The sequence below is a fragment of the Anopheles gambiae genome, chromosome 3, assembly GCF_943734735.2.
Source record: "Anopheles gambiae chromosome 3, idAnoGambNW_F1_1, whole genome shotgun sequence".
NCBI classification, from domain to species: Eukaryota; Metazoa; Arthropoda; class Insecta; order Diptera; family Culicidae; genus Anopheles; species Anopheles gambiae.
Genome location: NC_064602.1, coordinates 71942666 through 72014754, shown reverse-complemented (window position 1 = coordinate 72014754; position 72089 = coordinate 71942666). Strand labels below are relative to the sequence as shown.

The window sequence follows — 72089 nt, the reverse complement described above, 5'->3', positions numbered from 1 at the left end:
GATGATTACATTTTTGGGACCAAAATCATAAAACTGACGAACTATTCGTATCTAGATTCAACATTAAGTCATAGAGAGCAAGCTCATTAACAATCTATGATGAAGAAAAAGCCTGCCTATCAGAATCAAGTAACATGTGGTCCCCTGGAGTTTGGTTGTTAAGCCAGTGCCTAAAACATCTCAAATTTAGTCCTGTTTTAAAATTTTGTTTATTCCCTTTTCTGCACATTTACCATCATCAGACAAAATTATCAAGACCTAAAATTAAATTAATGTCCCGCCGTGTGGTGTCCTTTTTTCGAAAAAAGGACATTATATCCCCTTAGTTTCCTGGCAGATTTTGCAAAATTATGTTGCTGCAGTCCTGATTGTACACCACAAACAAGACCCAGCGCCGACCGTACAAGAACGACATAAGTTATCTGCCGCCAACCCGCGGAAATGAATCCAGCAAACAGACGCGTAATTTGATTTACAACAAACAGTCCGCAGCTACCACACCGTACCTCGTACGGGGGTTGCCTCGGCAAACTGGAATTTAGGAAGATTTGGATCTCCCCATCATCCGGTGGTGCCATAACCACATACACACGCGCGCGCGCTCTGTCCGTCGTTAGGTCATTAGCAGAGGCATCGTTAGGGTCATCCTCGTTTGAAATTGAGGACTCGGCTGTTACGGACAACGTGTGGCATGGAATCACACACACGCGACCGCCATGGTGAGGAACTCAATTACCAGCCCAGAGTGTGTGGAGAGTATGCGTATATATCCCTTGGAATCGGATTGAAATGTTGTCGCTGTAAATCCTTTTTGTGTGTGGGGTAGAGTTGGTTACGAGAACCAGATGTAAACATAGCGACCAGGGCTTCCTGTAGGAAAATGGGAAGATCTATTAAGTAAAAGGGTGCTACGTGTATCTAGAGTTAAAAGATTTTCCTTGAAGCGCTGGATTTCACGACATTTTTTGAGAACTTTCATGAAATGCACCAAAACTGCATCATTAATTTATCAGCTATTATTAAAATAACGTTTTAAGCACATTAACACAACCCTATCTTCAGTGCCTTCTTCCTCCCCAAACGGAATGTTAAAGTGACCGGTCATTAACGCCTTATATGCAAAAAGTGTTTTTCTTATCTCAGATTTTATGCGAAGCGATTCTCGGCACGATCTTTCTCCATCTCTGGTGCAGCAGCAGCAGCAGTACGACCACAATTAGAGGGTGTTGGTCAAAATAATTGGGTGCAGAAAGTGGCACGCATCCCGCTAAGAGGCGTCCCAGCATTATCACCATCGGCGTGGGATGATAACTTCCAAGAAAGAACGAAAAACAAAAGCTTCCAAAGGACCCAAAAATGAAGCTTTTAATTGGAAGAACGAATCTCGAATGAGATAATTTGTTTCTGCCTCGCCCCACGATGCAGCAGCAGCAGTCAGATCGTGCTAATGATCGTGCCACGAAAATTGATAATCAGGTGTGTCGGGTCATTGTCGTTCGCATTTTTGGACACCAGTCGTTGAATTTTTTGGCCATTTAATGTATCTCACTCTGTCGAATGGGCATGGTTAATGGGAATTGCTGGTACTGGTGATAGCCGAACTCTGCTGTCGTGTCTCGTCTGTTGTGTAGGTGGCGCTGACCACGACTTTCGATAATGTTTACAAACGTGACGAGAACCGCGTGATACAAATTGAATTTTGTCGCTAATTTTGATGCTATCAAGATCTTGGTTGTGCGCTAAGTTGTTGCGTAGTAATACTGTGACACAAAATCAAGTTTTTTTTTACAAAAAATAGTTTCAATTTGTCCTATTTTCGACGGAACACAAACTCTTACTTGGTGGCTTCAACATGCTGTCGATCCAGTTTATCGCCCCTGGTCGCTTGACGCCCTTAAGCCGATAAAAAATGCATCAACATCAATTATACTTCAAAAACCAACACAAACTCTCTCTCTCTCACACACACACACACACACATACACCGAGTACCAGCCACCTCCTAACGATCTTAACATTTTGATGACGCGCTTGATCAACGCGCCTTCACCGCCGGTACAAATTAAATCCTCAATCCCCGGTGGAAAGGAAAAAGGGAAGCAAACAGAAACAGACTTTCTCACTTTGCCCAACCGAACCCATTAGTACAGGCACACACACAAACACACACATTCACGCAGCTTGTCCCACAGTGACAGGTCACAAGCTGCTTCCAAACACCACCCTTCGACGACGAGGAGAGACCCGGTAGGGAAATGGATCAAATTCCATCATGGTAAATGATTTAAATCACTCAATCAAAGGCTTCCCGCGCGCGAAAGCTTCTCTTTTTTCTTGATCTTTGGGCTGAGTGTCTGAGAAACTGATACCCGGCGACCACCCAGCCACGTGCCATGAACGGGTTTTCGGCCTGTAGGCGCTGCCCTCCCATTTTTACTGGACAGCAGCAACTAATGCAACGCAGTGACGCCCCCGTATGGATTTTTTTCTCTTTCATCTGCTGCTGTGCTCTTCTGCCCTCATAGAGGAGAGCTGTCTTGAATTTCCTCTACTGAACCGAGTGTCCACCCACCGCGAATGTCGATTTTTTGACGGGCGGTAAAAGTTGGAAGACTTGTTTTCCCTTAGCGCACAACAGAGGGAGAAATAATTGTTTTATATAAGTTGTGTCTCCCGAGTGTGGAGCCTGTTTTCTGGCGATTCAGCCGTTTCAAAAGGGCTGAAAAAAAAGATGATAATCATTTGCTGCTGCTGCTGCTGCTGTGCTAGCGACGTCAAATTTTTGTCTCGTTTGATTTGAAGATGATCATTAAAAGCGGAACAACATTGAACCAGAAGGGGAGGGCGGCAAGTATCGACGGGGTGCCAATTAGAATGGATCATAAAATTTCCAACATGAACTTTATGATGCTTGTGAGCATAGAACCGTAAAAAAACAACAACTCGAAAACAATGTAAATCTCTTTTACTTTTACTTTCTGAGCGTGAGTTCAGCTTGTTGAGTTAGGTATCGCTTTACACGTGTTTTAATATTGAAGATTTTTTTCCGTGATAAAGATGTTAAATTTGATTTTTGAAACGATGGGGCTACGCATGGGTAATTAAATGATTTTGATGGGTTATTTTATCCGACACTCTTCAATCTTTTCGAATCAAACATTTTTCTTAGATTCCAATGATTTTCTTGTTCAAAGAAGATGGCTCTAGGTAATTGAAATTTTATGTCCAACATTTTTGAGAGTATATCTTCGTTTCCTTCTTCTCTTTTTGTGTATTAACATTATGTTTTTTTTCTGAACGTGGTACTTATTTGACATTAAAAAGCAACCAGAAGCTGTATTGTTTTACTAGGCACACAAAGCATCATCAGGCACAAAGAGAACTCATGCTGTCTTTACTTCAAATGACTTTGTGCGATTTTCTCCGCTTCGAAAAACAGGACAGCCATTAAATGAGCTTTTTTCCAGAATTCAGGCAGAAATCGGAAATGACCGCAATAATAAAATTGCCATAAAATGATAAAAATGATCACATAATACTGCAACAAAGCATTTCTTTGTACAAAGGAGAGAGCACTTGGCTTAAGTAGCTTGTTATGCATTTCCAGTAACCGAGTTTTTATTGAAAGGAACTAAAAATACACTCCTTAGTTGCTATTTTTGTGTGTGTTTGCTTTGCCAATCTTCGGAATCTTCCTTTGACCAACTGTAATACATGCAAGTGCAGGCTTTTCATTATTCTATTGTACCCCAACGACAGCTGCTTCATTGCAACGTTTTCCACCGCTTAAGCAACCGTAACTCTAAGCACAACACGAAGCACAATGCACAGTCTAGATTGTGTATTAAAGCTTCCCACAACAGTCAGCTTTTCAGCCCATTTTACTCCTTCAAGCCAATCAAACTCTTCCGCTTTCCGTAGCCAACATTCATCCCCGCTTTTGTCTGTGAAAGCGTTCCACCCGGCCGAATCAAATGTAGTACACGGTGGACAAAACATTAAATCTAGGAAAAAGTAGGACAGTGGATAAAAAGAATGAATGAAAAAAAAATCAAAAACATCCTGATCTAAATACGCTCGCAGTAAACAGCAAATAGTGAGCTACAGAAAGGAGCTTGCTTCTGCCACATGTCCCACATGTTGTATTGGTGGATGGAAGGAAACACGAGGGAGTCGCATAGTCCCAGTAGAAAAGCCTTTAAACACTAATGTGATACAAAGTCCCGTGAGCAATAGAGAAGCGATGGTAAAGGATCGTAGGCAGGCAGTGGTAAGCTTTAGTAGGTGGTTCTCCTTTTTCCAACTGTGACACACACTTCCTTTGTGCATGCAATACAAAGCAACAATCGTTCAAACAATGGCGACTCCTTTCGTATTAAATGAACCAGTGGTGAGACAGGAAAAATGGACTTTTGCTAGGGCTTGAGGCAAAAGAAAAAGTAAACGACAAAGCAGCAGGATTACTTATTCAGTGAGAAATCGTGCATGGAAAGTATTACTTGGTGTACGTACTGGTCGGATGCCGTTAAGAAGATTCGTGTAGTTAGATGATGATGATAAGTCCCACCTCTTACCCCAACACAGGTTTGAGAAGGACGAAAGTATCTATAAGATAATTCTACTCTAATAGTTGTTATGAAATAAAAAAACGAGCAAGTGGTGGCTTCGGAAAACTCTCAGAGGAACCGTCCGAGTCATACACACACCCAAGATGACCAACATAGTTTCATCAAGAAAAAACGGGTCATACTCCATCGAATACAATAGCATTCCCTAGCATCCTTTACGTAGTTCGCCAAGAACCAATACATGGATCCGGCGCACCACTTATCAGGACACAACTGCGACATGCATATGGCCAGTTCCACTAGTGCCAACCGCTGACTCCAGGGTCTCTGGCACCAACGGCTGGCTCCAGGGCACTACCTTCCGAAGCAGGAGAATTTCATGTATCCCTTACGTAGCTCGCCAAGAACCAACTAGTGGATCCGGCGCACTACTTATCGGAACACAACTGCAACATGCATATGGCCAGTTCCACTAGTGCCAATGGTTGGCTCTAGGGCACTACCTTCCGAAGCAGGTGAACCTAATGTATCTGGAATTGGCCACTTACAATCATCAATGAGTGAATCCTGTTGTGACCTCCCAGACCGTGTGCAAACCGTAAATTCCCACAAATTGATCCCGAATGTCCACTTCAACGCGCGCGTGTCTCAAACCTATGTTGTCTCTTTCTTATATATATATATATATATATATTTTTTTTTTTTTAATTTAAATTTTCATATATATAAAGAAAAAATCTTATCATCATCATCAAGATCGTGATGACAACTGTAGTTACAAATTACATAGTGACATAGGACATCTACACATATTTCACGTTACACAGTTTGCTTAACATAAATGACGCACTTACGTTTGAAATCAAATAAGTTTCTCGCATTCTTAATTTCTCCGGGTAATCTGTTGTACCGTTGAATTCCTTTGAAGAACAAAGAGTTTCTGGCACTTTGTGACTGCAAGTTGGGTACCCTCGGCTCATTAGCTCTGCGTGTGCAGTGCCAGTGGACGTCGTACCCCCGAATTATGCTCTCCCCCAGATACCCAGGCAACAGGCCTTTTAACATTTTAAAAATAAAGATCATGGTCTGGTATACAATCCTCTGCTCTACCGACATCCATTGAAGAATATCTAGCATAACAGTGGTCGGCGTACGTCGACCGCACCCTAGTACTAACCTCATGATGCGATTTTGCAACCTTTGAAGCCTTTTAATTTGCCCCTTGTTGCCAAGAAATAGAATGGACGAGCAAAAGTCAAAGTGCGGCGATACCAATGATTTGTAGAGGTGAACTTTCCCAAAGAAGTCGAGATCCTTCGCCAATCTACTTATTACTCCACACTTTTTAGCCACTTTAGCGATGACCCAGTCAATGTGAGCGTGGAACTTTAACCTGTCATCTAGGATTACCCCTAAGTATTTAGCCTGTCTAACTCTTTCGATTCGTTCCGAATTTATCACAATAGATGGAGGTTCGTCCAATACACCCGCAGACATCACCATGTAACAAGTCTTGTTAATGTTTAATGCCAGCTTTTTGTGCTTCAGCCATCCATCCAGAGCGTTTAAATCGATATTAATCAGAGACTCTGCTTGCTTGATATCTTTGTGCGAGATAAACAGAACAGTATCGTCAGCAAAAAGATTGATCTCACAAGCCTTCAAAACCTGTTTCATGTCATTGATATACATGATAAACAAAATTGGTCCAAGAACACTACCTTGTGGAACACCAAGGGTGTTTTCTATAGGCTCTGATACAGAGTTACCAAATAAAGTTCTCTGAGTTCTGTCTTTTAAATAACTTTCGAACCAACTGAGCTCCCTCCCCACAATACCAAAACGCCTTAAGGTAGAAAGCAATAATGGCCTAGATATTGTTTCAAATGCCCGTTTTAGATCCAAGAAAACAGCAACTATCGATTCCCTCCGATCCATCAACACCCTCCACCTCGCCAGTACAAGATTCAGAGCAGTCTCACAAGAGTGTCCCTGTCGATATCCTGATTGCTCTCGGATCAACAGCTCGCTTCCATTCAGAAACTGAACCAATTGCTCCTTAACTACTGTCTCCAGCACCTTTTCGAGCACATGCAACATGTTGATAGGACGAAAATCCTCCGCATTGGCAGCTCCGCTCACCTTAGGAATAGGTATTATCAATGATTCCTTCCATGTTTTTGGGAAAATTCCACTCTCTAGCGATTCATTTATCACTATCAAAAGGTCATCTCCTATCACATGAAAGCAATCCTGTATGGTTGTTGAACTCACGTTCCCTATACCTGTGGTTTTTCTCAGGTTGAAACAAATAATCTTTAGCTGACTAAGAGTTATTTTTTGGAATCTGAAATGGTTTCGTGGAGATTCTCTATGCGACAAATAATAAGGCTCATTAACATCATCAATGTTTTGATTTATATCCAAAACACTGTTGACAAAAAACGAGTTAAACCTGTTACAGATGATGGAGTCTTCAGATTCGATCAAACCGTCAAATTTAACAATAGAAACATGTGCTTCATCTGGCCTTAACATGCTTTTTAGCACTTTCCACAATTCTCTGCTATCTCCCTTGTGCTTATTTATCTCACTGCTATAGTAATTTTTGCGTGAGTTTTTAAGATTTCTACTGTATAAATTTCTGAGTGTAGTATACTCAGTCCAATCATAATCTGTGTTAGTTCTAATAAATTGTTTGTACGCTTTGTCTCTTTTCCGTTTAATACGTGCAAGATCCAAAGTATACCACCTACTAGTTTCTCTTGAAACAATTGTCTTTTCTTCCACCAAGGTGTTCATTGCATTTTTCAACGTGTTCCATAACAAGTCAGCTGCTTCATCCAAGTTGGACGCGACATAATGTAAGCCTTGTGACACATTGTTGCAAAGAGCAAGTTTCGAGTACCTATTCCAGCATTTAACTTTACGTTGAACCGTTTTACAACGCTCATCATTTATGGTCAAAACAAGTGTTTCATGATCCGATATTTTCAATAGCGGATCAGTAGTGACTTTGATTGAGTCAATACTACTGTAAACCTGATCAATCAAAGTTCTGCTCTGCCTAGCAATTCGTGTGAATTCGTTGACTTTTTGGATCATATTTACTGAATCCATTAAGCTTTTCAGCTTCGCAGATTTTTCAACATTCACCCAGTCAATATTGAAATCACCGACGACAATGTTCATTTTACTAAAATCCAGAAACCTTTCTAACCACTCTTCCAAAATGTCTACGAACCTTGAATCACTTGCACTAGGTGAGTGATACAATATGCTATAATTTCCTGCCGTCATACCCCGAGAAATCGCTAAACCGAGAAACCAATTACCCTCTAATGACTCGTTTAAAATCACTTTAAGGACAATATCACTTCTGGCATAAGCTGCAACACCTCCTGTGTGACGTGAATGTGATAAACACGACACTACCCTATAACCTTTTATATAATATTGCTCAAATGCTTCCTCCTCGGTCACGTGAGTTTCCGAGATCAAGACCAACAAAGGTTGAACTTTTTCTACTGTCTCACGAAACATAGCATAGTTAGATGAAAGACCGGCAACATTGAAATATAAAATCTCTCTGAACCGCCCTAATTCCACCCCTCCCTGCTATTGAGAAAGTTGCATTCGTCTCTCTACCTGTTTTTTAAACAGCGGGCATTCATAGCTATTGGCCGCATGTTGTACCTGTAGTTTCTGGTTCCTAGATGTGTTAGCTAAAACACAATTCACACACTTTAGGATGGACGAGGTGCAATCCGACGTTCGGTGCTCGCCACTGCACTTTGAGCAAGCTTCCTTATTTTGGCATTCAGTGCTCTTATGGTTAAACTGACCACATTTAAAACAACGCATAACATGTATGCTCCTAGAAATTTTACAACGATCAAAACCAATATTGATTTTATCGATTTTTTCCAAACATTTATCAGTCTCATTGTCGATTTCCAATACCGCGTTGTGTTTCTGGTACTTGTAGATCTTACTCTCAAACATTCCAATTACTTTCACCTGTTTCCAGGGAATTAACTCATTTTGAGATTTCAAAAGATCTACTAAGTCGGACTCAGAATATTTTTCACTCATTCCAATAATTTTTACTCGTGCCATTGGCAAGGAAGTCAAATACCCGTCTCCTAAAATGCCTTCTACTTCATTTCTAACATTATCTAAATTCGCCTGAGCAGAACATTGAACATAAACTTGACCGTCCCTGCCATTACGGAATTCCGATATTTGCTGTCGCCTCGGATCCAATTTCGCGCGTAGATCAGCTCTTGTCGTATCGCAAGACTGAACCACCTTAGGAACAATAACCAGTGTTTTATTCTTATTTTTGTTTTTATTTTTTCCCATGGACTCCTTCATATCGTCATTTTTCCTAATTTTGGGAGTAACTTTATTGTTTCCCTCGTCAAATCTATTAATAATAGTTTGAACATTACTGTCCCCACTATTTGTCCTCTTCCTTTTTTTAGTGACCGTCGCCCATGATTCTAAATTTATTTCTTGCACTGTTTCGCTGGTTTTCATAGTGTCAGAAGTTGCACGCAAGGCCACCTTAGACATTTTTGAGGCTTCTATAGCACTTAACGTTTCACGCAATGTTGTCTCCAACTTACGCTCCACTTGCGCGCAAAGCTCAGTTTTGAGAGTCTCGATTCCTCTCTCTAAAGCGTTAGATATCCACACGCTCACATTGACCTCTAAATCCCTCAATGTTTGTGCAAGCAAATCATTCGATTTAGCTGCATCAATCTCCATATCAACCAAGCCCGCTTTTTGATCCAAACAGATGTCACAAATATATACAACATTGCGGTTCTCACTTAAAAGTTTTACCGCAGGCTTATTGAGTGTGGGTGTAATACACCGACGGTGAAAACTAAACCCACAACTCCCGGCACAAACGATCGGGTCATCGCCGTTTACGATCACGGCTGAGCATTTCAAACACTCCATGCCGCAAAACAAATCACGGGCGAAACTATTATCAACTATTTATACTTACATTGATATCTACTCAGGCGTCTTCAAGCAAAAATACACACACACTCTTCGGTGTCACACACACAACACAAACTACGGTGCTAATTTGGTCGGACACAAACACAAACAAATATCTACACCGGGAAGGATCGATCGTTGTCTCAACGTACAACGCTGTTGACCGCACAATCCACCCGTAATTTTGCACAATAAACAACGTACACAATATCAACAGTGACACCGAAAGAGTTTACAAACATTTAACAGCACTTGTGAAATTTTTTTGAGCGCTCAGCTCTTTATATCACACGTTTTACAGGAAAACACAAGGAGCTAAACAGTAACACAAGTACACTTGTCACCAGTCACCAAACGACGTGTAGTAGAGCATTGTTTTGTCTAGGAAAATTTTATTGTTTCTGTGAAACGAACAAATACAATGTTGCTTTAAAGCTTCCGCTTTCTATTGCTAAATATCTTATAATTATATTTTTTAGTTAATTCTTAAGGCATAAGTGTTGGATTATTTTAAAATGTCCAATTGTTTAAGAAATACTGCTACATTTTTATAATTTTAGGGCATATTGCTACAATGTATCGTTACATACATCCTTAAGCAACTCCTGTGCGTATAATCTAACCATTGGACCCTATCAACCTCTATTATCGACCAGTAAAATGCCAGTAACCAGTAATCTTAGTATCGGCATGATCGTAAATGCGACTCCATCATAACCGTGTACGGTAGAGCGTAACCGGGAATCATCCAAATGACCACACAAATATGCTCATTTCAGCACCACATAACCGATACTGATACCAATTATGCTCGACATTCCCGAAGATTATGCCATTAATATTCCAGCGGGCCCGAAGCGCTGATTAATTCTTTACGAGCAGCCGCATGGAGCTCACACGCAAGCATCGAAACCAATCATGCGCAATTGTTTGTTCTTCCCTGGGAGCTGGTTACTGTGTTTTTTCGTCCTTCTTCTATAAGGATCACCATTTCTCATATCGGTATCGATCGGAAATGGGAACGACATCGTGCTCTGCTGCCAATCGATTGCTAGCCTGAAGTTAAACAATCGTGTTGGGGCGACTGGGCGTCGGTGGCACGTTGTAAACAAATAATCAACGTATCAAAACCATACCCAAGGCCAAGTACGGTTTGATGCTACTACTGGAAAATTGGCGAAAGAACCATCTCCCTTCCCCGTCTTCTAGTGATATGGGTGTAAACGTGCTGTGAATATCTCTCTTCAATCCCAGTCAATGGGTAAGACCTTAGAGGAGCTTCATGGTAAAGACACATTAGGTTTGCGTCCTGTTCATGCCCCCCAAAATACCGCTCCAGGACAAAGGATCGTTTGGTTGCTGGTTGGATGACCCTTTTTCCACCAGCCAAGCACAAACGTGACTTGGAAGTGAGGCTCCATTTTGCGGAGGCATACATAAATTTTCCTCAATTGCAATTGAGAAGGAGGTAACTGCATCCAAAGCTATTCCGCTATTATAACTTTATGTAATGAGTTTCTCCTTGTAAGCACCTTGATTTTCTTGCCTAAAGAAAGTATGATTATGTGTCTGGTGAAATAGTTTTCAAAAGAAATTTTGAAGAATTGCAAAACAAAAATAAAGATTAGCGTTTAAAGCAATAGCAGAGCGTGTCTATTAGTTACTAGGCTTATCGTTGGACAAGTGGAATTTCGAATTTGTAACAGGAAATATGTATTTATCTGTACTTTAAACTTACACCACGACCATGTATGTTATTCCGTTTTCAATAACAGTAATAGTAGTATGTCCAGTACGCTTTATGTACAAATGAGCGCAGCAGCAGTCGATTATTATAAGGGAAGCCGGGAGTGTTATTCCTAAGTACCAATAAACCCGGAACCTTGGTACGTGGAGTACAGGGAAAAACCATCCCTTACTCAGGTCTGCTCGGTAGATTCTGTTCCTAGTCACAGCCAGACAAACAAGCAACCAGAGGAATGGCTTCCTTTACTCGTACTAACCATGCTGGGATCGTGTCCCGGTGCTCCGGTGCTGTGTCATGCAAAATTTATGATTTACGGACGTGTAATTCAATAATGCACGGCCAGAACGACGTGTAGGGAAGGTTGCGGCTGCTGCTGTTATTGTAGTAATCACGCTAGAATAAATGGTAAAATAGCGAACACCCCCTTTGACTACCGGTGTGCATGTGTGTGTCTTTTGCCAAACTAAACCCAACGGTAGCTTATAGACTGGTCCGGGTCCGGTTATGGTTTTGACCGCCTGCGTCGGTTTCGATGTTATTCTTGTGTCGTTTTTGGGGGATGAAATATTAACAAAAAAGAACTCCCGTTTTCTAGTAGCATCCCCACTGTACGAGCGAAAGTGTTTGTTTAACAACATCTCCAATTGGGGCAGTATTATGTCGTTGTGTTATTAGGACTTTATTGCGTTACAGAGGTATACAATGTTTATCGGCTCTTTTTTGCAAGGCTGTAATCGTGTCTCTTAAATTCGTTATTTTTGCACAATATATTGACGCTCACGCATATACTTCGTCTAGTGATGGAAAAAATGAAGTTTTTGTCAGAATCGATTTCGGTTAGCTACGATTTTTTGTAGAATTGATTCTAGATAGTAGGTCCGAAACCAGTTTCCGGAATCGGCTCCGGAATCGGTTCTGGAATTCATTCAGCTCCGGAATCAGAATCAGTTCCAGGATCAGAATAGGCTCCGGAATCTCCATGAGAATGTGTCGTTTTCAAGCACATTTAGATCCTTTGCGTCAAATCAAATAAGGGTCGTAGTATCCAGTACATTCGGACAAATCATGGGATCATCGGGTAGTTCCGATTCCGAGCTCAAACCACTAATTTCGTCCTTTTTTTCAAACTAATACATCGATCTAACACACTGATGATCTAGATATAGATGTATTGTTTTAGCTATTTTGGGGGAGTGTTTCTGTTGACTGTTGAATACAATAATTGAGAGCAATTTTACAGAACTTCAATAATTTCTCTTCCTTTAGGATAATTCTTCAGTGTCTAGCGTATATTTAAATATTCTGAAGGCTCTTGTAAATATGTATAATCCTGCTATTCATCGATTTAATTGTGAGCTTAGCTTGAATAGGACGTATTGAAATGATTTAAATTTAAAAAAAAAAATTAAAAAATGCGTATGATAGCTTTGTAGAGAACGCTCCAAGAGAAAGTTGCAAAGTCACATCATAACTTCATTCGTGTAGTTAAAAATAGCACCTAGCGAGCTAAAACCGCTCCATAGCATATTGTAGAGGTATTCAAATGTTCAATCCCACCACTTCTTTCTAAAACACCTTCTACGACCTTTGGTTGGCCAAAAAACCTCAAATAAAGGGGGGATTATCGCCACCACCAAGAACCGAAAGAGGTCGTTTTATCGTTGCCCGCTGATCTGCCCTAAGCTCAGGAAGCATCCTTGAACTCGACGGAAGCTCCCAGAAGAGTAATGTTAAACACAGGCACGCGAAAACTAGAAGAATCATAACATTCAGCACCCAGCAACAGCAGCTTAAGGGATTCTTCGTCGTCTTTGGGACACAATCCTACCGTGCGACTACTGCACCTTCTCCCCCTTTTCCTCCGTGGCAGCAATAATAATGCAATTTAAAACTTCACCAGGTGCTGACGCAGAAAGCGCTTCCCAAGCTTCGGCAAAGGTTTTGGAACGTTTATTTTCTTTGTCCAGTAGAAGCAGTGCTTAATGCAAAACTGTCGTTCGGACGGAGGACCACCTTCAGCAAAACAGCCCTGGCCAGCTGGTGAACAATTTAAATCCACCCGCACAGTAGGGGGCAGAATGCTTTTGGCTTTCATTGTAGCAACGTTGTTCGGGGTAGGGTGAGAAATTGTGCATAAAAACAATCATCCTTTTCCGCTTTCCACTGCCTTGAACCTTAGTGCTCTCGGGGCGTAGAACGGATGGAAATATGCAAATTGCATCCGGAAAATGTTGCATTCCACTTAAGGTGCACAGTACAGTGGTGGTGCCTGGCAGGCAAAGTTTGAATCCATCGCATCCTCAGCTGTGACAGCACCAGCGGGTTGCACACAGTAACACCTGTCCGGGAGAAAGCGCGTCTACAGAATAATATCGATCATGCCTGCTATTGTCCGTCGCAGCACGGTTGGGTTGGGCTGACAAGGTTTATTTTTTCTTAGGGTTGATAGGGATTTAAGAATTTGCGTTGCCTACGGCACAAACAATGCTCAATGGTTGGGTGGCTGGGTGGCGTAAAATAAAGAAGAATGAGGACTTATTGAAATGCAACGCCTAACTATAATTTTGGGAATTTAACTCACCACTCACGTACGATACTAAAATGCAATAATTGTGTTCAAATGAAAGAAAGGTTGTATTTGTTTAAATATATATCATAAGCCTGTTTTGCTGGACAACGCTAGAGAGGAAAAAGATAAAAGTAACTGTCAGGATCTTTAATTTTGGCTCTTTTTTCATGGATAGAAATCTGATTTCCGCTTTGAAAAGCATCTTATTTGAATTATTAGCTATCTTTACTGCTAAATATTGCGTCTAAAGCACCAGTTTTTAGCATAGCTCATTAATTATTGGCTCTATTTTATCATGTGACTCGAATGACTGAATTTTAGAATAGTTTCATATACTCATTTTACATTCTAAATCCTTCTAAAAAATGACTTAGAATTAAAAATGCATGCCTTTGAGTCATAAACTCATGCCTTAAGGTCGCTTTAGACCTTGCCTGAAAGCGAACGTGAAATTTAGTTTTTTTTTGCTATATTTCATTGAAAATTTATCAGAATATGGCTTATCTTACATCAAATGAAAAGATATTTAATTCCTCAACCAGTTATTCCAAAAAAACATATTGAAAAAATAAATTAATAATAAATGAATAGTAAATAAATTTAATTTATTAATTCATTATGGTTCATAGTGTAGATAGTTGGGGAATTGAAAATCCTTTCTTTTGGTGTACAATAAGCCATATTCTGATAAAAATTTATTGAAATATAGCAGAAACTTCTAAAATTTCATGTTAAATTTAACCGGGGCTCTAACGCGAGCTTTATGCACAAATATTGCTGCTTTAGGGACAAAAATCGACGAATTAGAGGTAAATTGGTAAGCGCTGCATAATCACTTGTGATTTCATTTCAATGATTATCGTGGTAAAAGTTTATAATAATTAAGCTAGTGTATCCTTCTACGGAAGTGTTAAATACCTACCAATATGAAATATTTTCATTTGTAACGATGAATACCGTTGTCTGTCTTCTCGACCAGATTCATTTCACCCTCTAATTGTAATCACCACGTGCTGTTATTATCACGTGCTTTTGCTTGCCGGATACGCATTTCACTCAGCAAGGTATCCCAAAAATGGCTCCACTTCTCTCCACCAAATCTACCTCACGTTCACCAGCATTTAGGCCTGCTACAGGTAATGGGCAACCTCATTAGGAGAATGATGATGAAATTTTGTCCCATGACGGCTACGGCACAAGAATCTCTCAATATTGGCACATTGAAAGGCCGAAGAAAATACTTCCAATAGGCATACCTTACACAGCGGCAGGCTGATGGCGTAGGAAAAAAATGTCAATTCTGCTCATCATTATCATCATTTGCTCCACCATCTGCCATCAAACCCAATAACCATCGTTAGCATCAATACCAATTGTTCTCTACCTTTTCTAGTGGGGTTTTAATAGCTGTGCGAGCTTTTCGTACCCTGCAAAGGAACAATTTGCTTAAGTACATGACGCGCATGACACCTTTTTGAAATGAGTTTTAATCTATCAATAATTAAAATGTTAAATTTTGCATGACACTTCCATTACCGTAATGTTTTGCGGCACATTTTCATGAACCTTCTTTCCTACGTCTTGCAAGGCAACCCGAAAACGTCAACCTTCCACCCCAAAGACGCTGTCCACGCGCAAAAGTGGAATGTTTATTTTTATTGTCATGTCGCACACCGCGTCAATATTGTGTCACGGGCGTGTCAAAGCCGCACCGAAGCACCGACAGTTTGATTGCAATGATCAACGTACTTTATGAGCTACCGTGTGTAGTGTAGTAGAATACTGCTACCTTTTCCCATTTCTTGTGCTCGCCGTGGGACAACCGTGTTTTGGCGATGACTCAACCGTATTTATTCGCGCTCCTCATGTGTGTAATCGAGAGGCACGATCAAACGTACCGCGATCGTCGAATCGATTGTAGAAGGTGATAATTCAGCACCAAAATACCGTATGTGAGGTGTGCGATTAAGATAAGAACGGATGTGTCGGTTTTTTTTTTTTTGCCAATTCAAACACATTGATGTGTTTTTTTTTGTTGAGAAAATGTACAAAACGACTTAAATTTAAATGTTGCAATGTATGTTGTTGCTTCGTCTGGCATGTTTTCGTCTCGTTGCTGAATGAGATCATCATCCATTTATTTTGTTTTCGTTTGCTTGGGAACAAAGTTCAAGTAAAAATAAACATTTCTGTCATGTACAGCCGCACTTCAAATGTCACCAGTGAAATAAATATTAAAAACCATTAGAAAGGATGGTGCAATCGAGATGTTTTATTCTTGTTTTATGTCCAAATGTTAAAATATTGAACAGAATTGCAAATTAAACAACTAAAGGGGATAGTTTGTAAGCAATGTGAACCTATTTTTAAAGTTCTGCTAAATGCACAGCACCCTCTACCGGAATCAATAAGTACTACTCATATAAGTGATAACAAATGATTATTACTTGTGTCCAATAACATTTACTAAAAAAATATGTTTACTATTTTGATACGAATATTTTATAAAAACATTCAGAAACAAACTTTTAATCTATGCTATTGATATTTTCCTTGCAAACCAAGACTTGAATATTGAAAGGTAATGTTAAATTGCCCTCAATAACATCGTAGTGAACCATACCAATCACTGAACTGTTTGAAGATCCCTGGCTGCCCAGGACCAACTTACAAGCGTTTGAGATAATAGAATCCCATAAATGTACATTAATTACTATCACATTATTCTCATTGTATTTGAATTCGAAACAATACACAAACAGTTATCTCCATTTTACATAAAGCTAGCACAAATGCCACTTCCGCTACAGGAGTGCTACAGAATTCCACTGAGCACCGAAGCACACCAAATGTCCCGTAATATGTTGAGTGGAATGAATTAATTTAATGTTACTCGTTCGTGTTTCTACAAGCTTGTGGATGTGTGTGTGGCTCCCTGAGAAACTTTCAGTCACTAGACACTAGATTCAATAGCTCAGAAAAAAGAAACAACAATGCACAACACCGCCTTCTTATCATTGCTGCAAGCAGCAAGGAGCAAACTATTGCACACGCTTTGCAACATTAGCATTGCAAAAGGCCTGCTGTCCCTGGCTCAGTTGATACTGCTGCCGCTTCACATTTAATTAAGGTCCATGGGAGTAAGATGAGCGGGTTTCTCTGATGGAATAAGTTTCTCACAATCCCTCCTTCCTTACTTTCCAATTATCGGTATTCGCAGGCATCGGGGCGAGTTGCACTACTAATGGGGATTCACAAGCAGTGTAACAAGCTTCCGGCTTCCGGCCGGAGTGCTGTACTGTGCCGAACAAGTAATTGATTCCTCGGTAGGCTTCTGTAGTTTGTTAAACTTTTTACCATTGTGGTGTGTGATGAAAGCAGCAAGGGATAGGGGAAGCAAGTGCCGGTGTCCTTGGAGCAATGAAAGTTACGAGAAACGAGTAAGTTTCTTGTCGGCGAATTGATTTCTAATGCCAGTGTGACTTGTCGTTTGAAAGTTGGCGGGATAAAGTTGAGTGGCAATTTGTATTGAAAACTAGGACAGTTGGTTTACGTAGATAAGACATTCTTTTCAACTATTTCGAAACACTATCCCACTAAGCAGTATGTAAGATTCTTGTAAAGTACTTGTGAAAGCATCTTATATGAATATTCTGTTTCTGAGTGATAACAGAGTTTAATGAAATTCAACTATGGCTTGCTTAATGAATCCTTGACTTAAAGAATTGAAAAGAAATGAAGAACTGGAAGTTATTGAATAAATGAAGCTTCAACTTCGTCGAATTAATTTAACAGTTTATATATTGCAAAATAATAAGCATGTCAGTTTGACACTGACTGTGTAGTATCATTAAAGTCGTATAAAGGGCGCTGATATATTTTAATCGAGTTACACTATTTTTTTTATCCTCTATAATCTAAATAAATAGTCAAAAATGCTTTATTAACTCTCAAAACAGCATGTTAAACTAAAGCTAAATGATATAGTAGTGCTTTTCAAAATCTTGAAAGCTTTTCTATACGTCACATTAAATTTTCTCTGAATGATAGACCATTTAAGCCGTATGTACCCATAACTATGTCATCATTTCAACCAACACCTTCTTCAACATCCTCATTGTTCCACTAGCCATTGCACAAACCGCTGCACAATCGTCGTAGCCCTCTCAATCACTGCGGCATTGCTTTGTTGTTCGCTTATGAACTAATCCCGAATGCCGAATGGAAAAAGGATTCATTCAACTTCTTTGCCATTTCCCCGCCCCAGGTGGATTAGTTGCATAATTTCCCGCCAGGGCGGTGCGCACTACGCCAAAACGAACTATGTGCTCCTGGCACCGACAGTGCATCAGCACACTACAAACCAGAACTCTTATTCAGCATATTCCCCCATCGGGGGAAAATGAACTTCCCTCCTTTTATTGTTCGTTTATGCGAACTTTCACCGAGCGGAGTGGGGTGCTTTAAACCAGGAGCACGGCAGCTAGCAGCACGGTGGATGAAAAATGAATCGCTTCGTCACAGCAATTGAAGGATGGTCTCGCAGGACATAAGGATGCGGACCATTTTATACCGGAATTGCTTGCAATTGGGAGCTCGTTAGGTTTCGCGGTGCGAGAAGTCACTTGGGAAAGGTAAAGGATTTTGTGCTGGAAGTTTTATTATTTGCCTCAAGGTGCACTATTTTAAGTGTAATCTTTGAATCTTTCAATCAGTTTTCCTTTCCTATTGTTTGGTTTGTAGGTATTTTTAGTGAAATAGTTTTGTGAACATTTTCATACAAGTTTTATGGTTAAATCATCTAATATTCTGTAATTACGATAGTGTACTATAGTTTTGTTAGAGTTGCAACCTTTTTCGTATATTTTGAAGTTTTCGTTCATCTTTTTGAATGTGTTGTTTTCATTTTCTCTTACATTTTTCTCATTTTATTTCTTCGTTGTCATTTTTGTTTCGTTGTATTGACATACTCAATATACTAAAACTGACTTCCTAATAATTTGTAAAATAAGTTGTTATTATATTTCACCAACAAATACTTGTTGGTTAACTATAATAATTAATGGATAGGCCTAGCTTTTTAATGCTCATATAGTAAATTTGCATGCTAGTTTCAAAAGTAAAACGATAAAGGCACTGTGATTCACACTAAAGAAACAAGAACAAAGAGCATCGCTGTCTGCAAAACAATAAACAACTCTGCAAGCAAATGTATGAAAGCGAGCGAAGTTAAATCAGAGACGGAGAAAAAGAGTCAAGCAACCCACACTTCGGACGGCGGCGGGCGGTGGCTTTGGCTGGGCATGGGATTGCCGCAGCCGCCAGTCGAACTCTTGATCGTCATGTGGTGCGACAATTTTCGCGCCTTCGCACCTATTGCCCACCATGACCTTACCGAACACGACAGACACGGCTGAGACGGCAGATGGCTGAGACGATGATCCTCCGCACGCTCGCCCGCTGCTTTTGTGTGGCGTGGGTTCGGCTAAGCGTTTGTTTATGGGTATGTCTCGTTTTCTTGGTGGATAATTAAATGCACGCTGCCCGGAGACTCGTGGTGATTTGCTTGTGAGCAAAGGGCCGTGGGAAGCAAAATGGGATGTAAAACACACACGAACTTACTAAAAACGTGTGGAGCTTTGGTCGCATCTTGTTGTGAAAAGTGAGCCAACACCCCTCGTAGAGAGGATAATTGTCACAAGTGTCACTTTTTTGTTATAAATTTTCATTACATTCCGTAACAATGGGGGCTTTTCCCTGTAAGTTAAAGAGCTATTGAACGTCTTGCTTAGTACTGTATTTTAAACTGCTCATCATATACAGGTGTTGCAGGGAAATAGTGGACATCATTTTTATGCAATAAATAACAGATTAGTTTTAATGGACCCGGTGTAACAACGACCCGTGTAATAATAAATAAGCAAAACTGCGCACTCAGACAGCAGCTTTTGCTCAGCCGAACATCTTCCACGACAATACATCACCCACTTCCGGGGTGTGGCGGGTGAAAAGCATCATCATGTCATTTACCGTGACAGTCTAATTGCTGTAACGGACACACCTTCCGATCAAAGTGTTGTTTCACCTGTCTCCCTGCGACGATCCTGCGACGCGAACGGGGGTTGAAAGACCCAGCCAGACCACCCACACAGCATTTTAATCTTGCTGTACATAAATTTGTACACTTTATTCGATATCGGTACGCTTTACACACGTGTAGGAAGGCATTCAATAGTGCTGGCGCGCGCAGCGCCTTTGGTGTAACAAACGAGCAGGGAAATAATTCTTCTCGCAGCATAAAATCTTGCACTCGACACAAGAAGCTAAATAAGCGTTATTTAAAAACAATAGTAATAAAACACGGCTACGGTTTAAACTTTTCCATGCAACAATCACGATAATATGACGGCGGTGGGGTGTGGTGCGTCCAGTGATTGGGGAAGTTTTTGATAGAAGGCAATTTTCGGTAACGGCGAGTGTGTCTGCAAAGTTCATCCCCATCCTTTGCAGGGAAGAAATTCTTTACTCCTTCGTAGAATTGCACCGAGAGTCCGTACAGAATTTCCATAATTAATTGCACATAAACCTTAACCGGGTGGATAATCCAGTGGTCGGTACAGTGTTGGAGATTGGCTTTGTGTCGTGGAAATCGAAAATTATCCTACCCAGTGTAACTGATAGGAATTCAGCTCAAGAACATACATACTTACGAAAAATTGTGATAAAAGAGAACTAGAAGGACCTAAAACATATATGCAATTGTAGCTGTTTTTCTCGTCTTTAGTTGTTTGTTGCCAAAAAAATAGCATTCCTTGTTATTTTTTATTGCTTTTTTTGGATAATTTATCTATTTTTGCGGCATTTTTTGTTATATTAACAATGTATCATATCCTTAATTCATCAGTTATTTTATCTTCTCTTTTAAGAAACAATTTACTTTAATTTATTGACATCATTTGCTGCTCTCTTTGGGTGGGGCTTAAATGTGTTTGCTACAATGTGTTGTATTATATGAATAACACAACTGTTTATACTACTGATTTTTTTTAAATTATAATTACACAAATACGATCAAATTCAAACGGTATACTGTCTCATTAAATGTGTTACTTTAATTCGTAAAAATATCTGACAGAAAAAATTACCGCAGTTTGAATCCGAATCCCATCAAGTGAAATGTTAAAAATCATGTTGAAGAAATTAAAAAATATTATGATGAAAATGAAATCTCAGATCGATGTGGAATAATATTTTGCATGCGGGTGGTCTCAAATCACTTTCAAAAGTGCACAACTTTGCAGGGTTTTCCAAGCCAGTTTCGTATGTAAATATTGTTATTTACCGCTTGTAAAATGTTATTCCATATTGATCTCACGTTTCATTTCCATCATAATAATTTTTAATTCCTTCAGCATGCTTTTAAAGGGTTTTCCAAGTCAGTATCGAATGTAAACATTATTATTCAGCACAACCAAAATGTTTTTCAACAGGTGTCAAATATTTTATTTGCTTCAAAATGAAATTTCAGATTTTCAACACAAAACAAAGAATTGTCATACTCAATCCAGCTTGATACGTGTTGAAAATCATGCCGATGAAATTCAAAATTATGTTGATGGAAATGAAATGTCAGATTGATGTGGATTAATGTCTTACTCGCGGTGTATACAAAGTTTAAATTTGAAAGTGACTTTGAAAACCCTGTACACACATCAGGGTTCAGGAACAAACTCAATCCAGCTTAAGAAGTGTTGAAAATCATACTGAAGAAATTAAAAATTATGAGGATGGAAATGAAATATCCGATTAATGTGGATTAACATCTTCCACGCGAAGAATAATAACATTTACATTTGAAATTGGCTTGGAAAACCCTGTATTCACCGCCTTCAACATATTTTTCAACAGCTGTCAAATGGTATATGTGCATAAAAATAAAATTTCATTTCTTCCACACGATTTTTAACACATCACTAAGAACTGTTAAACTCAAACCAGATTGAGTCGTGTTGTTAATAATGTGGAAGAACTGAAACATCATTGTAGTACAAATACAACATTTGACAGCTGTTCAAAACATCTCGTGATCAATGGAAAATGTTGTACACATTGGAAATTAACTCTGAAAACACTGCAAGTAGGCGCTCCAACAGAAATTAAAAAAAATCGCAAAACAGGAACAAAAACGTAAATGACGATTCATTGATTAGATTAATAAATTTGCTTCAAAAAAGTTTTAAGTATGTTTCCGTGACATTTTTTATCCTCAAAATGCTCTCAATTTCGTCACACCAGAATCTTCTTCAATTGGCATGATCCATGAATTAACCATGGAGCGGAGCTAGAAGCTTGCCGTCCCCTGGCCTAGACGAATCCTGCTTCCATCATTCTCACCCAGGCACCATCATCTCGTTCCTACTTGATCGTTTGCCGTCGATGCATGAAAGTTGATAAACTACTATGAAAAAGTTGTAAATTTATTAACAAGCCAGCCATCGTGCCAAACGGAAAGGGAGACAGATCGTCCTGAGCAACTGCTAGGAAAAAGGGAAAATAGAGAGAGGAGGGAGTAAGATCCTTCCCATCAGTCTCCATCGCTGGCTTGGTGTAGTTAAAGTTTTGTTCACAGGTTCCAGGCAATCGTTTCTAAAAGCAGAGATGAACTCTCGTCGTCGCTTTGCAGTAGAACGGAGGATATGAATCAGCAATAATCGGGCCGGTTCCGTTGCCGTCACTTCTATACAATTCTGCAGCACGATTGAAGCTCAACCGCCATTTGCATCACAATAGGAGCGAGCTTTGTGTGTGTGGATGGATAGCAGGATGGATGGATAGATGATTGGGATCTGGGTGGGTGGCAAATACAAGAATATAGCCGGCAAAAAAAAGTAACATCCTTGGCTCAAATTGGCCTCTGTTAAATCCAAGCCAAGTCTCAACAACGGACGGTGGAGGCTCGAGCGTACACGCGCTCGTTGCACCGTATACGCGTTGGTCGCGTTTCGCATTACATGTGTTTATGTTTGGGCTCGGATCGCTAGCATAAATTTGTTGCCTTAGCTGGAGAAAAAAGGGGGTTTGGGTTTGGGGCTTACAGGGAAGGGAAGCACTATTTACGATACAGTAACATCGTGTTCCTAGCCCCTCTCAGTACGCAAGCCGGGCAGCAGCCGCGCGTTCGCTCGCTTACAGCTTCAAGGTAGCCGGCGTTCATTAAAGGCTTCGTTCGCGTTCAGAACATGATGATGCTGGCGGTACTTACCGTGCACCAGTGAGGATGCAGTTGCATCGCCGTTGTTCCGTACTGGTGTGGATGGGTGTTGCTGGTTTTTTTGTTTGGTCTCTCCGCATGCGAAACATATTCCAACCCCCAACTCATGCGACGCAGCTTGGTTAGTGTAAAGTGTGTCTGTGTTTTTAATGCTCAAGTAGCGTTGGTCGGCCTGGATAAAGTGACAGTGGTGGGCACAATATTTGTTCTTGTTATGAGCGAAAACACAAACGTTAACTTTAATTCGTACGGTAATTTTAACAAAAATGCTTATAAGAAAGAGCTGTCATAAATTTGGCTAAAATTACGAATAGTAAATTACTCAATTGTATTTAAACGATTAAATAATGTAACAGTATCTTGAGTAGATGATTGTGTTGTTCCTTCTTATCTTGTGCTACTCACATCGTTCACTCACTTAATGTATTGTTCATCTATTGCGTTGAACAATTTCAACCTATAGAAGTAAAAAATTAAATAAAATTAATTAAATAATATTAGGAACAAACCTTCCTGAAAGTAGAAATAGATCTAAAACATGAAACAGACAAATAAATACACAAGTAAAAGAATAAAATTAAAACAAAAGAAACATAGAAAAAAACAACCAAAATCACCACTAAAAAGTAACAAGATGTATTGAAAACACTAGACAAACAATTGTGAGAAGATATGTATTATGAAAATTTTGTTTTTTGTTTCACTCCAACATTCGCTTATTTTGTGTCCACTACTGTGCTGCATTTATCCCTTACAATACTTGTTTGTAGTTGACCAGCCTCTCGTGTGAGACTGGGAGGTAGAAAAAAGAGAAAAAAAACAGCAACACCACTGTACCGAGACACAACACCGGTAGCGTACGGGAAGCGTAACGCGTGGCAGTTGTTATGAGCATCACGATTTATTGACCATTTTGACCGGAAAATGGTTGTGTGTAAAGAAACGGCTTACAACAACAGAATCAGCAAAAAAAAAAAAAACGACAAGAAAAAAGCAATGTTTAATATGAATTTAATACCGGCGTGCTGGAGGAAGCATTCGAAGGCTAATTTCGATGCCTCACAACTTTCACCAAGGCAACGCCGACGCGCAATTATCCCTGAAAACTGATAGACATTTTTGTCAAATGATGGCACGTAATTTGAACCATGACCGAAAAGTGGGTAATCTGGTAATGAGCGCCCACTCGTACTGCTCCAGCGTATCGAGAGTGATAATTGTTTCAGCGTTAAGATCCTCCTTTAGTGCGAAACTTGAGCTACTCTGCTCCCGTTCGCTGTCAAAACTATCCACTTTGTTATACTGCGGCGTTTGGGCTGTGCACCGCGAGGAGCAAGTTTTAATTTGGATGGCTTTTGCACGACAACCACTAAAGGGCAGCGGGAAAGGGTTTGGGAGCAAGTGCTCTAGCCGAATGAGGAGCACGACGAGTGGCTCTTTGCAGGGTGCTTAATATTCATGCGAACTGGCAAGAGCTTTACACTGAAGATCAATGAAAAAGTCATTTAAAACCTTCAAACCAATTCGGATATTCTGGAAGAGACTTCTTGAGTGCAGGATGGTTCTAGAGAAGGATGAACCATTTCCATTTAAAGAGCCCAATTTGTGTAGTACACTAAGCTTTAGCAAAGCGGATCCGTTTCGTTCGGTACCAAACTGGATGCAATTGAGTTTGGCGCGGCTCGGGGTTGGGATTCGGAATGGATAAGTAAAACTTTCCCAATTAGGTTTTGCTGCTTGCTGTTGAGCGATGGTTAATGAAAGCAAATTACGTCCTCTCTGTGTGAGTGTGGGTGTACGTTGAGCTATACTATTGTTCTAATTGCGTTTGTTAACCCGCAAGGATGATTGCATTTGTGGTTTGGGAAGGATTACAATCGAGCTGAAAGTGGGAAGATATTTTAGCAAAATTAGGACACAGTTGAAATATCCTTTTCTGATGAATGCTAGTTTTTCATTTCAGCTGACAAAAACTAGGTTAAAACAATAATACTTTTTTTGTGAATTTGCTCATTTAGTTTGCTCATGATAAGAGCTTGATGAGAAATCTAAAAAAATCATAGATGATATATTGTACTATACCTCATATTTGTGTTATAAAGTAAATGAGGTTTAATTGTTTATTATGTTATGGCAACACTATAACACGTTCTGCGTGGTAATCCATTTTTTAACATAAACGATTCCACATTTTATCGTGCAGTCATCTCTACGTTCCTGTCAGAATCACTCCGTTGTCGGCTAATGCTGGTAACTCTATAACACCAAAATAACCTAACAACCCACTCATTTGTATCTTCTTCTTTGGCTCATCAATCGTTGTCGGTTAAGGCCTGCCTATACTACCACTACTGGGCATGGATTTCAGTGACTTAATGGTCACATATAGCAGGATAGTCAGTCCTACGTACGAGGGCACGGTCCATTCGGGGCTTGAACGCATGTTAAGAAGTAGGAGTTGACGACTGTACCAGCAGACCGGCCCCACTTCTTTGTGTCTGCCGTTTACTAAATTCAGTTGACGATCTCTACGAGCCTGGAATAACGACGGCAGATTTGACGCCATATTTAAATAAATGCGGAATGCGTCCAATCAGAACGGTATATAAATTTTCTGTTCGATAATAATTGTACATTGTAAACACAATCACTCGAGAGGGCTCTGTAGATCATGGGTTAAGAAACATTAAACATTAAGCAATAGGATAATTCTTGCACATCTCACAATGCAATTTAGGGCTAGCGACCAGCGATAGGCAAACTTTTTAGGAAAAGGGCACCATTTTGTTAATGATCGAGTGCCTCGGGCCAGTTAGCTTTGCATTTAAATGATTACAATATAAAAAATAGTATTGGTTTATGATATTTAGCAATATAATAGGTGATATTGTTGTTTTGATGTAATAAAATCATCCAGGCAATATTAATGATTGGAAATTTCTACTATTAAAACTAATTAGTAAACTAATAGTAGGGTAGTGAGATCTCGGTTGGTTCTGAAAGCGGACGCTGGTCACAACATTATTTTTTCGGACGAAATGCTGATTTCTGTGGAGGTATCTTTGAAAAATCAATATTATTATATCAATTATGAATATTGACATCGACATGAAAGATGTTGATGCAAATGACAAAAGTTTATTTATTCAATTGGAAAACACTGTAAATGTTGTAAACTTTGCCTCGATCGCTAGTGTAGACTGTTTGCATGCTTTGATGCCTATCCTTTTCTGCTTCCTAGGTTGTTGACCTATGATTGTCCTGGCCTAGTCTATCTTTGCTTCTATTCATGTCACAATTTGTGTTTATGTTCTTTATTGTTTGCTGATTTCCAATTTGTTCCTAAGTTTTTTTTTTTTCATTTTTTTTCCTGTCTGACGCATTTATCTAAGGCCATACTATTTGTGACGCATTGTTAACCCAGATACCATGTATGTTTTTTTAATGAGTGAGATCTTAGCCATGGGTTATTTCCAAATTGTTAATGTTAATCATGTAAATTAAGGAACATATATTTATTTTAACATAGCTTGGACATATTGATTAGAACAAAAAATAGATAGTAAGAAAAGTGTTTCATTTCCTAAAAGTATGAACGAACAACAAATTTAAAAACTTGTAATATATACCAATACTCTTGTAGTTTATTGAAAACTCAGTATGGCTATAATGTACAGCTATTTTTCCTTTTTTGTATCACATTTTGTATTTTTCTTTATTTCATCATACATTTTTGAAATATCCAGCCACAAATATCATCCATTTTACATCTTTTACCCTCGTGCTCTTGATAAATTCAAATGTAACGCTACTTTTCCCTTTAAACGAATGCGTTACGCCGTGCGTTACAATTTCTCCTCAACGCTTTCCCCAAGCAACAACACTCCGGTGCAACACGTTTCCATGTTTCAACGAAAGCGTGCTCTTTCTCTCCCTCTCGCTCTACTCTCTACTCTCACAGCATCTGTTCACTCTCCGAGCGCAAAAGCAAACTTAACGAAACTCGCCCTTCGAACGCACAAGATGCAACCCGTCTGCAGCGCGAAAGGGATGCTGTAAATCCAAAATAGACGAACATTTCTCACCGAGCCGGCTTTCTCTCTCTCTCGCGCGCGTGCTCACTCTCTCGCTCTCTCGGTTTCTCCGCGCCGGACTGTGTGTTGTGTTGTAAAGTGCCGCATCGGTTCGGCATCGTTGTGTTTCGCTCACGCAGTCTCATTTACGAACCGCGTCAAGGCGAACGTGTGCGCGCTGACACACACGGTGGTACGGGCGTGCGTGCAGGATCGAATCCGGTTTACGGTGTGGTCGTCGGGGTGAGCAAAAAAAGAAACGAAAAAACGGTAGCAAAACAATGGAATACGGCCATTGCGCTGCAGCGTTGTGAGCCGGGACGCACAAAGAACACCGTTCGTTAACGTCCGTTTTAGGACGCGAAAGGGGAAAGAAAAAGTGCGTCACGCAATTGACTTTTGCGTTTGCCGTTGTTATTGTGGTGGTGGTGCATCGGCGAAATTGAAGCGTCATTCATCCTCTCCAGCCCTTCGGTTTGGCAGTGCATCTTTCCATTCCAGTGTCAGTTCAGTTCGCCGCATTTCGGCTGCAATGTGTTGACAAGAAAAGGTCCCTGTCGACGGCGATACAGTGGTGTCGGGATGTGAGTGTGTTTCTGTTGTGTTGTGTTTGTGCTCGAACCCGGCTCAAATCCCGGTGCCACAGGATCTGAGCTGTGGGTGTGTGTGTGTGTGTGTTTGCGTGTGTTAGTGTGTCTGTCGTTGCAGTGCAGTGCACACCATCTCTCCAGCAGAATGCAATTGCACCGAGTGCATGCGCTGTGGTGAAGACGTCCCTGCTGTGCGTATGTGTCCGTGTGAATGTATCCACCGTTTTGGAAGCATTCCGAGGCTTGCTATTTATTTATATTAATAGATTTATCGATGATACGCAGTGCATAATTTAATTGCCATCTTCACCCACACCATCTTCCGTGTTCCGCGTGTGTGCGTTCTAAAGTGCATCGATGCATGTGATTTCGCGTACAGCCGGCCTGCATGTTTGAAGTACGCCAGCAAGTGAAGACGTTTCGCATCGGCATTCGGCCAATCGTGCGTGTGTGTTTGTGAGTGTGTTTGTGTGCATTTCCCGTCTAGTTTTTCCCGCATTTCCTCCAGGGGCGGCGTAATTCTGGATGCATTTCTGGTCGGGTGGAGTAGAACGTGGAGCGGTGTACCGAAGTGTATCTCTATCTCCTGCCCATTTCATCCCTCCCTTCACCCCACTGTGCGTCTATGTGCGTGCGTGTGTGTGTGTCAAGCACGAGTGCGCTATTTCTGTACCGCGAATGAATAATTGCCGGCAATTTACGCCTCGTCTTCTCGGCACCATCGGCAGTCGTGCGCAACGGGTCCCCCTTGCGGAGAGGTTTACTGCGCCGGAGGAGAGGGAAGAGGGAAAATTGTGATCCGTCCTGTGAATCCCAAGGAGTGAGAGTTTCTGTTTCGTGCCCCAGAGTGTGTATGTGTGTGTGGCGGGGGCACTCGAGCGAGATTTAATTGTCGAAGCACAAATTAAGCATTAAACGGTGGCGCGCTAGAGTGACTGCTTCAGATCGCGAAGAAGAGGTCAACATCATCATCATCAGCAGCAGCATCGCGAGGCGTCTCTTTGTAATCTTCATATCTTCTTGTGGTGCTTTTACCCCCCACTTCGGTCGTCGTGAGCTGTCGAATAAATTTGCTCATTACACACCACCTCCCTACGACCATCCGGACTTCTGACCAACCTTCGGACTGCTGCTCCACCACCTGCGGATTGGTGTTTCGCGAACCTCTGGGGCATCCGTTCAAGTATATTTCTAGTCATCAGCAAAAGAGAAGGTACGAAGCGAAGCTAAAGTGTTTTATTATGTGTAGTTTTTTTTTTAAGTAGAATAGGAATATGTGAGAAAACGATCACTTCCTACTTCGTAGGGAGAACAAGGGTCAAAGTGGAACCTTAGTATCGCCATTGTTTGCACATTATGATTGGAGAGACGAGTCAGATTGTTAAAAAATGTGATTTTGTGAGAATATTTGGTTGTTATCAAACGATGTATTTCAAAAACAAATGTTGAAAATACTAAGCATTCTGATGATTGAAAAGGAGAATAAGGCATAAGGAGATTAATCACGAACCCAAACGGTCCTGAGGATATGGTACTTTGGACGACCCAATTGAGCCTAACGCTTTTGTTCTCAATAACATAGAGCCTCATGGATATTGGATTAAACCTTTATATATTAGTCCAATAAGCCTATAATACATTGACATATCCTTGGCAAGCTAATCAAATAGATCAGTGGCGTTGAGAACAATCCATTTGAACATATGACCTTGGAAATATCTGGCTAGCTTTAAAGTATCCCATATCTGTATTTTAAAGCTTCTTTTACTGTATAATACATTTGATGTGCATCAAATTTGACTTCCATGATGTTTATGTGTTTATTGATGAATTTCCAATTTTAAGAAAAATTTCTGATGATGTCTACCATACAGCTTGGTTGCTAATACAAACATTTCAAAAATACACCAAAGATCTCCAAGTGCTTCAGAAGAAAATAAAATTTAAATCATAACGTATTATAGATAATCATTAACTGTTATTGCCTATTAAGACATCATCATGACCATAGTCTTCCATCTTCCTCTTTCGTCATTCGGAAGATTAGGATATTCGCTGAATTCAATTATTTGACGATGTGTTTTCCTTGAGTTTTCTCTTATTTACCAGTTCTAACAGTTTCATATGTGGACCAGGCTGGTGGTACAGTCGTCAACTCGTACGGCTTAACAACTTACCCGTCATAGGTTCATGCCCCAAATGAACCGTGCCCCCATACGTAGGACTTGACTATTCTGCTATATGTAATCAATAAGTCACTAGTGGTACAGCCCTTGACCGACAACGTTTGTCAAAAAAAGAAGAAAAAGAAGAGGAAGAATAACTGTTTCATACAACGAAGATAACAATAACCATCATAATTATAATATGTCAATCTGAGAAAAGGTTGCTTTATAGTGCTTTATGTTTGGTTCCGTTGAGCCTTGATCTCAGATCTAACCGTGTAGTTTCTCAATGCGCTATCAACTGTACTACGACAGCTAACCATGAGTAGCCGTTTCGTTTTGATACAGCTTAAATTTGCAATCCATTTTTGATTCCACATCTTTCCTGGGTCAACTTAAATCCTAGAGGCGTTTAAGATTCTCCACCTTCCCGTTTCAAAATTTCATTTTATTTTTTGCTCGATGTTAGTTATGCCCATCCATAAGTCATCTCGTTTGGACAGACGGCAGATAAAAACTTCATCCCACCATCCGGGGGTTTGTACAAAACAATCCGCCTCATCTCTATCCATTCAAAATTTCATCCGGCGCTAGAACGGCGCATGCCAACAACAACAACAAGAAAAAGTCTGCAGAGAGAAAGCGAGAGATATTTGTTGTGATTTATAATGCTAAACAGTGTCGTCCGGAAGGGCACCATCGGGCTGCTGAAAAGTTACGTTTTGTGTGTGCCCTGCGTTACGCAAAAACCGGTCCATTAAATTATGTTTATTGTACGACTTTCTTGTTGCCCGGCCGTACTCCGGCTGGTTGGAGGTGGCCAGCTAATTCGAACGCATTCGCAATCAAATATATGTGCTTCGGCACAGTCATAAACCTCCAAGCGTAATGGGTTTGCGCCGTTATTTATTGTGCCGTTCCTCTCGCTCAAAGCACAGGAACAAAGCCGAACGCGGTTCTACGGTGGATGATGGCGCGCGTGTGGTTCGTTTCTTTGAAGCAAACGATTTTATTTGCGTAATTATACGTTTAATCTTATCGGCATTGAATTGTTTTTAGGTGCCAAAACTGCAAACCGCTGTCGCTCTCTTGCGTTAGTTATTGCTCAATTTCTTTTTATTTCTTTTGTTTCGGACTGTTTTACTGACCTATCGGAATGGTGAAAAATGATGGCAAATAGCATCAGAAACGGCTCGAGACACAGACAAGTCACATTCCTGTCTGTACTGGTCTGTTGTTCACTCTAGGTCCTCCTCAACCAGGCGCCTTCCTATGCCTGTTCCCGTGTGCTAATCGAACAATGTTCCGTTTTGTCATGATCGGGACCCATCTTCATGTTTCGGACGTGACCTGGGGCTGTTTCTTTCTTGGGGGGCTATTTTTACCTTGCTGCTGCTGCTGCTGCGTGTACGTTTCGGGAGGTGAAGAACACGATTGAACACAATGGTTATTTCCGCGGGTGAGCAAAGCAAAGAGCACAAGAATATCGCCCCGTGTCTGTGTGTTTGCTGCAGGTCTTGTCTAGTCAAGATCACTATCGGGAGGAAAACTCAATTAATGCTACACCACGTGCGATCGAAAAGGGGGGATAGAAGAATTGGTGGGGTTGATGGCAAGTTGTATGTTCACGGTCAATGTTTAGTTTGAGGTAAGCCACAGGAGTTAGCGAAGAAACATGAGTAATATGGCATTGTTTCGTGTTAGTTTGTTGGCGTTAAAGATGTTAAAGAAACTACAAGTTCTGAGCAAAAAGTCTGATTTTCTTTATAAAGTTTTATATAGACTTCCGTCTTGTCAACAATTGGAAATAACAACCTTTCAATGAGCATTAATTTTTTTAACCTTAAACTCAATGATTCAAGCACCTTTACGTACCAAAAAATGCGATGAAAGCGCACATGAAACCATCCGACATACAGCACTTACTTGCTCATTTTGCTTTCTCTTCGGTCTTATCGCTATATGGTCTTTCTTTTAACCTACGTGCCAATGCTTCTGTTTCTTGCGCTCCGTGAAGGTGTCTCGGAAAAGGGAAAACGAAACAACAACCCGGCGTGACATCGACGACAGCTGCTATCAGCTGTTCGTTATAGCCGGCAATGCCTTTCTCTCTTATTGCGTTTTGTCGAGGGCGCGGTTGGATGACTCTGTGTCGAACAACGAGAAGTCAATATTGAAGGTTATGTTAAGAAAAATAAGATGAAAAAGTGGAAAAGAAGATTAAGAAGATGAAAAGTCATTGTAAAGTTGTTGAAGGTACAGTTGCTATTTGAATTATTTTAAGAAGGGCATATGATGTTTACCAACAGAGCAATAACTTCAATATTGATTGCTCCAAGATGTCATCCCAACAGCGTCGGATATTACTCATTTCCAATTTCTGCAACGTCAACGAAGTTTCTACGATGCAATAATCTCGCATTCAGGTATCAACAATACCCTGATACCAAGCAGGCACCAGATGTCCCGCTGTCAGCACAATTCTACTGCAATTTGCATTGTGATTCCTTCCGCATGCGCTCTCCTGCCTGAACCCTGGTAGGGATTTTGAGCAATGTCTATGCCCTCCCAGGGCATCATATTCCCGGGGCGCCACATGGAAATTAATATGAGCTTGCATTCTTTGTGTGCAAATGTGTGCGGTGTTGTCTCTCCTATTGCAAACTGCTAAGCCTCAAATGAAAACACACAAGCACAGCGCTTCAAATCGATCATACCGGGTCTTTTGCTTCCTTCCCCTAAAAAGGGAAATATTTGATTCCATCAGCAGATTCCCTATCTCCTAGGCTCAGATTTTATTCACTCTCCAAACAAAAGTACCGATACCGCTTCCTCACGGAGGAGGAGCACAATGAAGTACAAAAAAGTGTGTCCTCGATAATCTATGCGTGGCCCTCGATTCGTCAATAAATCAACCGAAGGGCCATGTTTCCTGTCTTCCAGTCGAGCAAACCCCCGGGCCGCTTCTCCTATTACATCTACCCCAGGCCGCGCACAGTACGGTATTATGATTGATTGTCGCTTCCGAAACAACGCGGAGACAGTTAGGGCTTGACATGGGGACGGGAAGACTCCCGTTTTAAGACGGAGTTTGATGTGTGTGTTTTGAGGAGTTGATAGATTTCTGGTGCCTCCGACGCTGGCGAGTAACTGATAACGGGGCGCACTGCAACAAGCAGTACGTGCTATAGTACCGAAGCACGTGGCGGTGTGTGGTGGCGTGTGTGTGTCTTTTCAACCCAAACCCCCGCTATCAGATTCAGTGAGCTGTCAGCAGACATCAAATGTGTCATCCCTGGGTTGGCTGGGAATGAGGAAAGGAGTAGCATTTTGATAGCGGCGTTCACCGACTTCACAGGAAGTCACCTGTATGTTCTTGCTGCTGCTGCTGGGGATGTTAGAGCTGTCGCGTTGTTTACGAAATAGCTTTTCGAGTGGTGCAGAATATGTGCCATAGGTGTATGTCTCCTCAGTGTCTGACATGTTGAAATTCCAATTCCTTTAAAATCAATTCAATGTCTGAATATCTCAAGTACTTCTCTGGATTAGATCATCAGGATCTTGCATCATCGGAATATGTCACTCAAATCACATTAGCTGGCTCATGTGGTGCATTGATGGATTCTGCAATTGACCCACATTTCTGACCAAGATGTATTTTAGATGCTTGCTAGAAATGTGTTGACAGATTGATTGCTTTCCTGGTGATTCTATACCGGTCCGGATGTTGACCTCTCCGTACGAGGAGCATATCTGAAACGTTTCCGGAAGTTATCAAGAGAGCTCCTCAGTACATGGAGAAAGACAAAAGCGAACCGAGAAAGTTGAATGAATGATTGATGTCATTCGCAAAGATTCGCAAGATTCGGTGGGACGGGATTGCATGATTGAAGATAACTCACGTTTTCGAGTTATTTAAGAGCCTTTAAGGCATTCGGCGGGTCGTGATGTTGCATTACATTTTTGGTTGTAAATTTCTCTCTCCCCCCTGATTGAGGGTGCCTGTGCTAACGAGTGGGAGACGTGGCTTTAAATTCATCGCTTCTAATCATGATTGAAATATTAATTTTGAAAATACGAAGATTATAGCTCCGTCGGGTGCGCATCACGCAATGTGGTGAAGGCGCTTGCCGCGCGCTACGGATTGAAAACATTCGGCGAAAGTTCACTTCACTCGTCAAATTTTTTGATTATTTCACCATCTCTCCACCACGCTCCCCACCTGCTTGAAGGTTCAATGAAGCCGTTTACCTTAACGAGAAATTGATGTCCTGCCAGTCAAAAGTGGAAACATTTAACCAAAACCCTTCCCCCAGCCCAGCGCCCGTTGACGCCCGTTTTCTTTGCCGTGTGTGGCATGGCGTGGCGCGCGGAACATGTTAATTGCTAACCCCAACCACAAAACGGACTCTTTTTCACCCGCTCTTTGCTTGATGTGTTACTTTTTTGCTTTGTGTCTGACGGATGCTGTGATATCTTGCGCTGTCGGCAGTAACGCCAGCTCAACTTATCCACACACACAATCTTCCGGCACAAGCACCACTGCACAGTCAGAAGTTGAGTGTTGGTTGCGAATGGAATGTGTTACCGCGCGTGGCGTTGAGGCGGCACCCTGCTGTTTAAAGCTAAATATGTCAAAAAAGGTTGTTATTTGGCAGAGCTGTTTAAAGTTTGATATCAAACGCGTGAAGCGAAGATGACAGTCTCAGAATTAGATAATCTGTGTTTGCAGGGTTAATCAGCTTTGCAATTGAAGTTTTAAATGAAATTCACGAATAATTTATTGGACTTTAATTTATGCGTTTCTTATGATTTCTTTTAACATTTTATAATAAATAATTTTAGGTTTTATGGCATTTTCTTTTATATTTTATTTGATTTCTGACATGAAAACGTGTCGAATAAAATGAAAATTTCAATTCGATTTATATGCAGCACACCTTCCAGCACTGACACCATTGGCAGTACCTTTAATGTGTTTATTGCGAAGCTGATCAAATAATTAGCTCGATGAATCAGCAAAGCCGTGTTCTGCCAGAGCTGTGTCGAATTATGGAATCAGACCCTTCCTTTCCGTTTGACGGCCTGTTTCATTGCCCCCCATTCCAGCCTGCCAAATACACAGATTGAGAATGAGTGATGTTAATAAATTCCTCATCTACTTCGCTCCTTAGCCTTAGCCCGTTAAGGTTGGACGCGCGATCAATAACTATTTTTTAATTATTGGAAACGCCTCCCGGGGGTAAACGGGGCGTCGAGGGACACACACTCACACGCACAAATGTTTCTTCGCCTGGGCAAAACAGGGTTTTCTATTTGGCCGATGGCGTGAAAAGGTTAAACTGGGACAGCTTTCGTGCCAGCGACTGCGCCGCTGAACGACTCCACTGATCAGGCTTTTGCGGCGGCCTGTGGGAGGGAAGCCTTAGAAGTGTGGCTCGGTAGGGCATTGCTAGGTTCAAACGCGGCGCTCTAGCAGCAAACGACCATTTAAAAAACGGGCGGGTTGGCGCCCTTGATTTGCGTCGGAAGAAATTGGGCCAGTGCTTATCGAATAAGCAGGTTCTTAGGGAGGTATTGTGTGGCAAAGTTGGAGCGGCGAGGAGACATTCGAGGTGGAGCATTTAATAGTCTTTTCGGTAAAAAAATGTGAATACAATGATTTTAATGTTGAACCTGTCACTTAGCTTCAAATTAATAACAAATGTCATCGTCAGATAGTTAGTTAAAGCAAAGCTGTTATGTCTTGAAAATAAATAATTACCTTATTTTGCATCCCAATTTATTACCTAATTCAAACTTCATACACGTAAAATATAATGTCAATTTAAAAAGGATTTGAGCATTTTTTATTATTCTAATCCCAAGAGAGATTCACCCATTTTTGAACCTCTGAATCAGCAGGACGTACTGCCAAGTCTGTAATGTCTTGGTCTGTTATGACAGCTTGAGACGTCATGTCATAACAACTCGAGAAATGTTGTCATTATACCGAGAGACTGTTATAGTGAGAAATCTTGTGTCGTTCTCGCTTACATCATACTGAAGTGTGAGCTGATATTTTGGATGTGAAATACATTACTGAAAACAATTAGAATATTAATCGGATGACATACAGGTAGAAAAAAATCATATTTCAATGCTCAAATATGACTTAAAAAATGAACAATCTTTTAACTCATCTACGATCATCAAACAAACACCATTAAACAAATGTCAATTTAAGTGACCCTTCAATAAGGAAGTGGTATTCTCAATGTTCCTGTTCATTTTAACTTCAAAATTGCTTCCGGTATTGAATAAATCCTTTTTAAAAATAGTGTCTTTCCTTTCCCAAACTCTTACAAAATAAATAAGGCAAACGTAAACTGCTTCCTCGAACGCTCGTCACTCAATTTTGCCTCAACGAACGATCACTTAACATACTATCAAGCTAACATCAACTCCACCCATAGAAAGAGTGTCGTTAAAAATAACTATTTGGTAACTGTACACCTTCTCCAATCTTTCCCCCAAAACTGATGGCATATTAATTTGCTCATTTGCTAAGCAATGCTCTTCGCTCACACCTTTCACGGTGGACACGAACACGAACGATTGCGCAAAAAAACAAAAACGAATGCGGTGTTCTTTTCAACTTCTGAATGCCATCTGATTAACATTCGAACAATCGATCGTTCTGTCTACAGGAAGCATACAAATGTTTAGGATCGTCAAACATGCGCACATACTCACACAGGAAGCTTACATTGATTCATGGTCCATCTTTAGTTGCCGCCGTTTGCCGGTTCAGTTCAGCTCTCAGTGCCGACGCATTTTTGGGAGTCAAATTTCATGCAACACGTGTTACTCATCCGCCAGCTTTAAGAGTTTCGGTTCGGTGGTCCTCGAATTACAGCTTGCGGGTCAAATGCAAATGACTTGTTGGAACTGACTCGGTGTGTATTTCTTCTTCACACTCAATCTTACTCAAGGCATAGATTTAGAATCTTCTAATAGGAGAATGTCACAATTTGAGTGAACGAAAATTAAAGTACCTTTCGGACACTAATTTGTTCCGCTGTGCTGTGTGTTGCTTCCCATTGAAATCGGACCGGATGCGGCCGGCAGCTTATGTTATGAAAATATGTGTTCACGCGAACCCCGAGACCTCCCTGGGTGTTGCTTGAAGGGAAACATACACACTCGGAGCACAGCGCAGCTTGCGTAATACGTGACGACCTCCGGCACCGGCACCGTTTTTACTGTTTACTGATTCGTGCTGGAGATGCGTTTCTAAATGTTGTGTTATGCAAAACTGTGCACACAGCTTTCGGCCGATAGTGCCGATGACCCGTGTGAGAGGAGGGCGATGCTGCATGGTGCTGTGGGTCCTTCACAACTGATAGAGTGTAAAGTTGTGTGTCTTTTCCCTTAGACGAACCGCAGAATACATTCCGCTTTTTAATTATTTTAAAGTCGCCTTTCGGTTCGGAACGTTTCACCTCGCCTCTGTGCTTAATCGCTTTATCAATTCACTCCACTGTGTCGCTTCACATCAAAGGCCGAACGAACGAAGGGACTATCTGAATGTGTTGAATGAGTGTGGTATCACATTAAAAATGCTAGGCAAAAGGGTGAATGGGTTTTAATATTTTAATCAATGCACCCCGTTCGTTGTGTCAGCCTGTTTCATGCTGTTATCGCTTTCAGCATTCGTCGGGTGAGAGCGTTTTCTCTCAAGTGAATTTATTCTGATTAGATTTAGGCAGCGGGCAAGATTACAGACCCGTCCTGAGCTAGAACGACGACAGAGGAATAAAACATCACAGGAAGTTATGTACAAAGAAGTTTTTTTGTGTGTATGGGGAATGTGGTTGTGGATGAGCGGAAGTGAAACTTAAAAAGTCCCAAATTAAAAGAAAATAAAACTTCACGCTTTCATTTTAAGTGGAAGAAATCAACGGGCTCATTCATGGGTATTGGAAATTCAATTTCAAATTATTGTTCCTCTCCAAAGGGTGTTTTTCTTCGCCCGAAATCAACTTCAGAATGCGTTCATTTTCTTCATCGAAAAATAATAACTGACCAAAGAAGAGGTTCTGAGAAATGGAGGCAAAAAGTGCCTGTGAAAACTTTTGATGAACCCAATTCAATTAATCCAACGGTTTAATTGTTTTTATTCAATTAGGTTGGAAGGTTATGAAGCAAGTCTGAAGTGAATGACCATTCCAAACCAAACCATATCACTATATGAAAATCGTGTTGAAATATAATTTTATGAAAGTATTTTAAGACCAAATGATGTCATAAATATTACAAATTCAATATGGTTATAAACATTTATAACTTATATTTTCCTTTTTCTGTGTTCTCTCGTTGCAGCGTGTAACCGTGAACCCAAGGATGTAATACGCAGCGCAGCGTTAACGTGTGTCATAAACAACCGAACGCAACCGTATCAGCAGGAAAAAAAGGTCGTCGATCACACACCATTCAAAGTTCCTTCTGCCGAAACGAATGTTATTTATTCTTCCTACGAAACAAAATTGCATCCGCCAGAGATAAAGAGAACCCAGCAGTCCGAAACGAAAAAAAAAGGGAAAGGTGTTGAGGTGAAGGCGAGACAATAATAAGGCGAGATCACCTTGGATTCCTAACCCAACAGCTGGTGGCGGCAACACACAAAAACAGATATCTCATAATAGAGAACCATCCTTCGCTCATCTTTTACCGAGAAAGAAGAAGAAACACGATTCGATGCGCATAGAGAGACTTCCTGGGAAGGAAATAGAAAAACAAAAACGTCCCTCAACCCAGACGTACACGCACACACTCAGCTGGAAGCAGTGACAACTGTGTGTGTCCTTCTGCGTAGGAACACGGCGAAACCCAACGCTCATCATAAATCGAAAAGCAATTAGGTACACCATTCACCCGGTCTCACCTCTCTCACCTACCAGATTCTCCGGAAACGGCGACACGGGAGAAAAGATTCGTCAAGCATTTGACGAAAGGCGGGAGGGTTTGCTAAATCGGTCCCTTTTTCGACTGAACACACACTGTGATACTGTGTACCCAAGAATAAAACAAGCAAAACAAAACGTTCCTTGCAGCCAGACAGCGGTCTCCAAAAAAGATTCCTACGACAAAACCTCACACAAAAGGTCACCTGTTACACCCCAGTCTGTGGATCCAATTGCGCTTGAAGCGTTTTTTGTAAAAGTGTGCAAAACCCGAGCTAAAACGAGGCTAAAACATATCAACAGAACAAATCATCGTTGAGATTTGCACCCAAAGGTAGTGATCGCACAACACTCCGAAGTACGCTTCACGCTCCCCGCTATTAAGGCGCTATTAAGAGTTTAAGCAAATCAGTGTAAACCAAGAGCGGAGGAAGTCTTCCACCTCGCTCACACAAACACACTCCGTTAAGTGACGTCAAGACAATCGTACCATAAAACCAAAGCCACAATATGACGATGGAGCAGAAGAGGACGGTACAGTGCTGCAGCTGCCGGTGGACGCTCTGGATCACGATAATGATCGTCAGCGTGTTACCGCTAACGAATGGTAAGCTTTAGTACTTAGACTTACATTGCTTTTTTTCTGTATGCTGTTTTAGAGATAGTACACACACACACCGATATCTTGTCAGTCAGACCGGGAATGTGCACGAGATGCGTGTTTCGCTACGGTTTTGTAAACAATGCATGGGTGTTTTGCTTCCCCGAGTCATTTTTCATGTCCACCCAGAAGATGCAACCTGTCGACTACTGCGCGTGATCGAGATTAAACCGTTTTGTTACGGGGCAGAGCGCAGACAGACGACTGCATGAAACTGCATAATCGGAAACTGGTGCATTTATATCTGTTACTTGTGACAGCCACACATCGTGTGGTGGTCTGCACGATAGCTAGCTTGTGCTGGCTTAGCGGATCTTTGACCTGAGTTGGTTTGTTTGATTAAGATAACTCACTGATGTACGTGTGTAAGCTTTGCGATTCCCATTGTAAGCAAAGTTAATCCCAGACACGTGGGGTTGTTTTGATTGTTTGATTAAAAGGTTCACAACCAACCAACGATGGCAAAGAACAATGTACTACGTGGTTGGTTCTGCAGGTTTTATGTCGATTTGACAGGAAGATCTCTAGAAACTAGACCAAACTCCCATGCCATATTCACATAATAAGATTACACTCTAAAGTACAGAAATTTGCACATCAAATTGGTGCTGTTATATGTTGCAGTTATCCCCGTTAAAGGGCCTAATGGATTGTTAGCTCCATAAGTGACCCAGAATTATTAGAAACCCCTTCTATACTATTATGAAATAGATGAGACTAATATTTATTAATATTCAAGACTTTGAATTTTTGAAGTTGCTTACTCATAACTCATAAAGTTGCTCTTACTTCATAAGAACTTCACAAGAGGATTTTGAGGAAATTTTAGAACGTATGTTTATTTTTAACTGTTGTTGATTAGATTGTTGTAGAACATTAATTCCTAGAATATTAAGTTTCTTGAAGATATGAAGAGGATTGCTTACTTTATAAGAAAATTGTTAATTTCTGAATATATGAACATTCCTACACAGAAAACTTTTTTTACTGAACTTCAGTAAAATTTTACTGAAATTTTTTTAACTGAAGTTTCAGTAATCCTTTCAGTAAAAAGAATGTTTACTGAATCATTCAGTAATGTCCAGTGCTCACCAAAATGACAGCTCGTTTACTGAAATCCCAGTAAAGCCATTCTCATATTACTGATTTTTCAGTAGTTGGTAGCGATTAAAAATGACGAAATATTTATTTTAAATTGAGTTTTTATTGATGCGCAGATATTGCCAGTCCCTCAGTTCATATTCATACATGTGTTTTGTTGTTTTATACAGTTTTTATACTGTATTTTGCCGCCGCAAATGTAGATGGTTCAGTAAGCGCTCACAGACACCACGCAATTTCAGCACGCACAGTGGATTGTAGCAAACATTTTACACACCAACACGGCTGCCAATTGTTTTAAATTACTCCCGTAAGCCGAAATACCACCTGAAATTTCACCAGGGTGCCTGTAAGCGCCTACAAAATCAACTTTTTGCACATCACGAGCAAGTAGGTACCGCATTGTTTTGTTTTGATGTTCTGACTGACAGGTCGATTTGACAGAATGAATTGCTGCATTTTCAGTAATTTGTTTTACTGATATCCAGTGAAACGACTAATTTGACACTTATTTTACTGATTTTCAGTAAAATGCGTATTACTGAAATAAATTCAGTAATTTATTTTGCTGAAAGTCAGTAAAAACATGACATTCATACTGAAAATCAGTAAAATATTCTATTACTGAACCGTTTCAGTAAAAAACTTTACTGAATCAGGATGAGAAAATTTGCTGTGTACGAATGTACTACAATTGTTGTACTATAATAAAGTCATTCCATTAAGAGCTACGTCGTCTAATTCCGCAATAGTTTGTACAAATTATTACCCCCAGAAACGAATTGATTTCTTCCATATGGAGCTATTCATAGTATGAAATGAGTAAAACAAGACTGCATCTTGTGCTAAGTTAAGTTAATATAGTACCTTGTATAAGACTCAGACCAATGAGTAATTTGTATCTTCAACAGTAAGCTTGTTTTTAATCTATATTACCTCTCTATTACCATATTTTGAAGACAACAGACTTCTCCTGCTGGCTGTATATATTTTTCCGCTTTTACACTAGAACTTTATCCCTTACTCTATGTTTTATTCATTATTATCTCTGTTTTGCCTGGCTCTTTTCATAAATGTAAATACATAACAATACACCAAGCCTGACTCATTGCCAAAACAGAAAATATTACATTGATTAATCCAACGTTCCTATAGCTTCAGTCTCATTCTCATGCAGTGCAGCATCACCACCATGGAAGCAGCTCTGGTGCTCCGTAGCTTCCGTATCTATGCTAACAAAGGTTGAATCTCAATTTCCACGAGCACAAAATATACACAAGAAAAGTCTAGCTTAAAGCAATTTTCTTCCACTTCCAACCTGGTGTGGGCAGCAGGATTCTCTCTCATTCTCATCCGGCGAAGAAAACTTCAATTAAGAAGCCAACTCTCCCTGCTGCCGCCTGTTCTGGTGAAGCGCCGCGCTTCGCTTTGGCTAAATAATTCTCGTGTTGTGGCGAAAATAATGAGGCACATTTTGCGGATAAAACAGCAAGACACACCGCGAGGGCGTGTAATTTGTGCGCGTAAACGGTCCGTGTTCCCATGGTAATTTGCGAGAAAGTTCTGAGATTTATGGTCGCTATTTCTCGCCACCTAGAATGGGGCGATGGGATGGGATTTAATTTCGGGAAGAGTTTGGTTTTGTCAGGTGGGTCAGGGCGTTGTTTCATTTGGTTCATTCTTAGGTGGATACATTTAAATATTTTTTTTATTATACATGCTTTAAAGCCCGTGATGCGCAGTTGTCAAAGGGTCGTTCTACTTTATATAATCATTCTACAATTTCGTTTTACAAAAAGTACCTTTCAACCATCCATTCCCATAATTTCCTGCTCAGAATGTCTGCAAAATGTCTGCAAAAAGAACAGCAGCATCATAGTAATTGTCGAACCGGAAAATGGCAGCGAAAAATGAATAAAATGAACAGCAGCAGCATGGTCATGAAGTGGTCAAATAATGGCAAACCACCACGACGTGCAACGGGGCGTGATATTGCAGTTGAAATGACGGGGTCCGCTGATATTGCAATACACCGAATGTTGTGACCCCACGTAGTGTGGCGGTGGGTCTTGGCTGTGCCTCTATCGGCACATAAATATTTAGCACTACTGCCAGTTTTTTTCCTTCTCTGCCTACCGCCTGTCGTTGTTGTGACAGTTGTGCGCGCGCCTTTTGACGAATTCTCATTACTCGGTTGAGTAAATGCCGCACCGTGTACGAATTATTGAAAGCTGTATGAGCAATGTCTGATGTGCAGTGAGCATCGATTTGTATGCAAACTCGGTTCTAGCAACATAACGATAATTTCAGCAAAAAAAAAAGACAGCACTAAACAAAATCATTAAATGTTCCAGACTAGCTGTGCTTCAGGTTGCAATCACATGAAATCAAACGTTTCATCAAAGTGGCGTTTGTATGGCCTTAAAAACCCCATTCCCCAAATGGTCGTGTGGCGCACATGGCGTTTGCAAACTACGATTACGAATCACAACTGGGGGTTTGGTTCTTGTGTGACCAGCCCGCTCGTGCAACGTGTTAGCATCGTGGGATTCAGTTTTTATTTATTTTTGGTTTTACGTTTTGACAATTTTCCCACCCATATTTCAATCGTTTTGCTTTTGCATATGCATGCAAGCATATGGTTTTACTTTCTATGTGCGCCTGTGTTGCGGTTTTCGTGGGCTCGACCACCGGTTCTGTCTAAACGTGCGGTACCTGTCACCCAGCACCAGGCCAATTATGAAATCATTCAACCAACCTTTCGCTTACGGAATAATAATCATTCACAAACATCAGATCGCCATTTTTAGGAGATTTTGGGGCCTAAAGACTCCTACCACCCCCCCTCCCACTGGAACTGCTACGAATGAGTTCGATTGTTCGCGATGGTGTTTTAGGGCCTCTGGTTTGGGTGAAATTTAAATGACGAATAAATAGCGCTGATTGTTTTCCGGTTTTGGCGATGTGTTTGCGAAACTGTCGCAGGACACAGCATGGGAACTATTGTGGGTTTTTTTTTTGTATCGTCAAAACGTGCTGAAATGTTTGTCTAAATCATTCGTTTGTTTATGATTAAATGCTTTCAAAGTATGAAATTATCTGCAGTAGCGTTGTTGACTATTCGTTGGACATATTTAGAGTGTACTTGTTAACAAGCTTGCCGTTAGAGGGTGCTGCAGTAGAATAAATATCCTGAATGCATTTTTAAAAAGGCTCTTCACCCGTTATTGGGCTATCTATATGATATCAAAACTGCTTTTTAGATAGAACACAACGTGTCTATTGAGATCTTATGCTACAAACATTTTGTATGGCTTACAAAGTAAAATATGATTGCTTTTAGTGAGTAATATTATTTTTTATTACTCTGAAAAACGATCCCGTCTATTCACATGAAATGTATTTTAGGAAGCTGAACCAATACTTCACATTCATATGCCGCAGCTACACTCTCCCTCTGCATTGCCTTTTTATCAGCGCTAGTTTTATTTACTTTTTTATTCTACCGTTTCCATCGGGTGTTTATTATAGTTCGGAACTTACTCTTCTGCATTCAAACGTTGCGAACGGATTCAAATCACGCTCATGCGTTTGTTTTTATTTTTCACCGCTCGGGCATTTGTTTGCTTTCGTCGGCATCACTTGCCCGTCCGTATTCAAATACAAACAACACGACGATGCAATATGAATATTTTATGTGTGCAAATCTATGCCGCTGCGAAAAAGCTGGCCTGGGTGTACTTTACACTGGCCGGGATGTTGCTTTGGTGTGATAGTGTAGTGCTGAGTGTAAGTTGGCGATTTTGGTGCTACTTTGCGTATTTTTTTTTTGGCTCGAAATAAAGCTCTTGTGTGGATGATTCCAGAGCAATTTGTCAAAAATCAATATTCAAAGCATGGTAATGCTATCAATAAACACGCTGCAATGCTTGGAAGGGAAAGTTATGGCGTTAACATTTGCAGAGTAAGTAATGTTTTGCTTCGCAAGGCGTTATTTATTTCTCAAAGACAGAATGAAGGTGTGATGGTTTTTTTTCTGCATCTGCATCGTTTTATTATTTGCAACAAATTGGCATAAATTGAAACGTAATCGTGTGCAAGCGTACTGTAGAGATTAACGTTTTACGACCATACTTATGTATAGCTTCCTTATTGCCTTCCGTGTACCGATTGGATGCACTCAGCGGAAAGTAAAAGTGAGTGGATGGGTAGCATGCAAAACTCGGGAATGCAATAATAAAAACTGCAATACCACGTTTTGCTTGAGCTCTGTCTTTATTATATCCTACTATTCATCTTCCATAAAATAAGCTATTTTGATGGGTTGCAAAACAAAACACAATTCCATTGTTATTTTGTCTGCAAGCATCATGGAGCTCTAGCGCCTTTTGCTGCAAATAATTTGCTCATAGCTTTATTAACTAACATTACTATTCACCGCTCCCTTAGTGTACGTGTCTGCCGCACAGCAAAGGAATTAAAGTGAAAATCCAATCCCTTTTCGGTTCAGTGATACTGAGGCACACAGCTCCTGTTAAAAGGGATAGCAAGGGTTCGTAATAAAGGGAAAATTTATATTGTACAAAGGAAATCGCTTTCCCTTTTTTACCCTGCCCCAAACACACCAACACATATACAAATTGTAGGTCTAACAGGAAATATGTGGAGTATGTGGGGTAAAATTAATGTTTCTTTTTAGGGATCCCTACTACATTACGAAGGGGAGCTCTTGGGGAAAGGGGCAGACACACCAAAATGGTCAAGATATTCATCGCACGTAAGGATCTTTGTTATGAAAGTGTTTTTTGCCTTCTTTTTCTGCCCTTGTGTGAGTTCAATTTTCACATCTTTAAGCTTTTCCCGTACGACCTTGGAGATTCGCTTAATCTGGTTGAATATTTGTCTATAGTTGACGGCCACCCCTTACCGAACATCCCAAATTTCTACCTTTTATTGATATAAATGGGCAAGAAATTGAACGTAGTTGGTGTACGTCATACGGAGCTTTACTCTTGGTTAAGAAACAATTACGCCTGATTACTTGCACCCAGTGTGTGGGGAAGAAAAAATACTGAAGTATTAATCAACCGCCCCGGCGTAGTTGTTTGGAATATTAATGATGTGATTTTGTTTAATGTAAAAATAACTGGTTACTGTGCACTGTCGATTAAACTACTTGCACGCGCTGATGAGCCAATGGCAGTGTGTGCCCCGAGGGCAGGTCACCATGTGGGCTCGCTTACTCCCCTTTCCGCTGCTTGTTAGATTAAGCGAGAATGTTTGTATTGGAAAATTCATGGGGGACGATAGAAAAGATACATAAAAGAAAAGGAAAAAAACATATAGTGCAATATTGAGGTGAGTCATGCCCGGCAAAGCGCTGGATGTGTGGGGGTCACTGGTCAAACATTAATCAAAGGTAATCATAACCAGACCTTTACACAGTAGCGATACAACAACACAGGCGTATCAAGAAGAAAAAAAAACTTTTCTTTATAGTATAAGGAAGAACCTTTCCCTTCGTCTTCGGTGTAGTTTCAAGGCCCCAACCAAAATGGCCGACGATGATGATGGGACCGTACCGATAAAAATAGGCCAAACTGCTAAGAAAAAGGCGTTTTCGCAAATCATCTTGACCGTTCGCATCCCGTTCCCGGGGAAGAAAATGACCTAAATCTTTTCATAAGACACCATCATTCTGTTTACTTTTCTGTGCCCTCGCTTTGGAAAAGCTTACACAACACAGCTCATTCTTCCGCTCCATGTTGCTCCATTTGTGCGCTATTTTGCGGAATTCAAAGCGAGCTTCCTCTATTTCCGGACAGAGGGCAGCACACGGATATACTACTAGGACGCACAAAGTGTCACTGATAATAGCTGTGAGATTAAAAATATCGTCCACTCCCCAGCGTCAGCCTGGTTTTAATTTTCAGCCTTTTGATGAGCCCTGATGAACTCTTGATCGTTCAGCATACCGGAACTACGTTCTGTTCTGGCCTTTTGCCGGTGAAGTGTGTTGCCTGTGCAACAATTTTACAAGTAGAAAATTAAAATTCTCTCCTCACTTGTTTCGGTGCGATGAGAGTCACCCGCATCGTGTCATGTGTGCCTGCGTACTTGTGCTGGATCAAAGATGCTGCTTTGAAGCCGTTTTGTAACGTTGTTAGACAGCGACAGTGGCAGTTACGCTGCCGTTACTAAGTACGGAAGGGCGTACGCACACGCTCGATGGGGTTCAATGAAGGGTGTGTGTGTGTGCCCCCTGTCTGCAAGCCTGTTAACGACGAAAATTATGATTTAATCAACGGAGCATCAAACGCGCGGGAGGTTTCGGTGTATCAAACACGGGGGGCGAGATGGATGTAACAAATTAAAATGTTTTCAAGTGGCTGTGTGTTGAATGGTGTGGTATGAAATGAATTCGTTAATGTATGGTACGGGTATTCTTTACATGTTGTGTTTTCAAGTGATATTTGAGGGGTTGAAATTGAAGAATAAATTGTAATATTACGTTTGTTGGCATTTACTAAAAAAACCTCACTTTTGGTCTCTAAAATATCACGAAAGCACTGATAATTGGCAACGGACAAAGTCAATTACTCATGACAATAAACAAGTGAATCGGCCCACGCGAGTACTTTAGAAAGTAAACTCGATCACATGCAGCGTAATCTACCGTCCACTCGCTATATCTCTCTTTCTCTCTCTATCTCTATCTTGCTTGTTGATCCTTTTTCCGTGTTTGTCTCTCACATAACGTGGTTAATAAAACCGTCCACTTCCACATTCATCATCATGATACCCATGGCCGGTGCCGGTGCGTCGTCAGATGGTACGGCATTGCATTTCAATGCTACCGAAGCATTCGGAAACCGTTCGCTCATGCCTTGCGTGTGCATAAGCCATGAAATTGTAAAATTCAATTACATACCCGTTGCGTTGTCTCTTTCTTTGGGGAGCATTTTTGTTGTTTTTGTTGTTGTTGTGCTCTCTTACAAACAGTGATGTCCATCGCGGGCGAACAATTTGATGCAATTGGTGTAGTGAAATGCACAAACTGTTCCTTCCTCCCACAGTCGAAACTTAAAAAAAAACAACAAGTGCTGCATGTCACCAATCAGAGGTCGGGCTGGACATTATATGTTTGACGAACTGCTCGGCTACAAACAGAACCGGACCGATCTCTGGGTTTATTATCAAAACCCACATACACACACACACAGTTGCTAACCATACACAGCCCAGGGTGCAGTGGTTGTGAGTTAAATAAATCAATTTAATAATTTGTTGAACCAATTACGTTTGCGCGATATGGTTGCGTTTCGTGGCGGTTTCTCGCCCACCACCATCCCATATCCTCGAACTCGGTCGGGGTGGAATATAGCTGCATTCGCGCTGACGCTGACGAGCGCCTTATGTCGCGGTTAATTTGCTGTCGTTTTTCTGAACAAAAAAATGAGAAAGATACCGTCCCTGGTTGTTGGGGAAAAGATTAATAAAAACCGACGCTCGCCGCAATGACATGATGTATGATGTATGACAACGTGGACGTGAAAACGATATGATATTGATACCACCCATGCCTTGCCCCTTCGAAATGATGATGTTTTGTAATTTTTAAAAAAAGATCGTAGGGGGAGAGTTGATGTCTTTTCTATCTTTTTCTGTATGTGTCAGTATGTTTGCTTGTTTGGTCCATTGGATGGAACAATTTAATAAAAGGAACGATTTATTTTTTCTCCGTTTTATATGAACATTGAAAAGTAAGAGATCTTGTTTGCTTTTCATTACAATCGTTGGGCACACGCTTTTTTATGCCATGCCATGTAGTGATACTGTTCGTGTATTGCAATGTTTTTGTAATAAAAAAAAGAGCTTGTTTATTATTATTTCTACTAATTTCGTACTGAATGGTCTCAATTTCGAAATTGTTTACAAAACATGGACAATTAATAACGAACATACCTTAGAATAGTAATTGAAGTTTATGATTTTACCAATGCACAGGGATTTAATTGTTTATCAATTTGGAATGTCATAGAATCTTCTTAAATTATCAACGAAACTGGATAGGATTATATAGACAACATTACCTTTTAGGAACAGAAATGAAAACAAAAGGAGTTAAAAGTTTGTACTAAATAACCAGTTTGGTTTTAATCAGATTTTTAAATTTATGCCCTCAGAAGGAATTATTATCATGTTTTAAGCTGTGGTGGAAATATTTGAGGATTTAAAACTATACTATACTATTCTTTTTCACTTGTTCTTTTTGTTGGCTTTAAAATTGCTTTAATTCCTAGATAAAATTAGTTAAAATTCAATTCAACGTAACGAAGATTTCTTGCGAAATCGACCGTTTTCCATTTGATCGCTAGCATTTTTCGATCAATTTAAAAAAGTTCCTATTTTAAAGACGCTTTTACCGTTAATATTTCACTTGCAAAGCACTATTAAAGCAATGCTGTGGTACATATAACTGCTAATTCCAACGAAACATCGGAGCATCGGTGTTTGCTGCTTAAAGCTTACAATAAGTCATTCTCCCTTGCGGGCAATTTGTAGCAAACTTTTATTATCCATCTGCGTCGTCTGCGTGCTTTCCCCATTGCCCACCCACATCACTTGAGGATATTTGTCCACACTTTGTGCAACAGATTTCAAAGAAAAACGATAAATAAACAGGATGAGACAGTGCAGCGCCAGCAGCAGCAGCAAGATTGTACTGGCCACCAACGAAGATCCAGCTGCGCGCCCTCTAACGACCGAAGCGCGCCTGACTGACTGCAGCACTGCAACTGTTTGTATCATCTCTCCCACTCCCCGTAGGGGACAACGTTCAAGCTGCAGGCAAATTTGTATCAAACGCCAGTACCAGAACAAAGACGTGTCATTGTTTTTTAGTGCAGTTGTCGTTGTTGTTGTTGTTGCACTGTGCGCTTCTGTCTGCCAATGGCACTGTTGACACATGGCATAATCTTACTCGCCGGCAAATGCTGGAAAGCCCGGCATTCGGTAGCGAAAACGCCGGTTTGGATGCGCATCAAACGTGAAATTCACGTGGTTTCACTGTTCGCACTGTTGATGCAAAGTGTTGGCTGGCTGCGTTTGTTTAAAATATCTTCATCTCACTTTTTTGATCATCAAACACACATGTGCGTTGCCCGGGGGATTTCACAGGGCCTTCACAGATCTCCACACACTACCCCAGATGCGCTAACAACATTAATGTGCAGCAATGTTTGATCTTTAGTGTGGCAGAAATAAATCTTGCCTGAGTTGTTTATCAACATGTTTTATTAATATCTTAAAATCTTTCCTCCTTCCGTTCACCAGCGCTCACCAATTTGTGGATAAATTAGTGCCTAATCTCCATCCGCCGTTCATGAATAACTTGAACGCGCGGGCGCGCTCTTTCTGAGAAGGTCCAGCAGTGCGGACATTTGGGAGCACATTTGGTGTAGCTTCCGTACGGGAAGTCACTTCGATTAGCATAGATAGTGATCGGGAGGGAGGGGATAAAACCCAACCCCTGGCCAGCATCAAACCGTTGTGCGTTGTTGTGAACTGTAACAAAGTGTCTCCGCAGCTCCCGCTGGCAGCAATCGAGCATGGGACGTCTCGTCTCGAATGGCTGCTGCCATATTTTAACCGTAAACTGTCGTGGGTAGAATATTAAAAAAAAAAATATCTCTTCATTACTAGTGCTTCACGGTGGAGCAAATTCGGAGAAAAGTGCGCAACCCCCGGCATGCCACAAGCCAAGTTGAAGATTGTTATCGGAAGCGCTTCCAAGTAAATCCCAACAGTCGGTGAGTAACCGAGCTACGGAAAGAGATATCTAGGGCACGACAACATATGGGCCCTCACAATTTGTTGTGCAAAATGTCCAATCTTTTCGAGATATCTTAATAAATTTGATGAAGTTTGCTAAAGATGGGAAGCCATTGGAGCATATCATCGGCATGTGTGTCAGGGCATGCAACTTCAATGCACTTTTTATGGCATATCCTGTATTTGTTCTGCAGCAAAGACGACGTGCCTTGTAACTGAATTTCTCAATAACTTGCAAACTTCCTATACCAACTCACTCAGACAGGCCGTGTGGGTCTAGTCATTCAGCTTCCTGTCTTTTAAAACCTTTTGCTCTAAACCACAGCGACGATGAGTCACCAGGGGTTAGGTCGTAGAGAACCTCCGGTTTTCCAAACTTCCGGACCTTCGACAATAGAAACGATCGTACGCGCCACACCCGCCTCTGTGATGTCTTATTGGACTTTGATTTTGACGTCAACACTTCCTAGAACAAAGCAATAGGCTTCTAGACAATTTGTCAATAGCAACCGAGAAGCGAGGCGCCGTCGTTCTTAATGCGCTAATTTATTCTTGTACCTTTCGCACACTTTATGAGCCTTTATCCCTGACAGCTTAGTGTAGTGTACCACACAGCGCCTAAAACTGTCAATCATAAATTAAGTCTTTGCACCCAAGCTGCCGTGGGTGCGTTCGTGAATGCAATTTGTTAAGCTTACGCTTGAACTACCATCATCCCACTAGACGCGTAGGATCAGAAATGAGAGGTCCAGGCGATTCTAAGCACCTTCAGAATAATTACTCCGTTGAAATCTACCAGGATGTACTGAGGGCTCTTGTTTTCTGTGTTAATTAGTTACTTTTTATCTAAACCATGACATACTTGATCCATTCCAGTACATCTGGAGGTGTTTATTTCTCGCCGTACAACTGTTGTACCCTTTTGCATTTGCATGCCGCAACTGATCCATTTTTCATCTCATCAGAGTGGTGTCTATCTGGCGGTGGCGGCTGCCATGGATATTGCCACTCGCCGGTTGATAGAAATAATCTCGTCGGGTGACTGTTGCAGTGGTGGGGGGGTTGTTTTTTATTCCTCCTCTTCCCTTTATATTACACGCGGTTTTATTGCTGACCATTATTGCTGCACCGACCTTCGCATACTACCCGTTTTGGGCATACGCCGCGGCGATGGTGGTGATGGCGTTTGCATGTTCGCACGATCGTGTCGCGTGTCGCTGGTGCGCTTGCGCATGGGTTAAAAAATGACACAGACACGCCAGAGTTGACGGGGCGCCGCTGCCAATATTGAAATTGCATACCTGTGGGCGGACAGACCGATCGTTACACCAGGCTCTCACTAGCTGTGTAATGTTTGAGTCGGTGGTGTGCCCCGCAGGAGGGCTTTTCGTACAGATGTTCTCCTCTCGCCATAACGATCGCGAGCGTTCGCTCGCTAGTATCAATTGAAATCGAGATTGGTTTCGCGAAGAATGTTGCACTAAGGCTGCACAGTGCCTTCAGCTGTCGAAAATGGGGCATAAAACGATCGCATCGATGGTGCAAATGTCGTATTACATTGTAGTTAACAAGTTTCTCCGCTAAACTAACCGATGAGTCAGTTGAGTGGTGTTAAAACTGTGATTAATTGATGCTCTAACCTTTTAAAGCTGACAACCATTTTGAGGCCATTTGTTGGTATTGTTGAATTAACAATTTATTACAAATTATATCTGGATATAAAATGAAGTAAAAAAAGAAGCCCCCACAGGGACACAATGCCGTCGATGAGCGTTAATCGTTTCGAAACTGTTTATCTTTTTGGCTCTCTTCCCAGAAAACGTTCCATCGCACAAAACCTCCAGACAGTTTGTCAATTTTTAGCATCGCTTCGCTCAGCTTGCAACACCCTATTAATCCCTTATATTGACAAAAATCTCTTCCATCCTTTCGGTACGAACCACCACCAACGAACGAACCCATATGCGCCCACTGCAAAAGAACACAGCATACAGCAGAGGATATGTGGATGTGGGAAATGGAGGCAAACTTCCTTTCGTTCGACGTTCGTTTCGCCGGTCGGAAGCAAAGCTTATCGTCAGCAAGTGAACGGCAGGGCGTGGGCAACATGAAAAATTACTTTCGTACGATGTTTTGTATCGCGGCCACTGGCGGCGGCAGTTTGTTCACACATCTTACGCCGAGCAGTCTAACGCCCAATATTTCTCTCCTTCGGGTGTGGGTATGTTCTGCTTCTTTTTTTTTCTTTTTTGGTCGTTGGTTTTTTCGGTGTCTTCGGTTGTCGATGATCTGCTTCTTCCGTTTTCGGGGAAGCTGGGCTAAGCTGGTCGACCGTGCCACACGCTGCTGGTCTGGTACACGGTGACTAATTTGTTCCTGTTTCGTAATAACTAAAAGAGATCTCTTATGTCAAGTGAGTTTATGGTTTCGAAACGATTTCATTTTTTGTGTGGATTTTGTCTTGGTGTGACACTGGGGTGGTAGATGCTGGTAGTGAGATTGGAGTTTGTTTTTTTCTGTACATTTCTGGATGGCTTTTTTTGGTGTTTTCTTGTATCCGTTTGACTCCTGTGTCTTCAGATACAAATAGATGTGTCATAAAAGAAAGGAAATTGAGGCTTTTTCTTTATTCGGAGCTGTATACAGAGCGGTTGATTTTAAATACTCTCCTAAAGTGTTTGTCTTGTACGAAAAGATATAATCTTTTTGGAATATGTTTATGAACTTGGTTGTTAATTGCCTGTGAAGACACATCAGGCATCATTTGATCGTGATCTATTTTTCTGATAAATTTGGACCATAATCTCTGCACTAGATATGGATTTTAAGCATTCCAATTCTGCCCCGAGAGCCAGAATTGGAGGCCAACGATTATATCTTTAAGTTGTCATAATTCTGTATTTTATTGACAATCGAATCGATCGTCTGCATCGCTCACAAACGAAATACTAATTAGTAGATATTAGATAAATAAAACATTGGACAATGTAGATATACAACTCAGAATGTGAAGTGAAGAAGGCCTGAAGACTCCAAATGAGCCGTAAGTGTTACAGAATCAAAATACCCAGATTGAAAAATCATTCAGTAGTAGAAGTAGGGGATTATTTTGGATACAGGCATTTTTAGTGTAAATTTTACATTTATGCTCTTAATATTAAATGGGTTCGTAAAATCATTGAACAAATCTATCTTTCCCGAAGAATCATCTCGAAATAGCTTAACAGTCTACAAAGGAGCAATTATTTACTATTTTTAAATTTTCACTGGATTAAGTTTATGTCTACTAATATAACTCTTCTAAGTCACCTAAGTTTCTGAGTTCTGTAACATAATCTCACGTCATTGAACAATTTATTCAAAATGATTTTTGGCGTTACTACAGTCCAACAACTATCTTATGATCTTGGACCTCAATTATGGTCTCAAGTTAGCAAATTTGTCTTTTAAGTACGGTTTATAAGACGCCGCAGTACTTTTGGACTTCTTAAGCGTATTTAAGCCGTCTTTCGATTTGGGTGGAATCTGAATTAACTGTTTTATGAAGTTTAATTTCTTCAATTGACTTAGAAGGCATTTAAACAATACATAAAAACTATGTTGTCAATCCAGGTACTATTTCGTTAATTTTCAATAATATTCTAAAATTCTCTTTCGACTCATTTTTGCAGCACAATATCGCTCGCCACGAATAATCGAAAACCCGAGCGATACGATCGTCCCGAAGAATGATCCGGTCACGCTCAACTGCAAAGCGGAGGGCAAGCCCCAGCCCGTCATCCAGTGGTACAAGGACGGGGAGGAGGTAAAGCTGGACGCCAACCATGTCCTGCTACCGGCCGGTTCCCTCTTCTTCCTGCGCACCGTGCACAGCAAAAAGGAGCAGGACGACGGGGTTTACTGGTGCGTGGCCAGCAATCAGGCCGGCAAGGTCTACAGCCGGAACGCAACACTGCAGGTGGCAAGTAAGTGACGCTCAAAAAGTCAGAATTTTCATACAGAAAGTTTCAAAAAAATCACACGTTTTTCCCTTGCAGCGCTTCGGGACGATTTCCGCGTCGAGCCGAAAAATACGCGCGTTGCGGCGGGCGAGACGGCCCTGCTGGAGTGCAGCCCGCCCCGCGGCAATCCCGAGCCAAATGTTAGCTGGAAAAAGGTAAACCTTTTTTGTGTTCTTTTTGGGTATTGGCACACCCTCTAGTGCCACACCATTATCATCAACGTAAAATCGCAATTTATCACGGCGTCGTCTCTCTTACGTAAAAATTCCGATTTTTCTTTCGTTTTTTCCCTTGTCCAGAACGACGGCTTTCTCGAGCTGGACGATTATCGGCCATCGAAGGAGCTCGCCCGGATACGGATCGTTGACAGTGGCAACCTTCTGATCAGCGACGTGCGGCCGACGGACGAGGGGCGCTACCAGTGCATCGCCCAGAACATGGTCGGCTCGAGGGAAAGTGGACTCGCAAAATTAACCGTCCAGGGTAAGTGTGGCCGTGCGAAGGGGGTAGTGAAGAACACGTGGCGTGTGTGCGAGGGGGGGGGGCAAAGGGAATGATTTACGGAGGTAACATTTTTTCTTAAGTGCGGTCGCTCGCAGCCCATTGAAATGAAGATCAATATGCTTCGGGTTTTTTACACCTTCCGTGTGTGTGTGTGTGTCTCTCCACTCCCAACTCTATCCCCAATTTCCTCAAGCGATTTTTCTGACTTTCCACCACAATGATTAATGTCTATGGTAAAAAGGAATCATTATGCTTCTTTTTTTCTCCCCGAGGCTAACGGCATCGTTAGCGTGGTGAGAAGTGGGAATAACAACCGTTTCGGCCGCGCTGGAATTGCTTCTAACCATTTGCATAACAAATTAAATTATTCGTTCACATCACACACCGGCACTTCAAGACGGGGGGGGGGGGGGGGGGAGAGAGAGAGAGAGAGAGATAAGCAGCAGCGAAGCAGCACACTCGAAGAAAACGATTTAGAAAGCTTGTGTTTTATCGCGCACGTGATAAATATCGCGCATCGCGCAGTAAGAAAAACGCAGGAAAAATGATTCACACAGTCACACACAGAACGACGAACGAAGCGGCCGATGTGTTACTGCTGCGCTGATTGGGGGACTTAATTTTTAGCGGGTGCTACTTTGGATCATAATTTATGTCATTTTTAATCAGCCAGTCCGTTGTTTGGCACCCACCACCACCGCCGAGTCGATGCATGATTTACAACTTTTCTCCACCTCTTTCCTCATTTCTCTATTACAGTGAAACCGTACTTTGTGGCCGAACCGGACGATGCGACCGTGCTGGAGGGCCACCGCGTACAGTTCCAGTGTGCGGTCGGGGGCGATCCGGCGCCGCAGATACTGTGGACGAAGCAGCACGGTGACATACCGGTCGGGCGGGCTGAAATATCTGAGGAGGATCGGAGCCTGATCATACGCAATGTCACGGCCGACGATCATGGGCAGTACATCTGCGAGGCCCGGAACTCGGTCGGTGTGATCAGTGCGCGGGCCAGCCTCACCGTCAACAGTAAGTAAAGAGAAGGGGGTGTGCGATAAGTACGGGCTAATTAATGCAATCGATGACATTAAAGCGGGGAGGGAATGACATGAATCGGATAACAACTTTAAGCACCGACGATCGATGAACGATAATCCGGGCCGACAGCATTTTACGCAATCTTTGTCGCGCGAACCGCGGACACATCATTTACGGGCTTAACGCGCCTTAAAGAGCCAACTGTATCTCCCCGCCGGTTTATTGGCTATCCGAATTGGAAATCAGATTTTAACAACCAAGCGCTCGAAAAAAAAATGCACGTCAAATGTGGTGGCGTCATTTTGTGGTGGGCAGATGCTTTTTTTTGGGAGTATCAATGCTCCCGTTTATTTCGTTCCTTGTGCGACTTTTTACACATTTGGCGACTGGCGACGTTTTATTGCGAACGGGTTCTTCTTGAACGGGTCTCGGGTCCCCACCACTGTAGGCGTCTGTGTGTGATTTGCGGCCAACAATCATACAACGATGCGACACACCACCAACCAAACGGTCTCGTTTTTGTAACTTTCCACTTCACACAATGTTTGCGCAATTTTATGATCCATCGAAAAATGTCCTAACCACTTCATTCGGTCTTTGCCAACTCCAGCCAGTGGCATCGAATGTTTGCATCTTCAACTGATTTCATCATTTTATTTGTATTCACAGCTCCTCCTGTGTTCATCGTGCGGCCTCAGGACCAGAAAGTCACCGTCAACGGGGTGGTGACGTTTAAATGTTCGGCGGGCGGTAGTCCACTGCCGTCCGTGTTTTGGACGCGGGAAGGTTCGCAGACGCTAATGTTCCCGAACAACAGCTACGGCAATATGCACGTTTCCGGGCAGGGTTCGTTGCAGATCCGGGGTGTGCAGCGGGAGGATGATGGATACTTTGTCTGTTCGGCACTGAGCGTGGCAGGATCGGTAACGAGCCGGGTGTATCTGCAGGTGAGTTGGGATAGAATTTAAGGTAGAATAATTCGGGATGTATGGGGAACAATTTTTCGTGAAAATATTGGCGAGGAGATTACTAACAATGTCTAAGATCGCCTTACTACACTTTACCTCAAAGTTTTTTGGATATTTCATAGCTTAATTAGGTAACTTATATAATTTCTGCAACATGAATGTCTTTCTCAGGTCCTATTTAAGTTTTTTAATCTGTTTTCAAGCCTTATATGTTTTTTACAAACCCGTAAACAATACCTCAAAATCGATTATTTTCGAAGCAGAAAGATCCCAAGATGATGAAATTATTCATCAGTGATATTCTGAACTAATGTTTTAATATTCCTTTTTTCCAACATTTTTCTTCACATGTCTTGGACCTGATTAAAGCGTTTTATTTTTCTGTGAATTTTGCTGGGTGTTTGAGGGGTTTATGGTATCATTTCGAATTACAATACATTGGATATCATATTCGTCACAAAATTTAGTGTTACAAAAATCACAAAAACCCTGTAAATGTTCTTCAAAACAAATGAAATCAAACTTACTTCAAAGCCAAGCGCCATCTAGACAGTGATTACGGGATGATGTTTAGACCTTATGGATTTATAAACTCTTTTGGATTAACCTTAAGATGTCATATATTATTATTACTCAGCGGGACCCATTGACCTATTCATGGGTTATTTTTATTATTTCTTGCTGTACGGTTTAATCAGTATCAGCTGTTGGCGGCTTCCGCTTCAGGTCACCTTGAGACATGGCATGGTGTCGCTGTTATTGTTTATCTGTCGCCCTTGCTGATTGTCGTTGTACGCGTGGCATCCCCATTGACAGGGTGTCAACGCATAGATTTATAGATGGAGTCAGATGCAGCTCGTGTTGTTAATTTGTGAAATATGATAATCCGTCTGTTATTCCGAGAATCTTTGTCTGCGTCATCTGTATTCTGAAAGAAAATGTTCATTCTACAGGTACATTGAGTTCTTCAAAACCTGAAATTTAATCAATCGAAATTTCCCCTCACCAGTATGTGCACCGAACGCTCCAATTAAAGCGCTACGTTCTCCCAATTTTCCAGGTGACTTCCCCAATTGACAGTATTCCACCGCCACTGCTGCAACAGGTTCCCTCCAATCAGAGCCTTCCGAGCGGAACGAAGGTAACACTTCCCTGTCGCAGCTCTGCGTACGGAGCACCTTCATCATCATCATCGTCGTCGTCAACAGCGTCCTCGTCAGCGCCCCGTTGGCAACGTGATGGTATCAATCTGCTTACCGGACCTGGCAAACGCTTCAAAATTCTTTCCGGTGGATCGCTACGGATTGATGGTAAGTAGCAGCTGAATTATGATAAACCCAAGCCCCAAACAGGATTACTTGCTCACGAGTATCCATGGCAAAAGGAGAGTAATATGTTCAGAATTTAAATTGAATCATCAGTTACACTCATCAACCAGTTTTGTAACTCACGACGCGTTACCTTTCCGCGATGGGGGAGGTCTATGGAAACCCACATCTGCGAAACTCTGCGTCACTTGGAAGAAGGTTTTTCATTTTTACCATGGTGATGAAATGAAATGCGTATTGGTAGGCGGAAATAGGAACCTAATTCCATGGAAATGAAAGGGTAGCAAAGGATTCTTATTTGTTCCGCTCAATGCACCGTTTAATAGTCCTTTAATACCCAATTGAAAAGCGAATAGAAATGCGAAATTGAGGTTCGATTGAAATGGTTTAATTGATGCACTAACAACCGGCACAATATGAGTTTTTCCTCCATTAAATCTTCCCGTTTAATGTGTGTGTGCATCAGTAATGAGATGAGACGGAGGGTTACGTACGTACAAACGTAAGTAAACGCCTTTCAACCAGAACTGGCATCAACGCACATGCTCTTCCCGTCCAACTAGAGACGATTTGCTTCATTTAATGGTTGCTGACTTTGACATGGTACTGCAATCTCTTGCCGTGCACTTTGTGCATCATTGCAGAGTTCTTGCTAAAAGTGCAATCTGTTGTTGAGGGAGGAGAAATCCCCGTGCCATGCGATTACTTGCGCTTCATTGATTATTGAAAGCGAGCGCTTTGTATGCCAGCTGTGCCTGGGGTAAGATGCACTTTGTAGGAGGGCTCTGGCTTTGTGAAACCTCAATTATTGACGAGTGCACGTTAGAATAATAGAAATCTCGCAGTCCGTTTTCGGAAAATGAAGGTGACATGTGCCCATGTGGTATATTAACGCTGCCGACGGGAACTCGTGAGTGAAGTAAGGATATCCGGTTTCATTACTCAACCATGGAAAGATTTACCTTTTTTCTCTCCCTCGAGCGGATAAAGTCCACGTTCAAGCCGTCCAAGCGCAAACACACACACAAGCCACACATGGACGGTTTTCTCTTTTATCATCCAGGCTTCCACCGGGTACACATGATTGATTGAATCTTTTACACAGTTTAGTGCTTAAGCAGAGTTGCAGTTTTTTTTACGCTTCTCGTTTCGAGGTTGATGTTCTCAACTCAATAAACTCTTCGCCGGATGAACTGCGTAGGGTTGGGCTTTGGAGGTTGCTACACGAACAGCTCATGCATCATCAATCAACTTCCAGAGCGGAGAGGGGAGCGCATGCAAAAACCTCTTCAAGGGTCATCTCCAGGAGTTCTTACCATCACATTTGAAAGTCCTGTGTTGAAAGGTAGTTCTCAGCAAGATTGGCGAAACTCTCCGCAGGGAGCTCCAGAGACTTTGATTGCCATCTTACGTAGTGCGCAAGAGCTTCGTGAGACTGTGAAATAGTTTTGTGCTTGTAAGTTGTCCTGGAGATGTCCGGAAAAGGTTTTTCAATCATTGAAGTTGCTGGAATACAAGGCATTTCAATTTCTGAGACACATTCCAGCTCTTTATATTTACGCATAGCAGACAATTTCGTGATGAAAGAGCACACAACTGTTACTTCTCTGACGTTTCCTAACTTTGTCAAACCGACAAGCACAAACTCTGTGCAGCTTTACTCCCCAAAAGAAGTCGTGATGCATCTTGTAAAGTGAATCTCATCACCCCGTAAAGTGACGGTAAAGTGTGTGTCTCTCGGTCCTTTGAATCTACGAACTGAAAGGCTCCTCTCCATTACTGCGGGTCAGATTAGCTAGCCTGTTGCTTGCGCCCTCCAGTACGACGACCAAAGTCAAAGCCTTTTCAATTAAATGTCATTATGTAAATGATCTGTTCGAGGATGGTTCACCGGCAAAGCCACCATAAGGTTAACCGAACAACCAAAGAGAAAGAGCGGGAGAAAGATGTACAGGACACAGGACAAAAATCGTGTCCACCAGCCTGAAAAGCCCATACCTCTCTTAGTTGGCTTTCATCTTATGTTTCGTTGAAGATGGGTTCGCTCGTGTTTGCGACCACCGTTGGAGTGTGAACCCGTGTGCTTATGCACAGCTGGAAAGAAAGGATGATGTGCTCTTTGTGTGCTGGTGGCTGTAGATGGTTTAGGCAGAACAAAAATAAAGCACAAGATCCGATGGCTCGATAAGCTAATGATGCTCGAAAGTTGATTGAGCTTTTGGTGCTGTCAATGATTCAATTAGTGGGCTATTGGGTTCATCTTTGGGTTCATCTTTTCGAGCTCGCGGCTCTCAGGATGGATGGTGTGTGTGTGTAAGCTTCCCTCAATATTAGCGATTGTAGGCACTTGTATTCAAGTGGAAACGGTTTCAAATTATTGCAACCAAAAACGAGTTGAAGGATGAATATTCCAGCTTAAATCGTTCCATATTCGCATATTGCACTTTGTGAAATTGAGTGGAGTTTTTGGACCACTTTTTTCACATGTTATTCGTTACGCCGGAAGAATGAAGAGCAAGCAGCATGTGATGTTTACTTTGCTGTTTGTGTTTTCGTTCGCCTCTTCAACCACAACACATTCCCTACTCAAACCAGATAGGCTTCCCACTCCAAACCGTACCTCAATCAACGGAGCCTGGCGGGCATGTACAGAGTGATCTCTGACGTGTGGGCTCTTCCAATAAAAAATATTCCGGTACTTCACAGCTCATCACTCTCATCACACAATTTCCATGGCAAAAAGCGACGCAAATGAAAAGAGGTTCATCAAAAAAGTTTTCCAATTTGATCCTCAGAAGCAGCAGCCTCTCCCGGCACATGGATATGCGCCCATGTGAGGGTTGTTTGTAACCACACACCGACCCCAGCCTGTCTCAAGAGGACACGGAGGGTGAAGGCATATGATACGCGCACTGTACGATTGTTTGTTTTGCTGCTGCTTCTGCTTTACCTCGATCTTTTTTGCTGTTTGATGAATTTGCTACTCCATGAGTAGTAGGTGCTTTGCGCCAAATTGATAAACTTTTATCGACTCTCGGGATGATTTATGAGTGAAGTTAGGCTTTAAAGGAGGGCCTGGAAAAAATGGACCTATACTTTAATTTTAATTGCCCCGAAAAGATGAGGTAGAGTTACAATAACGTGCTTTGTAGAGCTTTAATCTCATCTGCAAAATAACAACTCCCATTTTGCTTCAAAAAATCACGAGCAAATCTTTGAAAAACTTTCTTCAAAAAATATGCTCAAACCTTTTGCGACTTCCGAAACACCCTAAAATACAATAATTCGGCTCCAGGCTGGGGAAAGGCCGTAAATTTTACGTATAAATTTCCGGCCTCCAAACTTTTTCCACATGCACGGCACGTTTCACTTTGGCGGCGAATTTCCCCTGTTCCGCTCTGTTCCAACAGCCAAAAACCAATCGGCCGTGATGCGTTGTTAACAGCTTCTTACCGATGCAGAGTAAGAGTAAAGTGAGCACCAAACCAACAATGAAAAAAAAACCCCAAAGACTTCCACTATCATTGAAAGTGTTTCCTGCTGAGCTTTCGGCAAGTGGAAGAACACACTTTGCCCTGTGTCTAAAAGCAGCTAACAAGAATCGTTCGAACCTTCATTTGCACGACAAGAAAGAGGGGGTGCTGGAGGGGACTGAATAACTTTTATTAGAATGAAGGCTGTTCCATCGTCGATGACTTCCGATGGTGGGTTGCTCTTGCGATGAAAATGCAAATGCCCCTGATGATGGGCGGCGTGCGCGCGCCTCTAGTGTGCGTTTGTGTACACGTGCGTACGTGCACAGGTTTTCTTTTTTGTCGAAATGGGGAATATCATTTCGGCAACGACGAAGTCGATGAGGAAGCATGGGGGGGCTGTATTGTGTTCGCTACAGGTAGGAAATGGAATTCACTTTCTTCGCTGACATTATGGTTGGCTTTTAGAAGGTGACTTTAAAAGATTTTTTTCTGGCAATTTTACCCATTGTGTGATTTTTCCTTGTTGCATTGATTACGAGTAGTCATAAAGGGTGGTAAAATGATCGTAAATGGATAAGATTTTGATGATTTTGGATTTTTTTTGTTGCATTTTTTCCTTTATTTTTGTTTTCAATTTCTTTCTCAATTTTCCCAATTTCTTACTTCACCATTAAATTTCCTTTAAATTGAATGTTTAATAAAACTTTTACAAACTGTATCAAAAAATTGAATTCCTCACACTCAAGTGTCTTGGCAAGATTGTATCGCCTCCATAGCTTTGAATCAAAACATCTTCCCCGTTGCTTTAAACGTCAGAAAACCAATGAACCAAACCGGTAAAGGTCTCTTCAACAAACGCACAAAACCATCTCTCACACCTCGCTTGAGCTACTTTGTTTACGCACGACCATTTAAGGTACACACTGCCAAGGACCCAAATTCTTGTGGCACATTTTTTGTTTCTCTTTACTGTCGATGCTCCCGCTCCCGTTAAACTTTTCAGTAAAGTACCACTTTAGCCACCACCACCGGTCCACTGGCAGTCATATAGGCTTTGCGAATGTCTTAAATAGCGTACTGTAGTGTGCATAAGTACTATGGTAAAGAACCGAACGGTATCGATTTTTGGCCCAACGGTAGCACACCCAAAAAAGCAAGAGAGAAACCCCCCTCTCCACATAGATGTCAAGTGCTAGACTGGAAGAGTTGGACACACTTCACGTTGCACACTTGAAGGTGGCCGAGAATTAAGCCATCGCCATGGCGAAATGATGCAGTGTTACCAATTCAGTACAGCGCTCCTTTTTCAGTTTGCCAATCGAGATCAATTTTTCCTACTTGAAGGCCCATTAATATTGTTTCTTGCCTCGGCTCGTGGTTTGACGTGGTATTTCTTACAAAAATAGGGGCTTTTGCGAAAAAGAGGTCAATAATTAGATATGGCGCCGAAATGGAGATCCGCACAGCGCGGTTTCATTGAGGGTTTGAAGTAAGCAGTTTGTAACACTTTTGTTGGAGGTTTTGGTGGATCTCTAGTTGCTCGTTGGTCTTCCGTTAGCAAAACCCCGCGTCATTGTCTTGATTAGGGTTGGTATCCTTTCCCAAAAACTGAAGACGAGCGCTGCACGGGAAACGGTAATGACAAAATGAACTTTAGTTGGTTGGAACGAGGTTTTAGTAGGGGTAATGCTTTTCTGTGCAAAATCCTCGTTTTCGGATGATTCTGTGTGTTGAAATTGGAAGCTTAATGAGGGTTCTGCTTCTGTTAGGATGCACGGGTATTTAAAGATCTCGATGCGCTAACTCGCCTAATGGAGGGTTTGGGGTTAGAGTGACATTATTACGAGTCATTAAAGTATCTTGTTACACAACTACGTTGTTCGGGTTTAAGTGGTGAAGCGATTCGTTTTGGATGTTTTTTGTCTTATTAAGAACGAGATTGAAGACTGTGGGGATTTTGGTGTAATTTCAACCATTCTCTAGCCTTCAATTTGTGGTACAGCTTTGAGATACTAGCGTAAACATAGTGTTCTGTACTGGTTTGTACTCGTTACACGTTTCTCGTGTTCTAAACTTGCGCCACAATGCGTCACAACGTTACCACAACACCGTGTTATTGCATGAAAGCAAACTTCTGCAGAGCAGCATACATCCTTTCTTTACACCCTTTTAGCAGGACGATGAAATGAAACATCCCATGCTACACATTGTAGTGGAAGAACATAACGCTTTTCGAACATGCTTTCACTAATGAAAGCGCACCTAGGTGACGGTCGCTTTTCACCTCGTTCCACGTACAAGAAGGCGTTTACTCTATGCTGTATGCTTGCTGCTGTACGTTTTCTATACCGCAAAACGGTGCTTGTACTGCCTGATTCTTGCTGAGAGTTTTTTGTTGTTTTATTTATTTTGTGCGCGTTTGTATCACAAAACCTCGCTTTTCCTCCTGCCCACGTTCAAGGATTTGCTGGGAAGGATCGTAAAGATACACTCTTTATACATTGCTAAAAGTGTACAACACCCCAGGTGTGTAGCAGGGATGGGGGATGAAACACAAAAACTACTTACCATGCTGCTTCATACGTTCGGCGTCCCCTGTGGGCAGGACGACGGGCAGGATTTTTGTCCTACCCAGAACAAATACTGACATTGGAATGGAGAAAATGGGTAGCCTCTTCAAAAGCGGTCGCTGGGTGACGATGCTTTCGTACCAAGTACAAACTTGTACTGTTCTGTGGGTACCTGTGAGCCGCATGAGTAGAGAACGTCGCAACTTTGACGTTTACTTTGTGCGTCCTTTGAAACTTTAAACAACAAGCCGAGTGGGGTTTCGGACGCTACCGTTGCATAAAGATGCTGCTTAAAGTTCTATGGTGTGTCGAGGTTTTGTTCACCTCATAAAATGGAGGAACCATTGGACTTACAACGTGCTAGTAATTCTGTCCATTAAATTAGAGGAAAACATCATAAACAGGGCTTTTGCCTACTTTTGTGATTTTAAACGTAAAACTTAGTTTAATTCAAGGTATTGGCGAAGGATGATGAAATGTGTGACAAGTTGTAAAAAGAACGATAATGTATAAGATATGTACTAGCAAGAACAAGAACAAGAACAAGAACAAGAACAAGAACAAGAACAAGAACAAGAACAAGAACAAGAACAAGAACAAGAACAAGAACAAGAACAAGAACAAGAACAAGAACAAGAACAAGAACAAGAACAAGAACAAGAACAAGAACAAGAACAAGAACAAGAACAAGAACAAGAACAAGAACAAGAACAAGAACAAGAACAAGAACAAGAACAAGAACAAGAACAAGAACAAGAACAAGAACAAGAACAAGAACAAGAACAAGAACAAGAACAAGAACAAGAACAAGAACAAGAACAAGAACAAGAACAAGAACAAGAACAAGAACAAGAACAAGAACAAGAACAAGAACAAGAACAAGAACAAGAACAAGAACAAGAACAACTTGATTCACAGAAAAATCAGATAGCAAAACCAATTATATTTATAACAACTATTTACTAAATCTATTATTTGATCTCCTTTACAGATCTTCAAACCGAGGACAGTGGATGGTACCGATGCATCGTAAAGCTGGATGACCATGAATATTCCTGGTCTGCTTATTTGAGTGTAAGTTTCAAGCATAAATAATTCTTCTTTTTTAAATAGAAGACTACGTCATACCTGATCAAATGTTTATACTTTTGTCATCTCACACAAACATTTCGGTAACTCTTTTGTGTTCCATCCCATTAGGTCGATAGCAATCTGCCGCCCCAATCGCAGCAAATCTTCAACGCGGAGCTGCTACCGTCCGCACCGGGCCAACCGAAGGCAGCGAACATTACCAACACGAACGTGACGCTGATCTGGGCTCGGGGCCAGGACAAGCTGCGCACGAATGCCATCGCCAGCTACACCATCGAGTACCACAGCACGGATGATCGCGAGATGGACGCGGGCTGGAAGATTGCGCTGCGTCAAATTGCGGGCAACACCGCGACGGTGACGGGACTGTCGCCGGAAACGGGCTACATCTTCTCGGTGCGTGCCGAAAACGGTATGGGCTTCTCGGCCCCGTCACCCGTTTCGACCCTCATCCGCACGCTTTCGTCCGACGATCGGGTAACGATACCGGAGGAGATGGACACGGCCCGGATGGTGCTGAGCGGAAAGGTAAGTGTCACCGAGAGAAAGATGTACGAGGGGAGATAGTTTTGGTTTGCGTCACATTACGTTCCGTTTTGTCTTTCCCACCCCGCTTTGCGGTTTCGCTTTCCCCCTATGCCAGATTCTCGAACTGATCGATATCATTGCGCTAACGGCCTCGTCGGTGCGGCTCGAGTGGCAGCTGCAGATCGGCGGCTCGGAAGAGTACATCGAAGGGTTCTACGTGCGCTATCGCGATCTCGACAGTGACGTGCAGCGGTACAGCATGCTGCCGATACCGAACAGCGAAACGGAGAGCCACATCATCACGAACCTGAACAAGTACACCCGGTACGAGTTCTTCCTGACGCCGTACTTTAAAAATCTCGAGGGTCAACCGAGCAACGCGCGCATCGTACGCACGCTCGAGGATATGCCGACCGGGCCGCCGACCAACATACAGGCCGGGATGTTGAATCTAACGGCCGGCTGGGTACGGTGGAGCCCACCGTTGCGCGAGCACCAGCACGGTGCGGTGGTCGGCTACAAGATACAGGTAAAGTCGGGCAACAATGCCTCGAAGCTGTTGGCCCAGATGACGCTCAACTCGACCACCACGTCGGTGATGCTGAACAACCTGACGACGGGCGCTAGCTACACGATTCGCGTGGCCATGTTTAATCGGCTCGGGATGGGTCCGTTCTCGAAGCCACTCTACCTGGTGATGGACCCATCGTTCGTGATCGTACCGCAGGGTGTGCACAACAATCACAACCAGCTGTACGGCGATTACGACGACCGGCGACACCCGCAGCATCAGCCGCACGCGCACAACTTCCTGCACGAGACGTGGTTTATGCTGCTGGTCGTGTTTTCGCTCGTGGTCGTACTGGTGGTGACGATTGCGGGTGGTGTGGTCGTGTTCCGGCGGCGCCAGGGCTTGGGCAAACCGGTTGTGACCGTGCCGACGCTCGGGGGGCGGCGCGGAGACATAGCGAACCTGAGCATGTCGCGGAAGGATGGTGGGATTTGGATCGATCGCGGTTGGCGGACGTGCGATACGGATAAGGATTCGGGGTTGAGCTCGATTAAACTGCTGGAGGGCAGTCAGACACACCACACGTACCCACTGGCGGATGGGGGGACCGATTACGCGGAGGTTGATCCTCGTGGACTGACGTCATTCTACAATCGGAAGGTGAGTTTTTTTTTCTTGTTTTTAATTCTCAAGTCTTGTTAAACACGGTCTACAAAGGACGATTTTCTGTAAAACATGAATGTAGAGTCACATCGTTTTGTTGTGGTTCTGATTAGTGGTGGGAGCTCGGAATCGGACCTACCCGACTGCGATTCCATGTTCGGAATCAATTCAGGTGTCGTTTCCGATGCTGGAATCGATTCCGATTCCCGAGCCGATTCCGGAGCCAATACCGAAGCCGATTCCGAAGCCGATTCCAGAGCCGATTTCGGAGTTGGTTCCGGTATCGATTCCAGAATCAAAATTGGCTTCGGAATCAGAATCAGGTCCGGAATCGGAATGAATCTGGGAATCGCAATTTGCTCCGGTAATTGAATCAGAACTGACTCCAAAATTGGAATTAGTTCCGAAATGAGAATTAGTTCTTGAATTGAAATACGAAGATTCAGAAGTGAAATCAGTCCAGGGATCTCGATGAGAATGGATCGTTTACAAGCACATTTTGATTCTTTGCGTCTATCAATACGTAGCATTAGTGGATCCAAACGTTTATTCTTATGGAGATGCCGAAACCGACTCCGATTTCGAAACCGATTCTGATTTAGGAGCCAATCACGGAACCGATTCCGATTCTGGAGCCGCTTCTAATTCCGGAGTCGATTCTGATTCCGGAGTCGATTCTGAATCTGGAGCCGATACCGATTCCGGAACAAATTCTGGAGCCGATTTCGATTCCGGATTCGATTCCGATTCCGGAGCCGAATATGATTCCGAAACGAATTCCGAAGCCGATTCCGATTCCAGAGCCGATTCCGGAATCGATTCCGGGAACTGATTCCGGACCTATCATCCAGAATCTATTCTTAAAACTTCTGAGATATCTGGAATCGATTCCGGCGAAAACTTCATTCTTCCCATCACTAGTTCTGATCACAAATATCCATTATTGAGTAATGAAGAATCTTATGGATCTGTTTAAATGTTGAAAATGATGTAGTATTTAAATAATGTATAGTTTATCAAATATCTGGATTTATGGCTCAAATAGTTCATTGTTGTAGAGTATATTGTTGCTATCTTCGTATGAGTAAAGAACATGTGTATAACATTATTAAATAACAAAAAATATGTTCAATACGTTGGCAATTCTGCTTCTAATCCGAGATATCAATTACATTTTTTGCGATAAATTACTGAATCATTAACGTTGGAATTGCGCTTCTGTTTCGCTTTACAGTCCCCGGAGAGTCCAACGCCGTACGCTACCACGATGATCATCAACGGAATTCCACGGAGTGACAATGGGGATCTGGGCTATCAGGGTCACGATACGTTCTCGTCCACCTCGTCCAGCTTCCGATCGTTCTACGGCTATCCGCGACCCATCAACCCAAACAATGGTAAGTCCCAACGAACTCCACGGTTCTTCTGTTTACTATGTCTAATAATTCGTCGCTCTTGCAACACCCCCCACCAGTTCCTCCAAACTGGGTCGACTATCTGCCACCGCCACCGGAGCATCCGCCTCCGATTCCGCAACCGATCGAAACACTCAACCATCATCACCTGAATCACGTCTACCCGTCCGAGCTGGTCGGCACAATAAACAGCTCGCAAACGTCCAGCTACTGTTCGCGCCGCACCAGCGGGTACAAGTGAGACCGTGGCGCTGCGCTTTGGCTGGCAGGCAGTGCAACATACCACCACCAACTACCGAGCCGACCAGCAAACAACCAACTCTAACAAAAACCACTAAAACACACACACACAAATGCCGCCAAACAGTGAAACACACACAATCAATTTTGGGTGACCTCTAGGGTGGTAGTTGTCGCAAATGGCGGGCCCCAATGCCCACGTGTACATTGAATCATCGGACGACGATCACCACATTCGGGACGTTTTGCTCCTTGCGGGCGTTTCTATGTGTGTGTGTGTGTTTCAGCTGCGTCCCAGCGGCCAACGATAAAAGATCCTTACGGGTGAGTCGAAGTGATGGTTTTAATTTACTTATTTCTTATCACTAACCTCCATTTTTTTGTCCACGTTCGGGTCACCAGGATTATCGTGCAAATGTAGTGCAAACTTCTTCGGGATAGTGACAATTCCACCCGTGCCGTCCGGGTCCGGAAAGCTGCACGGTGCCCACTGGAAGTCACCACCTCACACACGTTGCCATCAACAGCTGTTAGAGCTTTGATCGGTGTGCTTGTGTGCGTTTGGGCAGTTGAATGTCATTGGGTTCGGCTGGACCTGCTCAAGATGTGTTGTGGCCATACGGATTAGGGTGTGCCAAGTGTGGTGTAGCGTTTATCACAGCCCGCGGACGCGGTTCGCCTACGTAGAGATGTGCGAATGCGCGAATCGCCGTAGATACAGATGGTAGTGATGAATATGAAGTATATTTTTTCTATGAAAAAAAAACCCAAAATGAATACCAAAGTTGCACGTGTGGAGTGTCGGTAGGTTTGAAGCATTATCCGAAACGAAAACAGCCGATATTAATCCTAAGGTATGTATTTATTTCCCATTACATTTTAATTACAACATATACAAATTAATCGCCATAATCCACTACACCAATTGCTGTTCTCGATCCAATTAACGAGCCGTTTAAAAGCGCACAATTTACTGTGACATTATATTGGGCGTTGCCTTCTGTCCCCTCGCGTTGTCTCCATACCCCCTGCCATCCCTGTTTTTGCCGCTCGCCCGATGGCGCTATAAAATATGGTTATTTAATGGCTTGTCGGTCAACTCTAAACAACCGCAAAATTGTTTCAAACCCATGCTGCGGACAAAAGCTTTCGCGCGTAAATAAGCCAAACTGCTGGTAGCAGCATGTGGCGGCAGGTCAAACACACATGCTGTTGTACCACCATATGTGCTGGGTTTTTTTTAATTTTGCTGTCCCGCTTTTCGTTATTTAACTTCCAATTGAGGTCACGCTGTGATCCTCCCCGTGATTATTATCCCATTTTGTATCATCTTTCTGACACATTGCAGCAATTATAGCGAGAGGGCAATATTTCACAAATTCCACAGCGAATTATGGGAGTTTTTTTTGGTTCGTTTTATGTTCTACACAAAGCCAACAAATTGTCAACCATTTTATTGAAATTAATCTTGGTAAATGCGCGAAATGTGTTCTTGGGAAAGCCGATCTCTATCCGATTTGAGTTTTGTGTAATGGTGGTAATATTTTAACCATAATAATTGCGTTCGCTGAAATCATTAACCAATCATTGCTGTGTTTGCTTATGCGACAAGCTTATTCCTTTGAAACGCTACAAATGTTACAGAAAATTGCGTGGTTGGAAACCTGTTTTACATTCCTCACTTCCATCGTAAATTCTAGCGTGATCCACATTCCCGGTTGTTTCCAGTCGGGACTTGTAGCTCCAAAAATCAGTACAAAAAACATGCTTTGGACATGTTTTTTTTTTTTTGGATCTGTGTGGAGGGCGATATTATCACTTACGATCAACATAAAATGTTATAAATATCGTGTACGTCAACCTGCCGGGTGGGCGTACGAAGCAATGCTTCTCGCGTTGGTCTGTGCTACGGCGAGTACTTAACAAGCCCTCCAGAAGTCGTAAGTTATTCCACAGCACTGAACCACCAAGAAGTCAACTGTCAGTGGCTCGGTAGATAAAAATGAAATATTTATGGCTTGTCTTTTGATTGAATAATAACAATTTCGTTGGTAGGAGCTATTAGTTTCGTTGTCTTATGTTGCTTACCGTGCCATTTGAACTAGTTTAAAGCGGAACAAAACGGTGCCTTTACCCTTTTAACATGATTCACTTGGAATTGATGCCTTTCGATGTGACGAAGAAGCAATATTGGGACATTTCTGATGATGTTATTCTGTTTATTTAATGACGAATGAACGATTTCTTGCTCTGATCCTGACCAAAAAGGAAAGAGATTTTGCAGAAACCTTAGAAGTGGTCTGCAAAGAGTAAAATTTAAAACAATGACCCTTGAATGAACAAACTAGGGTGCTTTTAAACTGCATTATGAATGCATAATGCAGACAAGATCGTTCCATGCAACTGGTTGCGAGTGGATTTTTCTCCTTTTCGCTTGATTGCCATACTCTTGGATTTGGAGTGGAGCTTCTTCGAGCTTCATCGACTTAAAAGGATTCTGAGATTCCTCTAGTTTCAGCTTTTGTTGTTGCTAATAACAAGCAGGTTTTAGGACAGCTTGTTTGGTTTATTTCATTTCAAAATGTTTAATGATTTATTTTCATATTTTTACTTCAGCTCACGTCTCTGTCCTTTGATGTTATAAGTGTCTGTCGGCACACATCATATATTGGCACGCGTACAAACTGCAATTGATTGGCATTCGCCAACATAAATTGCTTTCCAAACGACGTACTGCAGCATCGCAACGTTGTTATTCATCCCTGGCCAATGTGAGAACAAATTAGAACTAATTCCAAAGACAAATAAATGTGACTAAATCCTACCTCTCCTCCCCATTGCAAACCCCACAGCAGATCGTTTACCGCAGCCAAGTTGGCGACAGTTCGTTCCCCAAGTTGGCCGCACATAAATCAATTCCCTCCGGGGTAGAGTGGATTGTTTTCGTTCCATTTCCTGGATACAACGTCGGTGAGTGCTGTCGGTGTCCAACAAAAAATCGCATCCGCCACGGGTATGCGATCCAACAAGGAATGCCATGAATATGGAAGAGCTGTGCGCAAGATGCCGACTGTCGACTGTCGATAGGCCTGGGGTATTTTCTGGAAGGGAAGAGAGCCAGTGCGTGTTTGTTTGGTGCCCCCGGCATAGGAAGCAATTTCATAATGTGTTCGACCGCGGCGGCTATCAATCGGAGCCGGGTTGACTGCGCGATG

At 41.9% G+C, this 72089-nt stretch overlaps 1 protein-coding gene across 1 annotated transcript; it reads left to right on the top strand.

Moving 5' to 3' along the window:
- The first annotated feature begins 27372 nt into the window (after window positions 1-27372).
- LOC1270988 (roundabout homolog 2) lies at window positions 27373-69658 on the top strand. The gene is made up of 14 exons (XM_061662658.1): window positions 27373-29047; window positions 38364-39551; window positions 54212-54505; window positions 54578-54696; window positions 54841-55024; window positions 55805-56074; window positions 56753-57030; window positions 58112-58361; window positions 65417-65499; window positions 65626-66045; window positions 66161-67216; window positions 68454-68616; window positions 68694-69198; window positions 69277-69658. The coding sequence occupies exons 2-13, from the start codon at window positions 39455-39457 to the stop codon at window positions 68873-68875; spliced, it is 3396 nt and encodes a 1131-aa protein (XP_061518642.1). The 5' UTR covers window positions 27373-29047; window positions 38364-39454; the 3' UTR covers window positions 68876-69198; window positions 69277-69658.
- The last annotated feature ends 2431 nt before the right edge of the window (window positions 69659-72089 follow it).

Excerpts from the sequence above, each read along its gene's own strand:
- LOC1270988 (XM_061662658.1), top strand. The coding sequence starts at position 39,455 with ATGACGATGGAGCAGAAGAGGACGGTACAGTGCTGCAGCTGCCGGTGG. Across the intron at positions 39,552-54,211 it reads CGTGTTACCGCTAACGAATG|CACAATATCGCTCGCCACGA; the intron begins GTAAGCTTTAGT and ends TCATTTTTGCAG. Across the intron at positions 68,617-68,693 it reads ACCCATCAACCCAAACAATG|TTCCTCCAAACTGGGTCGAC; the intron begins GTAAGTCCCAAC and ends ACCCCCCACCAG.